Source organism: Eumetopias jubatus, unplaced genomic scaffold (assembly GCF_037043125.1).
Source record: "Eumetopias jubatus isolate StellerSeaLion01/CBP00866 unplaced genomic scaffold, mEumJub1_p1.0 scaffold_4, whole genome shotgun sequence".
NCBI lineage: Eukaryota > Metazoa > Chordata > Mammalia > Carnivora > Otariidae > Eumetopias > Eumetopias jubatus.
In genome coordinates this window covers 137590161-137661778 of record NW_028274810.1, presented here as the reverse complement: position 1 = coordinate 137661778, position 71618 = coordinate 137590161, and the positions used below count along the sequence as shown (strand labels likewise).

The 71618-nt window shown below is 36.1% G+C and overlaps 1 protein-coding gene across 1 annotated transcript; it reads right to left on the bottom strand.

Annotated features, from left to right (window-relative positions):
• Nucleotides 1-12480: 12480 nt before the first annotated feature.
• EIF3E (eukaryotic translation initiation factor 3 subunit E) lies at nt 12481-59616 on the bottom strand. The gene is made up of 13 exons (XM_028111710.2): nt 59493-59616; nt 54250-54364; nt 52310-52427; nt 50226-50268; nt 49023-49127; nt 44104-44229; nt 43233-43357; nt 30141-30267; nt 29009-29110; nt 27627-27736; nt 14010-14112; nt 13590-13724; nt 12481-12669 (listed from the first exon to the last, which is right to left on the bottom strand). The coding sequence occupies exons 1-13, from the start codon at nt 59580-59582 to the stop codon at nt 12631-12633; spliced, it is 1338 nt and encodes a 445-aa protein (XP_027967511.1). The 5' UTR covers nt 59583-59616; the 3' UTR covers nt 12481-12630.
• Nucleotides 59617-71618: the final 12002 nt, after the last annotated feature.

The window sequence follows — 71618 nt, the reverse complement described above, 5'->3', positions numbered from 1 at the left end:
TATGCGAAAAGAATGGTCTATAAAACTTTATAAAGTAGAAGTTTCGTTATAAATTATAAATTAAATTAGATGTAAAAATAAAGGGCCAGAAGAAAAATATATCAAAATGTAAGGGGTGATTATTTAGAAAATTATGGAATTTTTTTAACTTTTGTCTTTTACTTTTCTTATATTTTTCTCTTTATACTTTGCTGTATTTAAATCTTTTATAATCATAAAAAATAGATGTTATTAATACATCAAATTATTGTCCCTGGATGGTGGGATTAGGAGCAGCTGTCTGGTTTTATGAAATACCTCTTTTTTATGTATTAAGTTTATAATCTGACTTTTTATAAAAATCATCCTTTTCATATCAACTCAGAGGTCAAGTGAGCACAAATGAAGGTCTCAGACACCAGTTTTTGCAAAAAAATGAACTACCTTTCCATTCCCCGAAGGTGTGAGATCTCTGAGCTAGAAGATGAGTACAAATAGTTAAACTGTGATTGGTAAAGTTCTCGCCATTATTTTTCAGAACATGATTTTCCATGGCGCAACAGTTCTAATCGTTAGAAGGCGCTCAAGTCATTGAGTCCAACAAATGGTTCTAATTCTATCCTCTTGGGCCACACAGTGTATATCTAATCCTTCCTTCATATGCAAGCCCTTCAAATATTTGAAAAGTTTTCATTCCCCCTGGGTCTTCTCAAGCCTAAATATCTCCAGATTCTTCAACTATTTTTCATAGGTCATGATTTTGTCTCATCAACTCAGATATCATCCTTCAGACACATTTCCTTTTATCAGACAATTAACAAATTGGAAAACCTTATTGACTAGCCATGAAAAAAGACAAAGAGTCAATGGTAAGATTCATTTTCAGATTTTTCAGATTATTTATTACTACTTATTAGAAAGTAATTTATTTTTCCTTTTAAAAGTTGAATTTCCAGAAACTGTTCTTCATTTTAACTCAAGTACTCAGAAAATTCCAAGTTAAGGACACACTTTACTAAATTATTTAATTAGTCCTAGAAGCAGGGCGGGCAGTATAGACTAGTGTTTAGGAGTATAGGCTTTGGAATCAGGCTATCTAGGTTCAGATCCTTCTCTACTATTGATAACTGTATGACCTTGAGCATATTTCTGTTTGAGTCCTTCTCTTTAAAATAGATGGTAATAATAGTAAACATCTCATAGGTTACTGAGAATTAAATAGGATATTGTATGAAAGTACTTAAGTCACAGTGCCTGGCACATAGTAAAGTCTTTTTAAGTAAAACAGTTTATATATGTTCTCAAAGTAATTTTAAAATCTTTAAAACAAGTCTATATGAGGACAGTAACTATAGGAAGCATCAATAACAAAGAAAGAATACAATCAGAAAGCAAAAGCATAATAGTTATTAACAGTGGTTTTTGTAATATTTCACTTTCTAATCCTAAATGCATGATTTCATTTAAAAATTATACTTTCACAAATTCGAATGAAGGACACAGAACTTTACTGTGAAGGGCATAAATCAATAGGACATGAGGGTCAGTTAACTAAATTCAGTTTTCCAGGGGGAGAAATAATGAGGGCTTGATTCCTGGAGACAACAACAACAATGAAGACTACCATTTTGTTGAGTGCTAACCCTGTGCTAAGCCCTCACTCAAAGAGGAGGAGGAAGAAAGGCAGAGGGAGGTAGGGGAGAAGAAGAAAGGAGGATGGGGAGAGCAGGCAAGGGAGCGTAAGGAAAGGGAAGGCCAAGAGAGGAGTGGTAGCTAACATGCACGGAGTGCCTTAACAGTTTCGCAGGAATTGTTTCATTTAATCCCATAAACCTACAAAACAGGCACTAGAAACAATCTTTAGAGAGGTTAAGTAACTTGCCTGAGGCCATGCAAATTTATTAACTGGCAAAGGATTCAAACTTAGTTCTTTTTTTTTTTTTTAAAGATTTTATTTATTTGACAGAGAGAGGCACAGGGAGAGAGGGAACACAAGCAGGGGGAGTGGGAGAGGGAGAAGCAGGCTTCCTGCCGAGCAGAGAGCCCGACGTGGGGCTCGATCCCAGGACCCTGGGACCATAACCCGAGCCAAAGGCAGATGCTTAACGACTGAGCCACCGAGGTGCCCCTCAAACCTAGTTCTTAACCAGAAAGTTATTATTAAGGGAGCAACTGTTCAGATTAGGGCAGCGAAAGGACAGGGAAGAAATATGATGGTCTGGTGTCTAAATGACAGAATCAGTAGTGATAAGAAGTATGGATTTGAGTGGGGACGGGAGGTGAATAAAAAGAGTAGATAGTAATTCTTTGGTTTTTGCATTTCTGAGGTAATATCCAAGACACTCTAAGCAAAGAAAATTGGAATATTTCCATTACACTAAATCAATTTCACATTGTAAAGGAGTTGAACCCTAAAGGTCAATAACAACATTTAAAAAACTAGCTGACATTCCTTTTACTTAAATCTGATTTCTGGGAAAGTAAAATGAAACACGAAAAGATAAAAAACAAAACAAAAACAAAAAACACTTTCCTTTTTTTTTCTCCCATCAAGGTGATTCTTTAAGTTTGGTAACTTTAGAAAGGTCCATGTTTGCCTCAGTTTGATAAAATAAAGTTTAGCAATGGGGAATAGCTTTAACCAGTATCTTCATGAATTCTTAAACCAAAGGAAACCTTTCAGGACCCAGCGGCGTGTTTCACTAACTGGCTTATGGACAGTCATGCCATGTTCACTTTCAGAGAGATGTGGAGAGTCGGTCTGGCTGGTGATATTCCTATGCCAATGCTTTCTTCTTCTAGATACACACCTGATTAAAGGCTACAGGATCAAAGAGCAAACCACTTACAGCAAAGTGCTACAGACCCGAAAGCTCATCTGTGAATGGAATCACTTAAAAGTATTTTAAAGGGTCATCACAAAGAGGGTGCTTATTTTTAGAAATGAGTTTTCTTTTGATACAAAGAAAAATGTTGGCCATTTCCCTTATGTTTATAACAACATTCCAATTTAATCTTCAGTTTAAAAATTAATTATTGCACAACAGTGTTTTGTTGATTGCATAACACTCACATCTCTATTTGATACTAAAATCTAGACTTTTCTCCATGTGTGAGCGCATGCGCATGCACATTCTTTTGCTTTATAGTAATGATATATGTTAAAGCTATGGTTTATAAATTTAATTCTGCTCTCAGGGGAAAGCTATAAACATGAATGATGGAAAAAATATCTGTTATAAAAACATTATATTTCAATTTATTTCATTATGACTTACCCAAATCTTTTTCGGTAACAGCAGTGGGGCTGGAAAAGAGCATGGTATTGTGCAGGTAGGTATCTATTCTAAAAGCTTATTCCTCTGAATTCCATGTCCCTATTCTCTACCATTTAAAGTCATTGACAGTATATAGATGTAAGGTCTTCAAGTAAAAGTAACCAATAGGTGTTGGAATTATTCTTAGGGTGATGATTAGAATCTGGTACAGAAAAAGGACTTCCAATCTAAATTTCCTTTGTTGGTTATCATGACTATCACTGAAAAAGCTGGAAGAACATACGCCAAAACACACAACCACATGTTTTTTTTGTCCAGTCATACATAAGAATCCAGCATAATTATTCTTGAATTAAAATCAAAAGCAAGTTTATAAGAAGAGATCTATATCCTTTTAAATACTGAGATTTCATCTATTATTCAGTTGATAACAATCATTGTATTTACTTCACTTTTGTTTATAGTGAAATTAAAAGTTAAAAGACAAAAACAGTCCTACCCATCTCCATAAATTATGTGAAAGAAAACACTGCAAAACACTGTATACCTTTATGAGCCTTTGGCATTTCTATTTTGAGCAAATATATTGTTCTAATGTAGTATAACTTTTTAATTTTCCTTGTCTTATACTGTTTTATAAAATTGGAGTGACCTTTTAAAAACAAACAAGCAAACAAACAAAAAACAAAAGAAGCTTTTCTGCTCCTAGAAGACAGAACCAAAAAAACATTGGGCAAATTTAAACACACACACACACACATTAGCTTTGCTTCTCTACAATTTAGTCATTATAGTAGAATATAAGTTTCAAACACACAAAACCTCGAGTCTCCTGGTGCATCTTGTGTTACCATCTCTTATTCCACTGGCATTCCTATGTTAGAGCAGAGTGTTCTTAGGATAATTTAGCTTAAAAAAAAAAAAAAGCTACAGTTCTTCCTTGTTGTCTATTCAAATATCCAGAGATGCCAAAGAGAGTTCTTTCCCCCTTTTTTTCCCCTTGAATGCTCTAGAAGAGAGCAAACCATTTCAGTAATTTTTTTTAACTTTGATGAGTGATGTTTCACTTAAATGTTCATTCTATTTTCTGATAAGAGAATGCAGCACCTTATAAAAGTGATAATTTTGTCAGTATGGGATTATACTTTTTTTGTTTTTACTTTATAGTCAATTATTCTTCCCAGAGTTCTGTAAGTCACTCATATCATATAAGAAAAGTTTACCAGATGATCAAATGGTAAACCTGAAGAATAATGTTCAACTTACATGGTTGTCTTGAGACTCACTTGAAAGAATGTGCATGATTGTTAAGTAAAGGTGAAAATATGAAGCAAAAATGAGGCATTTTTATTGATTGTTGGTGAAACCTCATTTGAGACCTACAGATCTCAGGCCCCAAGTCCCATGACAAGGGAGTTCTTACTAAATAACCAAGAATGTTTTCTAATCATGTCATATCTTAAAACATAAGGCATACTGGTTGTGTAGAGCTCTGGACGATTTCTGAATCAATGAGACAATCCACACTCCACCCGATATTTTCTAGGACTAGTTACACTAACTTGTCAGCAGAAATTTAATTTTTTAAATAAAATTGATAAATAAAGTTCTAATACTTGTTTGTCACAGCTTCTTAAGTTTTGTTCCTATCATGTAGTGTTTACACTGATACCTGCACATATGGCAGCAAAGTATTGACCTTTGAATATACCGAGATAAAACTTCTGATCTACCATTATAGGATTCATGCTTTATGCTTTGTTTGTTTTGTTTTTAAAGGCTGTGATGGTTTTAAGCTGATCTATCTGCACTCTTTTCAGGTCTCCTCACATCCAATGGCATGTACTTAGGAAATAGCTGGCAAAGGTTCAAGGTGCAATCTGTGGCTAAGAATGGAGAAACACTAACTGGCTTATGGACAGATGGACCAACAGCTCTGGCCTGATTAGCTAACTGAACAAAGACACAAAGCTAATCACGTGCTTCCTCTCTATGCAGACCATTTGTCTTTAAAATCAAGTGAAAATTTGCATACTCCCTAAGGACAGCAACCAGAGAGACTCACAGCAATGCCCCCTCTACTAGGCTGCTGCTTTCTATTTCCCAAATATTACCTGTGTACCCAGATGAATGGTTAGTGAAGGAGTAAATCTCTACAGTATCTATTATCATGCCTACTGTTTGGGGAGTACAAAGATGAACATATAGCATGGCTACTGTGCTTAAAGGGCAATAGAGAAGGTAAGAAGAAATGGCCACAAATAAATGTAATCCAATAGCATTCTATTCTCCTAGGAGAGCTGCCAGGTTTGAAGGCCTGATTAAATAGGACTTTCTGTGATCCAATTTTTTCTCCATGCCACTCTGAATAAGCTATGCCTCTGGCTTCCAACACCTGGGTTCTAGTGCTGATCAACATGGAATCTCAGATGTATACCTTTAAGCAATCAGACTCACATGTATACACACACTTAGCTTATTCACCTGGAGTTGTGCCTAAGTGCCCATGCTGTTTCCCACTTCAAAAGAGCAACTTCTCCTTACCCCTCAATTGTCCTCACAACACTTAAAAACAAATGAATCAATCTGGCATTGTTCTCCCAATCCCATCAGACTAAATGGAAGTCAGCACAAAAGTCAGTTTCAGAACCAAAATAGGAGATGCCTTAGATTAATGTTATTTCTTGCAGATTTTAAGAGTCAAACAGTTTATTAAATACATGAGATGAAAAATTAACAAAGCATAACATTGTTTGTGCTACCTCTCCAGAAAGTTAACACTTTTCCAGACGATGGCTTGATCTCTAAGGGAATTTAAAAAGCATGGGAGTAAATTATGCATGGAAACATACAAAACAGTTTAAAAGCAGGCTATTTTCTAAGAATCTAATTAAAGCCTCATTGAAAATTTTAAACATTTCACTCTAGCAGATATTTTGGCCCTGGCCTTAATAACTTTTCTTACTGATGGTCTTTACTGCTCAGTATTTCACTTCTGACCTTTTTACTGTGGAGGTGAATCTGATTTGGGTTTTCAATTGCTCCTGTGTTAGCAGTGGCACTAGAACCAGAAAGATTTACTTTCCAAGTGACCTCTTTGGGATACTTGATGGTATTTGAAGATACCTGTATCCTTTGTCCACATATCCACCAGCTGGAAAAGAAAACAGTGGTCATATGTGAGGATCAACAGAAGGCTGGCAAACCTGAGTTCACAATATTGTAAATTTGAAAGTCAACAGTTTTGTATGCTGTCCAGCTATTTTCCTGACCACGGGGAAGTAGAGAGGAAGGAAAACATCTGAGATCATTAGTATATCTGTCTCTCTTTTTACTTCCATCATTACCAAGAAAGGGCCAAGGCCAAGGGAAAGATGAAGTTTTGAAACATTTCATAAATTGTAGCTAATGATGATTTTTGCAAGTCTTCAATTGACCTTAACCATTAAAAAAGTATCTTACAGCAATACTTAAGTCTAAGTGTTTTCACATCCAATAGGACTTACCATATAGTATTATGTTTGTGTGTCTAAGACATCAACTGTATATTCATGAAAAAAGGGGATGTGGCAGTCTTTTTGTTTCTTATCTCCAATAACCAGGCATACAAAGCAGCTAATATTGCCATTAGGTTAGGAAATCAGAGAATAAGAAATACATGATTTTGTTCAAGACCACCTGATAATAACAGCATGAAATCAGGGTTTTGGGATAGGTACATTTATATATTTTTCTTCAACTTTTTTTTCCCCATTATACCATTCCAAACAGGATTCATTCATTCATTCGTTCCATTTATTCAATAATTTATCAAGGGCCTAATATGAGCCAGGCATTAGGGATTCAGTAATAAGTTATCATCCATAAACAAATGAAAATGACAGTCTATTTTTTTAATAAAGGATTTTTTTAAGATTTTATTTATTTATTTGAGAGAGAGAATGAGAGACAGAGAGCACGAGAGGGAAGAGGGTCAGAGGGAGAAGCAGACTCCCCGCTGAGCAGGGAGCCCGATGCGGGACTCGATCCCGGGACTCCAGGATCATGACCCGAGCCGAAGGCAGTCGCCCAACCAACTGAGCCACCCAGATGCCCCGAAAATGACAGTCTATTAATCAACTAATTATAAAATTAATAAGGTAATAAGTGCAACTACACGTGGAGTAAATAAAACAAGACTATATCTAGACTAATCTAGGGGTAAGAAAAATTTTCCTACAGAGAGGAAATGTCAAGTTTTCCTTGATATTTGAGTTATGTTCTGGGGGATAAATAAAATACAAACTAGAAGTACATGTGTGCATGGGAAGTAGGGGTTGGAGAGAGAGAATGTTCATTTCTCGGCAGAGGGAACAACACTGCAAAAATCAAGGTATAGGAAGGACTGCTGCTCTTTAGAGCAGTATTTTTCAAATGTGGATACCAACTGGGGGATTATGAAATCAATTTATGGGACATAATAACTATTACATAGAATAATAAAAAAATTAGATATCACATTTACTAAGGGTAGGTATTGTTTTATAAAACTTCCATCAGTCAAATATATGTATTTATTTTTTTAGCATTGGGTCATGATGTAAAATATTTTTCTTACTCTGTGGCAGTCAAAATAGTTTGAAGCTACTGTTTTAAGGGACTGAGAAAAGGCCAGTGGGGCTTGAGAGTGACATAAAATGAGGCTGACACAGCAAGAAGATAGCAGATAATGAGAGCCATATTAAGGATTCAGTCTTTAGGCTAGAAACAATAGGGAGCCACTGAAGGATTTTTTTAATCAGGGGAGAAAAATGATCAGATTTAAACTTGAAAAGATTATTCTAACTCTATAATATGGAAAACAGGTGGGAATAGGGGGTCAGGGATAGTTATAGGGAGAGTAAGTCAGAAAATATTGTATTCTGGGGCACCTGGGTGGCTCAGTTGTTAAGCGTCTGCCTTAGGCTCAGGTCATGAGCCCGGGGTCCTGGGATCGAGCCCCCCGCATCGGGCTCCCTGCTCTGCAGGAAGCCTGCTTCTCCCTCTCCCGCTCCCCCTGCTTGTGTTCCTCTCTCACTGTGTCTCTCTCTGTCAAATAAATAAATAAAATCTTAAAAAAAAAAAAAAAGAAAATATTGTATTCATTAAGGGATGGATGCTAGCCTGGGTAAGAATGGTGGCACAGTAGTAGATGGATTCAAAACACAGAATATAAGATAAATTCAAAGAATATAATTTGGCACTGAAAAATGGTAAAAGAATAAGAAACTTCCAAAGATGAAATAAATCACTGAAATAAGAAATTCCATGGAAACTTAAGAGCAAATTAGATACAGTTGACGAGATCATTAACAAACTAGAAGAAAGAACTGAGGAAATTATGCAAAATGTAATGCAGCACAGGTGGCAGAGATCCAAAGTATGAAAGAGAGGGAGGTTTTGGGGGGAACTCAAAAACAAACAAAAACCTGATGAACCAGGAAGAATTATCCAAAGAGATAACTTTCCAGAACTAATGCAAGACAAAAGCCATTTTCAGAATCAGAAGACCAATGAATCCCAATCAGTATAAATAAAATTCACTTAGAAACATCATAGTGAAACTTCAGAACACTAATGAAAAGGAGATCCTAAAAACGACCTGAGGAAAGTCTCATTACAAGAGGAATGAATAAGAAAAAAGGCATTATTGTATAAAATAATGCCTAACTTATGAAGTTACAATAAAAAGAACAGAATGGACACAAATAACTGGGGAGGAAGATCACTGCAGTAAAAGTTTTCCTTATATTGTTAGAGAGGGGCAGGGATATTAATTTTAGGACATTAAGTTAAAAAAACACGTTAAGATTTCTAGGATGATCACTAAATAGAAATAGAACATTTAGTTGCTCAACCAGAAGATAGTAAAATCAAAGCATAAGAAGGCAAGAAATAGGGGGTGCGGTAAAAAAAACGCCAAAGTGGGACAGAAAGCTTGTAATGAGATGGTAGAAATAAACCCATATAGGTTAGTAATCATAATAAAAGGAAATGGATTTAACTCACCAGTTAATAGAAACAATTGTGAGACTGGTTCCAAAAACTCTACTAGATAAACGAGGCGTGGAAACACCATATGTTCACCAATATTTGGTTGAATTACATATGGTATATTCAGACAACAAAATACCACAAAGCAGTGAAAAAGAATCAACTACAGCTGAATACACCAACAGGAATATATCAACATCGATGAATCTCAGTGTTGGGAAAAGCAAGCAAGATTACTAAGTGTGATTTCAATTAAATACACGTCAAAAACATGTTAAGTACACGTGTCCATAAAACCAGACAGAAAAGTGAAGGAATTATTAACACAAAAGTCATGGTAGTGGTTGCTTCTCAAGGACAAAGAGGAAAATACAGTATGCCCACAAGCTTGTTAAAGTTACTAGGACCGTTGTATTTCTTAAGGTGAGTAGCAAGTAGGAATACTGGGTAAATGATCATTGGTTTTTCTTTCAACTTTTTTGTATTTTTTTATATTTTATATTTTAAAAAGCATAAAGACGTGCTTGTGAATGCATAGAAACTTTTTAAAAAATACAAGAAACTATTTACTTAATGTAAGCCTCGTGAACTCTTGTACTTCACTGTGTTCCCAGTGCTTGTAAATGTTGCTGACACATGGGGGGTCTATTTATTGAATGGAAACAAATAAAAGAGCACAAAAAAAATTAATCACTACATAATCTGTGCTCAACATCTTACTGGGGCAGTTTACCTGTTATCAAAACTTATGACTAAACCCAGAACCAGGTAATTTGTTTTTATGCAAATTTCAAAAATGCATTTTAATGATGAACAAGTGTAGATAATGTGTAAAAATAGCCATTATGGTTTTTTTTTTCTGATTGATACTAGTAATCTATAGTGGCATCATCTTTCAAGTTCAAAGGGCAGCAATATGTGAAAAGTAAAAAGTGGTAGGAAAAGTGAACATTAATTATTCATATAATGGATAACCTTGAGGGAGCAAACCATAAATAGAAAAAAATCAAAGAGATGTTCATCAAGGTTTTGTCCAAATAGATTTTTTTTTTTTTGGTGGGGTCACTAGTATCCAATGATTATACTGGTAGAAAAAACCAGAGCATTTTTTACTCTAATTTGAAGATAATGGTGCCAAGAGACTTGAATAGTTTTGTGGATCAAGATCCTCCTTTACAACCTACTAACCATATACCACTTAACCCTTTGTAAATTTAAGGCAATAATGTTGGAAGAAGGAGCAGTGTGATATAATTGAAAAAGCCGGTTTTCAATTCATCGCTTTAACGTTTAGTAGGTAGGACCTAGAGTAACCATCTGTTTCTTCATCAATAATATGCAAATATTAACACCCAAATTTCAGTGTTTCCAGGCAAAATGAGGCACTCAAATGTTAGTTTTCCTTCTTAAAATTCTCTAGATACATAAATGTGAAAATGCCTGACACACAGTAAATGCATATTAGCTTCCTATCTTTCCTCCTTGGGTTTTTTTTTTTTTTACTGGTCCATTAAAGCACATTAAATAACTGTTAGATTTGCTTTTAACTGCCATGTAATCACCTAGAAATCCTTGCCATTAATGTGGTTTGGTTGAACAATAGTTTTAAGATAAAAAGTCATTAATGATGCCTCTAAGAACTTTTTGCCTTTGGATCACTGGTGGGTAGGGAAACAGACAGCTTAACATACTTCCCATTTCTGTATAGCTTGAGTAACAGGTAATTTTATCTAGTTTTGTTTAATTATTTCTTATAGATCTGTACTTCTGATTCATGGAATTAGCTCTTGCACTCAAGGTAAGATGGACCTGTTCTGATCTAGTTACTGATATGCCCCTTTTTGGTACTTCCTCTATGAACCTTCACCATTTTGTACTACAGATGACCCTTTAAAGTTGGCATTTTCACAACACTGGCTAGAGAGTGTTGAATAAAAAATTAGCATTTGGCTTACCCTAACCAGCAACCCTCCCTTTACTTCAGCACCTTTGGGCTTGTTTAGAAGAACCAATACCATAATCCAGGGATCTGAAACCACAGTACATGGACCAAATCTGGCCTATATTCTCTAAACTTAACTGCAGGTTGAAGGTGACCTGATCAGATGCCAAATAAAAACCCAATATGCATGTATCTCCTACCCTTGCACCAGTCTTTTGAGTGCAGAAACAGAAATGTCTGTTGTCTGACTAGGTTTTAGTTCAACAACCAAAGTGAAAATCAAACCACTTCTGTGTAAAGGAGACCCAACCAGAGCTTTATATATTTAAAGATCTTGGGTATCCAGTAAACCATGTGCGTGTGTGCATGCGTGTGTGCAATATTCAAGAAGTCATTTATAAAATTCAGCTTATACTCCTTTTTAGTCTCTGTAGCTGCCCAGTGAGTGACAAGGAGCCACTTTAAAAAGTTAAGAAACAGCAGCTTTATTTGTAGTAGCCCCAAACTGGAAATAACCATAATATCCTTAAAGGTACATGGTTAAACAATGTGGTACATCAACACCATGGAATAAGACTTAGCAATAAATGGGAAAAAACTACTGATATATATAAGAACTTGGATAGATCTCAAGGGCTTTATAATGAGTAGAAAAAGTTAAACTCAAAAAGTCATGTTGTATAATTCCATTTCTAGAATATTCTACTGATGACAAATTATAGAGATGGAGGACAGATTAGTGGTTGCCAGGATTTAAAGCTGGTAGAGGTAGGTATGACCACGGAGGGAGGAGCACAAGGGAGAAGTTCATAATGATGATAGTTCTTTATCTTTTTTTTCCCCTGAACAAAAGGTCTCACATATTTACTACTGAACCAACCTACTAGTGCAGAAGTATAGTAACAGGAAAAATAATCTGCCCCATAAAAATGTCTATTGTTCAGGTAGTAGTGATGTTCACAGAGTGACAGTATATGAGCACATGACCTTCATGTAGCATAAAGGAGAAAAAAAGAGTTTCTTATCTTGACTGTACTGAAGGCTACACAAATCTACACAACTGATAAAATGGCACAGAGGTATTTGCATACATTGTCCCCATGTCTATATCCTGGTTGTGATAATGTATTATAGTAACATAGATGGAAAAACTAGGGTAAACTAGTTCATGACACCTCTCTCTACTATTTTTGCAACTTCCTGTGAATCTACTATTCCAAAATGAAAAGTTAAAAAAACACACTTGGATATACGAGGAAATTCACAAGATAAAATGAAACACAGCCAATTTTATTCAAATTCCCCAAAATTTATACTCAATATGTTAATTGTTCCTAAAATGTAGGTCACCCTTTATATAATGGTTTTATTATTTCATCTTTATTTTATAGTTTTTTCATCTTGTCTTTATACAGTTCTTCAGTAGAAGCCAGAGTCCTGAGTTGCCCAGTTAGGAGCCTAAAACATACAAAGAGAGATGGACAAGGTGAGAAGAAAGTACTTTCTGAAAAAGTTAACTTAGAAAAAAGTGATACTAGCATTTCCCTTTAGTACTCCAACCCAAACCACTCTCAAAGATTTTAACAACCTCCGTATTTCTACATGTCAATTGTGCCACTTGGAACAAAAAAACACACATCAGAATACCATCTAAACCAGTTTTTGACCAATTATAAAGTTTAACAATGACAGTATCACCAATACTGCAACAAAAGTCAATACAAATTGATCCTCAAGCATACAGAAAAGAACATTATATAAAAGTTGTTTTAGGTTGAGTTATTCTGACTTGGTTGGAAAAGGCATAAACATAATTTCCCAATTCTTCCTCTCTCTTAAAATTGAAGAACTATTCAAAGGACACAAACCTTTTGCTAAAACTTCAATCACATGAGGTCTCTGAATGCACATCTATTTTAGGAAGCAGCTGTGCTTCCTAAAAATAAAAACTTCCTATCCTCCAGTTACACATAATCATAATGGCTAAAAAGCATTAAAGCTTGTTTGGGATTCCAAAATTACAAGGCCATTCAAGTTCCTTTAATATCTAATATGCACAATCTCTACCAAAAGGGGGGATATATTTTTTTGACACAGTTTTTAAAGATCAACACTAATAGATAATAAGACCAACATTTTTATAAAAGTATTTCTTCAGATTTAAAAAGAACACAATTTTTTCAGTTTCCTTAACACATATATCTAAGAAAAATTCTTCTCAGTTTAGTAATATATTTTTAAAAAAAGTTTGTACCCCCAGTTAGAAATACAAAATCAGATATAACCAATATATTAGTATGTTCTCAAATGAAGTCCAGTAATAATTACGTTACATTATTGCTAAATTCCAGACAAAATAGAAAATGTGTGGTTCTTACCTCTGACCTACTATTCTGATTAAGTTTCTTCTCAATATTCATGGCCAACATCTGGCTTCTAAACGAAAGGCTTTTCGTCTTTTCAATCACTTGCTGATAAGGTGAAACTGCATTGTTACCCATAACCACATGACCCTAAAATGAGACCGAGGGAAATTGATCCTGTAATATTACAACTGGGTTTCCCAGGTAGGTCATGAGCATGACATCACAACACTACATGACTGCTGCACACACTATCATGCACTGTACAGAGATGACAATATTCACCCAGCAACAACAAACAATAGGTGGCTGTAGCTTCAACACAAAGCAAAAATTATTAACAGAATAGAATAAAATGTCCTAGTGAAAAGTTCTCAAAAAAGTATTAAAGTAGTCAGCAATTTACAGATATAGCATAACTAATTTAATACTCACTAATTTGGAATCAATCTTGGCATCCAGCCTTGCATTTCTAATCAAATTTACAATCCACCTTTCAGCTTCTTCTGGAGTCATGTTCAGTTTGTCTGCCAACATGCTAATGAAAAAAGTAAAAACAATGTTAATGAAGTCTAAACACTTAGTTTCATACACACAATCTTTGAACCACACTCTGCACAGAGACTTTCAGATATTTATGGATATGGTATTTATGGATAAAAAATACCTTCTTTAAATACTATGACTCAGTAACTGCACTGTTCATATTTGTGCTATTACCTTGTACCACATGTGCATGACCTATCCCATTTCACCAACCAGTAACAGAGGAGAGGGAACATTTCACATTTACAGAAACCTCTGGCCTCTAGAATAGTACCTTACACTTAGCAGGTGCTCAATTAATAACAATCTAAGGGAGAAAAAGGTTTTATGATGCATAATGATTACACAAATTAAATCTATTACAAGGAACATCAGTGATAAGTATAATATAATGAAATAACCAAACCTTAGCATTAGTGTGCACGTTTGTGTTGTAAACTCTGAGGGCACTCTGGGAATTGCACATTATATAACCTAAGTGGCCACTGAATTTCCGAGGAAAGAGAAAGACACACATATACACAGAATGAGAGAGAGGGAGAGAGGGAAAGGAGCAAGAGAGATGACTGGGTTGAAAAAGAGGTGTTACAGGGCTTGCTTAATTGGAACTAACAAAAGCACCCCTTGGTAGTACGTAAATACATCACCCAGCTGATGGAAGAGTTTGCATGGACAGTATTTAAGAGTATACAGTATACATGTATGCACATAAGGGTGTTTAAACATTAACTGTTCTCTTTTCACCTCTCTTCACTGAAGACATTATACATTTGCCAGGCCCTCTAATGTTATCACTCGTTTGATGAAGAGAACTAGAATACCAATAATAGAATCTTTCCTTAGAATATTATAAACTAAAATTCCTGATCTGATAGCCTTCCCGGTTTTAAAACATAGTCAAGACACTGGCAATCACATAATTATGTAATTCCTTATGAGAATAATATCTGTGCTATTCCTATTTTATATATTTACTGAAAAAGAGTTAATAGAATTTCATTCAAAATGTAAAAATTAAGTTAGGTCATCAATAAAATAACTATAAACTAAATCTACAAAAACATAATCATTTAAAATTTATCCTTAAAATATGCCTGGAGTTAAAAACATCTTGATGATGAATATGAACCAACTCAACCATAAAACGCCCTGGATTTGTGTGTCACAATTTTGTTCTCTGTGTTTTTGCAATCTATTTTGTTCTAAGCACACTTTCTCAGCTAAAATAAAGAACAATTAATCCATGACTATTATTTCAGTTTCATGGATTTCATTTTATTCTCTTTATCACTGTTCTCTTTATTTATTCATGAGAGTCAGAGAGAGAGAGGCAGAGGCAGAGGGAGAAGCAGGCTCCCCGCCTAGCAGGGAGCCCGATGCGGGACTCGATCCCAGGACCCTGGGATCATGACCTGAGCCGAAGGCAGACGCTTAACCATCTGAGCCACCCAGGCGCCCCAAAATATACTCATTATTTTATCACGTCCTATAGCAATTTATCTTTTGTGTGTCTCCTGCATACCCCAAAACACAACTCTTTAAAGTGAGGCCAAAAGCATTTTATTCTGAAAAGCACAAAAGAAACTGTACTAAATATATTAAAACTCCAATGTTTAAGATCACTATATTTTGTTTTAAAGAGCAGAAAAATTATTCCCAGTAAGCTACAAATTATATGGAGTTGGTATTATAAACATGTTTTTTAATTATAATATAAAACCTATTTATGAGGGCTGTTTAAATAAAATTTTAATGAAACATTCAGTCTTGAAGCCCAGGTTATCTGTTGGATTCCTCTTCTTGCTGCCATATACAACTGAGAAGACCTGGAATTCTCTTTAACCACTGCCTCTTATCTAACCATTCTACGCTTACATGGACGACTCCTCTCCACCAGCCCTACTAAACCTCTCTGTTCATTAAACATGCCAGGTTTTTAATCACTTCAGGGCCTTTGCATATACTGTGTCTTCTGCTTAAAAAGCTCATCCACCTTCTTCTTCATTTAGCTAGCTGTTACATGAGTCTCAGCTAAATCAGTACCCTCATAAGCCTTCCAAGACACCTCTGCAAACTGTAACATATCTGTTTGATACTTTCATAGCCCCTCTATTTTCTTTGGAGCAGTCATAATAGCTGTAGTTTTTTCTGTTGAATATTTGCTTTCATAATACACTGTATATATAACCAAAGAGTGTGCACCATAGCTTTTTTGTTCACTGCTATCTATCCAGCAATTAGCACAATGCTCAGTTTAGAGGAGGCAATTAATAAATATTTCCTGTATGATTTCTTAATTGGTCAACTCCCCCAGTCCAGGCTCCATTACTATTTCCCAGTTTTTTAACTAATCTACCTCTCTAGTCTCTCCTTAATCTATTTTACATAATTGCCAACTAACCAGTTTATGCCCAAATTCCTTTCAAAACTTTAACAAAGCCCTTCTACCAAAACAATAAAATCCAAACTTCTAAATTTCTCATTCATGGTTCTCTACAATTTAGCTACAACCTCATTTTCGAACCTCTCATTATTCTCCCCCATGAGTACCACATGCCAGCCAAACCAAACTAATTATCTTCCTTCCTTGCCATTTATTCAACAAAATATGAACTGTTAAGATGCTAATGACAAAATACAGTCTATTCCCCACTTTTATAAAGTTTAAGCTGGGGGGTGGGGAGTAGAGGACAATCACTTCATTCCCAAAATATATAAACTATTCTAAGTGTAAAGATGAAAAAGTAGAAGAAGCTATGTGAGATGCAAAGGAGTTTACTAGTTCTAGTCTGGAGGCTTGGGGACATATTATTTAAGGAAATATTTAAGGTCAGATTTTAGCATAAAAGAGAGAAAAGTCTATTCTGCATAGTAACTCCACGTAGAAGTCTTCATCCTTTCTTTCTTTACAACCATATTCTGTCTCATTTTCCTACATGGCTGGGGCAATACGGCAACATGCATCAAGACCCATAAATATCTGCAAGCTCTGACCCATAATCCTACTTTGGGGATTTACTGCTTCACATTGTACTTGTTGATCCTTTATGTATTAAATCAGGTCAAAGCAAAACCTGAAATAAGGTCCAAGAAGTATTAGTAAATTACTGATGGCATCTCAGGTTATATAGGCTACCAATCATTCTGAGAGTGAATTAAAGAATGTGGCAACAGTCCAGTTTCTTTTAAATAACAGGAAAATATACAGAATAAATGAAATTAAATGACAGAAATCCTCAAAATTGACAATTCTCTTACAGTCTACTGATTTTATGCAAAAATAGTAAAGATTTAAGAATAAAAATATAAATCTTATTAAAGCTTAAAAAACAAAAAGTTGGCTTAAGCTATCCTATACAATGCTTGTCTTATTTAAAATAATTCAGTTAATCAATAAACTAAAAGACAAAATGTGTTAAAATGCAGAATTTCTAAGAAAAATATCTAATTTGATCAAGATCTTAAGCACAAAAATAATTTCCTGATTATTCAGACTGTATAGAAAATCTCAACCTTGTCTACCGGCAGCTTAAAGCAGACATTTAACTATTTTGTGTAGATATCCCTTATACATATCTTTAAGTTGATGAGCACTTCTTTCTCAAGTGATGCAACAACATATTGAGTATGTTAAATAAGAAATATATATGGAACCACAAAAGACCCTAAACAATCAAAGCAATCTTGAGCAAGAAGAACAAAGGTGAAGGTATCACACATCCTGATTTTATTTTTATTTTTATTTTTTTAAAGATTTTATTTATTTATTTGAGAGAGAGCATGAGAGGGGGGAGGGTCCGAGGGAGAAGCAGACTCCCCGCCGAGCAGGGAGCCCGACGCGGGACTCGATCCCGGGACTCCAGGATCATGACCTGAGCCGAAGGCAGTCGCTTAACCAACTGAGCCACCCAGGCGCCCCACATCCTGATTTTAAATTATATTACAAAGCTATACTAATCAAAACAGTATAGTATTTTTTTTTAAGATTTTATTTATTTATTTGAGAGAGAGAATGAGATAGAGAGAGAGAGAGAGAGCACGAGAGAGAAGAGGATCAGAGGCAGAAGCAGACTCCCTGCTGAGCAGGGAGCCCGATGCGGGACTCGATCCCGGGACTCCAGGATCATGACCTGAGCCGAAGGCAGTCGCTTAACCAACTGAGCCACCCAGGCGCCCAAAAACAGTATAGTATTGATAAAAATAGACAAATGGAACACAATAGAAAGCCCAGAAATAAACCCATGCATATATGTTGAATTAATTTACAACAAAGGAGCCAAGAATATACAATGGGGAATTGTATATTCTTTGATTATATATTCTTCAATAAATGGTGCCGGCGAAACTGGACAGCCACATGCAAATGACTGAAATTGGGCCAAAATCTTATACCATAAATTAACTCAAAATGGATTAAAGACTGATTAAAGACTTGAACATAAGACTTGAAACCATAAACACCTATAAGAACACACAGGTGGTAAGCTCCCTGACATCAATTTTGGCAATGATTTTTTGGATCTGACACCAAAAGTAAAGATGACAGAAGCAAAAATAAACAAGTGGGACTATGTCAAACTAAAAAGTCTGCATAGCAAAAGAACCCATCTACAAAATGAAAGGGCAAGCTATCACCAAATGGGAGAAGGTATTGCAAATGATTAGAGCTAAGAGGTTAATATCCAAAATATATAAGGAACTCTTACAACTGAAGAGCAAAATCCCCTAAATAATTCAACTGAAAAATGGGCAAAGGATCGGAACAGGCATTTTTCTAAAGAAGACATATGGACAGCTAACAAGTACATGAAAAGATGCTCAACATCACTAATCATTAGGGAAATGCAAATTCAAAACTACAGTGAGATATCATCTCACACATACTAGAATGGCTATTATCAAAAAGACAAGAAATAGGGATGCCTGGGTGGCTCAGGGGGTTAAGCGTCTGCCTTTGGCTCAGGTCATGATTCCAGCATCCTGGGATCGAGTCCTGCATTGGGCTCCCTGCTCAGCAGAGAGCCCGCTTCTCCTTCTGTCTGCCGCTCCTCCTGCTTGTGCTCTCTCTCTCTCTGTGACAAATAAATAAAATCTTAAAAAGAAATAAAATAAAATGTGATATGGGTAACATTTCAAATTAATGGGGGAAAAGATAATTTTTCAAGTGAATACATGAATGATAAGAAGCCAACACTGCCTTACTGCTGATAGGCAGAAATTTTCAGTGGTCTGGAAAAAAGATCAAAATAGGCACAACAGGGAGCCTGGGTGGCTCAGTTGGTTAAGCGACTGCCTTTGGCTCAGGTCATGATCCTGGAGTCCCGGGATCGAGTCCTGCATCGGGCTCCCTGCTCAGCAAGGAGTCTGCTTCTCCCTCTGACCCTCTTCCCTCTCGTGCTCTCTCTCTCTCATTCTCTCTCTCTCAAATAAATAAATCAAATCTTTAAAAAAAAAAAAACAAAAACAAAATAGGCACAACATTCCCTAAAGCCAAAACCTAATCCAAAGCAAGGTCCTAACTCTTGTCAATTCTTTGAAGGCTCAGAGAGGTAAGAAAGCTACAGAAGAAAAGTCTGAAGCTAGTAGAGGTTAATGAAGTTTAACCCAAGATGAAGCTGCTAATGTAGAAGCTGCAATGAGTTACCCAGAATATCTAGCTAAGATAATTAATGAAGGTGATTACATCAAACAACAGATTTTCAAGGCAGAGCAAATAGCTTATATTGGAAGATGCCATCTAGACTTTCATAGCTAGAAAGAAGTCAATCCCTGGATTCAAAGCCTCAAAGGACAGAATGACTCTCATATTAGGTGCTAATGCAGCTGGTGACTTTAAGTTGAAACCAATGTTCATTTACCATTCCAAAAATCCTCAGCCCCCCCCTTTTTTTAAGATTTTATTTATTTTTTGTCAGAGAGATAGACACAGAGAGAGGGAACACAAGCAGGGGGAGTGGAAGAGGGAGAAGCAGGCTTCCCGCTGAGCAGGGAGCCCAATGAGGGGCTTGATCCCAGGAGGTCCTGGGATCATGACCTGAGCCAAAGGCAGACGCTTAATGACTGAGCCACCCAGGCACCACCCTAGGGCCCTTAACAATTATGCCAAATCTCCTCTGCCTGTGCTCTATAAATGGAACAACAAAGCCTGTATGATAGCACATATGTTTACAAAATAGTTTACTGAATATTTTAAGTTGAGATCTGCTAAGGAAAAAAAAGATTCCTTTCCAAAATATTATTGCTCATTGACAATACACCTGGTCACCCAAGAGCTCTGATGGAGATATACAATGAGATTAACATTGGTTTTGTCCCTGCTAACACATCATCCATTCTGCAGTCCATGGGTCAAGGAGTAATTTCAAGTCTTAATACTTAAGAAATACATTCCCTAGGGCTATAGCTGCCATAGATAGTGATTCTTCTGATGGATCTGGGCAAAGTAAATTGTAAATCTTCAAAGAAGGATTCTCCACTAAGATGCCATTAAGAACATTTGTGATTCTAGGGGCACCTGGATGGCTCAATTGGTTAAGCAACTGCTTTTGGCTTGGGTCATGATCCCGGAGTCCCGGGACTGAGTTCCGCGTCCGGCTCCCAGCTCAGTGGGGAGTCTGCTTCTCCCTCTGACCCTACTCCCTCTTGTGCTCTCTTTCTCAAATAAAATGAAACTTAAAAAAAAGAACATTTGTGATTCATGGAAAGAGGTCAAAATAGCAATATTAACAGGAGTTTGGAAGAAGTTAATTCCAAGCCTTATAGATGACTTTAAAAGGTTCAAGACTTCAGTGGAGGAAGTAACTGCAGATGTGGTGGAAATAGGAAGAGACTAGAATGAGAAGTGGAGCCTAAAGATGGGACTGAATAGCTGCAATCTCGTGATAAAATTTTAACAAATGAGGAGTTACTTCCTATGGATAAGCAAAGAAAGTGGTTTTTTGAGATGGAATCTACTCTTGGTAAAGATTACTGGAAATGACAACAAAGGATTTAGAATATTCCATAAACTTAGTTGATAAAAAGTAGGGGCCAGTGTGAGAGAATGGACTCCCAATTTTTAAAGAAGTTCTACTGTGTAAAATGCTATCAAATAGCATCACATGCTACAGAGAAATCATTTGTGAAAGGAGGAGCCAATAGATGTGGAAAACTTCACTGCTGTCCTAAGAAACCATCACAGCAACCCCAATCTTCGGTGGCCCACCCCATCAGTCAGTAGCCATTAAAATCGAAGCAAGACCCTCCCACCAGCAAAAAGATTATGACTCACTGAAAGCTCAGATAATGGTTAGCATTTTTCAGTAATGAAGTATTTTTTAATTAAGGTATGTACATTGGGTTTTTTTGACAAAATACTATACTGCACACTTAAAAGACTACAGTATAAACACAACTTATATATGCACTAGGAAACCAAAAAATTCGTTTGACTAATTTTATTGTGATATTCACTTTATTGCAGTTGCCTGGAACCAAACCCGCAACATGTCTGAGATGTGCCACATATTACTTTATAGTTAGCACAGAAATACAAAAAGGCTTTTGAAACTATCTTATCTCCATCTGGAAATGCACCTTTCTATATTTCTCTTTAATATCAGGAAGTATAATTATGAATATAAATTGCTTTGTAGTAATAAGAACTTTAAGAAAAATATTAAGATCTAAAATGTTACTTAATAAAATAAGCAAAGTAGAATGACTTCATAACTTAAAGAAATGCAAGAGTAGTTGGCAAATACCTTCTTTTGTGAAAAGCCAAACTAAAGGAAAATTATATAAATGTATGCTCCAACATGTTTATCACACACATTCAAAATATTACTTCCATACTTTGTTTTATCTACAACTGAAAACTGGTCCAAGAATTATTCTAGAACAGCTTTTAAATTTCAGACACACACCATATCTGATTAACTATTCAGCGATACTAAATTAAATCCCACCATAGTAATCTTTTTTGACAGATGTTGCATACTTTATGGTACACAGATTGGTAACTTATCCTACAAATCTATAAAATTGTATATAAACTGATAAAAACATTCTTAATATGCAGTTTTATAAAGATATGACTATCATATGTGCTTATAGCCATTAGTCAAGAAACCTATCAACTGAGAATGTTCCAAATCACAAACAGAAAGAGTTGTTTAATAAACAATTGGTTTTATAATACGTACTAATCTCTTCAGCATTTAAAATGTGTCCACTGTTGGACAGAAAGGACAGAGACAAATCTTTCCCTTTACCCTCAAAAAGATAGAATATCAAATAATTTTAAATTAGAGGCAAAGATAGATCAGCGCAAACTAGTGAACGGAATAATTTGTCATAATTAGTATACCGTGGAAAAGAGTCTACTTTGCAGCTTAAAAATATTCCATTTAGTGAGTTATCAGGGTTCACTGAAGCTTCAATCTAAAGTACTTCTCTGATTTTCCAACACACAAATTATGTCCCTGTCATTCTAATTACTCTATATTTTTCTTCAAAATACCTATCATAATTTGTAATTTTATCTTTATTTAGTATGTTTCTTCCTCTGGACTTAAAGCTCTGAGGGTGTGCTTCCTACCTTCTAACCAGTGCTAGGTCAGAAGAGCCACTATTCACATTCGTAGTATTTCCTTCTCTGAACACCTGTACTAGTTACACTGCTATTACTAATTACATCATAATCATGATACATAGTATATTTATCCTTTCTGGAAAGTTGAACATTACCTTTTAAAAAAGTTTCTGCATATTCTTTTTTTTTTTAAAGACTTTATTTTTCAACAGAGAGAGAGACAGTGAGAGAGGGAACATAAGCAGGGGGAGTGGGAGAAGCAGGCTTCCTGATGAGCAGGGAGCCCGATGTGGGACTCGATCTCAGGACCCTGGGATCATGACCTGAGCTGAAGGCAGACGCTTAACGACTGAGCCGCCAGGTGCCCTCTGCATATTTTTTTTTTTAAAGATTTTATTCATTTGTTTGACACAGAGAGAGAGAGCACAAGCAGAGGGAGTGGCAGGCAGAGGGAGAGGGAGAAGCAGCCTCCCTGGCTGAGCAGGGAGCCCAATGTGGGGCTGGATCCCAGGACCCTGGCATCATGACCTGAGCTGAAGGCAGACGCTAAACGACTGAGCCACCCAGGTACCCCTGCATTTTCTTAAAATGACAAAATTATAGAAATGCTTAACAAATGAGAATGTATCAATATCAACATGTTGGTTGTGCTATTTCACTACACTTTACAAGATGTTATTCCAAGATGTTATATTAGAAATGTGAACTGTGTAAATGCGAAACTGTGTGAAGAACAAAGGGGATCTCTATTATTTCTTACAACTGCATGTCAATCTACAACCACCTCAAAATAAAAGATGTAATTAAGAAGAGGTTTTTATATCAGAATTATTTATTTTTTAAAGATTTTATTTATTTATTTGAGAGAGAGAATGAGAGATAGAAAGCACGAGAGGGAAGAGGGTCAGAGGGAGAAGCAGACTCCCTGCTGAGCAGGAAGCCTGATGTGGGACTCGATCCCGGGACTCCAGGATCATGACCTGAGCCAAAGGCAGTCGCTTAACCAACTGAGCCACTCAGGCGCCCCTATATCAGAATTATTTAGAGGAACTCTAAAAAAATATAGATACCAAGATCTCCTCCCAGGGAATGTTTCAGATTTTTAGGGGTTGGGCTCAGTCATCATGTATGTATGTATGTATGTATGTACGTATTTATCTTTAAGATTTTATTTATCTGAGAAGGGCACACAGCACTCCAGGAGGGAGAGAAAATCTGAAGCAGACTCTGCACTCAGCGCAGAGCCTGACACAGGGCTCAAAACCCACGACCACAAGATCATGACCTGATTCAGAAGGTCTGCAGTGAGGCCAGAAAATCTATTGTTTTTAAGTTGCTGTTTTTTTTTTTTAAAGATTTATTTATTTGAGAGAGAGAGAATGAGAGATAGAGAGCACGAGAGGGAAGAGGGTCAGAGGGAGAAGCAGACTCCCTGCTGAGCAGGGAGCCTGATGTGGGACTCGATCCCGGGACTCCAGGATCACGACCTGAGCCGAAGGCAGTCGCTTAAGCAAATGAGCCACCCAGGCGCCCTAAGTTGCTGTTGTTTTAAGTTCTGTACAGCTAGCTTAAAAACCTGGTTTATAGAACAATGATTTTTTTCTATTATTGTTTAAAGGTAAACATTAAACTTGATTGGTCATTATCACAGATTTCAAATCCTTAGAGTCTGAATGAAGATGTTTTCTGTATTTATAAAAGCCCAACTTAAATACCTAACATTATTTTAAGCCATATTCCTAACCCATTAAAACAGCTTTAAAAAATGAAAAACTGGGGCACCTGATTGGCATAGTTTGGTCGTCCAACTCTTGGTTTCAGCTCAGGTCATGATCTCAGGGTCATGAGATCGAGTCCCGTGTTGGAGGACTCCGTGCTCAGCACAGAGTCTGCTTAAGATTGTTTCTCTCTCCCCACCCACCCCCTCTACTTGCAAGCTCTCTCTCTCTCAAAAACAAAACAAAACAAAACAACAACAAAACAAAGAAAACAACAAAAACAAAATCCTAAACCCTGGACTAAGTCCTACTGGATACAACCTCCCCCCTGCCAATGAACCTTACAGAGATCTCGTTGCTCTAAGATGAGTATTTCTTTTTTCACCTGAAGCTATATATTCTGCTTTGCCCCTATCTTAATTCTTTATATACTAAAAATACTAAATCACTGATTTTTCTTTCCATTACTTTAACAGGCTGTAAATGTGTGCCTAAAAATTGGCAACCTGATGCAGGTTCTTAACCCTGGATGTGCTTTGGAATAACCACTCTGAAGGTATAGTATAGTAGCTGTTACACATCATAGCAGAGCAGACTCAGAAAATCTGACCCAAAAACTCTGAGGTGGCTTCAGGGAATCTGTATTTGTAAAACAAAACAAACTCTACAATGATTCTGAGACACAAAGTTAAACAATGACTTATGATTTCCATCTTTATCTTCTGGCTTTTAGTGAAAAGACTAATGACAAGTTAGTCTAAATCTGATATTTCTAAAAATATCAATTGTGCACAATGAAAATGAGAGAATTCATAGTGAGGTACAATACAATGAATGTCCAAAACCTATTAGTCCAGGCTCTGTCATTAAATAGGACCTAAGCAGCTTAACGTCTCTGAGCCTAAAGTTTCCCAGCTATAAATAAGGAGCTACAAAACCAGTAGAAAACAAAGGAGTTGTACTGGATCTTTTTTTTTTTTTTTTTGAAAACGGTGTTTCCAGAAGTTTTAGGGTTCCACAGAAGTGTTTTAGCTGTCAGGAGGAAAGCCGAATAGAGATAGGCTAAACAGCATGAAGGGGCTCTGATTTGACTTACACAGAAACACAAACATATATATATATAATGCTACATCTGAAAATAAGCTGTAACATACACACATGATTTAAAAACCATGGTTCTAGAATTTGAAACCTGAGCCACATTTAAAGTGCTCAAAAGCCACAAATGACTACTGGCCACTACACTAAACGATGTAGATATAAAAACATCTCCACCACTGCAGAAAAAAGTCCTATTGTTGCTGATTCAGTAACTGTGCACTGTTGGATTAGAAACTCGTGAAGATTTCTTCCAACTCTAAAAATCTTTCTTAATATTTGAAGAAAATGCATTAATATATGTATTCAAAATCTCCTTAGTTAGAACACATTCCACAGGTAGCCAAAAACATTTAAACAATTAAAACAAAAGGGAAACACTATCACTGGAAAAGAGAAAAGATTTCTGGACTTTAGTTAGTCTGAAAATGCTTTAGACTTTGTCCAAAACTTTCAAAAAGCTACAGGTAGCAAAGAACTACAGCAATCAAAGAAAAGCATAAAAACTACACTGATATCAGCTTTAAAAAATTCTTAGATAATGATAGTCACATAAAAGCTTCTGGAAGCATTATCCACTCTATTACCTCCTTTGAACTATACTTCTTTCTTGAGTACACAGGACAAATAGTTTATTTTACTGTTAAACATGGTAAACTGAATCTCATAAACATAAAACAATGAATACAAGGTCCCAGAGTTAATAAAGGGAACAAGTCAGAAGTGGAACAAACTTTCTTACTCATGCTACCTCTGAAGCAAACACCAAAGTGAAAAAGCATTATCACGGATGAAAATACAAATTCACTAATAGAAAGAAAAGAAATTTATTCATTTAGCAAATATTTATTGAACACCTATACTGTACAGAGTCAGTATACTAGGTACTAAAGATATAAAAAGGAGAATTTGCTTTCAAAAGGGTCATAACAGGGATAATTAAGGTCTAGACAAAACACCCAAGTGACCATACTATAATGAGAAATGGGGAAAAGTCCACAAGGAAAAACCAAAATATTAGCATCTGTCTTTCACAAGGCTGAATTATAAATCTTAAAAAAAAAAAAAAAGGCAGTGCAAGAATTCAGTTATCTATTGTCCACTAGCATCCCACATATAATTCTTCTCTTTATTTCACAACCAATGACATATTAGGAATCTGCATGTATTCCTTAAGAGAATCAGATTTTTTAAATTATGTGTTTGCTAGGCTGTAATAAAGTACTAATAAAACTGGTCAAGGCTTTAAATTCCCATAGCAAAAGCCCCATGATTACACTATACTTCTAACTCTGAAAAACCACTTCAATAACAACCCAGTAAAATTAGGCAAACAAGTACGGATGCCTCAGAAAAAACAAATGGCACTAAAGAAAAACTCTGGTTTACACACAATTCCAAAGAGGCAAACATTAAAGTAATTTTTTAAACATTTATGGAGCATATTTACTGTTTGACCTCATCTGTGGCCAAAAGGGCGCTAGTTATTTTTCAAATTCTAATATGAAAATTAGTTTCTAATAAGTTATGTAAGTTTCACAATTTTTCCGCCAATAATTTTCTCACACAACAAAGAGAATTTCAATTGAAATTCCCCATACTTTCCATGTTTCAACATTTTAGGATGTCACAGTTTACTATATGAGAATTCAAATATATAATTAAATAAAACAAACTCAATTAACTGAAATGATTACCAAATGTGGTCTTTCAACAGTATTTCCGATTCACTAAGGGCTAACTTCTTCCTTATTTGAACTCCTGTTGAAACCATTCTAAAACTGGCTATTTCTCTTTTCTCCCTACATAGGGCATAACAGTACTCTTTAAAAGGTTAACTGACAATCATAATACTGCCTTGAAGTTACCATTTTCAAAAATCATGCTATGCCACACACATAGAACTAAAGAAGGTATTTCTGAGTCTGTAGCATCCCCAAACAAAAAAAGTTAGGATTTTAATAAATCACTATCAGATTGTTTTTTTTCTTCTAAAGCAAAGGGAAATAAAATAAAAATCCAATTAACTGGAATCCTATTAAGTATAATTTTACACTCAATGGAAATTTCCAGGAATTTAAAAGTAGAAAAATACAAATCAAATCAGAGTGTTCTTACTTAATGCTGATACACTGGTGGATGCGACAAAAAGTCTCAAATATGAAGAGACGAGCATTTTCAATGAAATCCTCAAGACAAGCCACCAAGAAGAAGTCATTCACAAGTACCTATGTAAAATATAACAAAAAAATTAATAGCACTGACAAGCAATTTTCAAAAATGTGACCCAAAATACTTCCTGTGTGCTTTACTCATTGTTCCAGTTACTACTATTCTCTTACCTAATATCACACAAGTTCTACACACAGCACTTTCTAGAACACTATGTTCAAGCCTCTAACAATTTAAAGAAGTAAATGAATGCTACGAGAAAAAACCTTAAGTACTGCCATGTTTTCTTGTTCTATTGAGGACTTAAGCAACCCTGTGACAAAGTAGCTTTGTCCTATCCATTACGCTACATAAATGCTTTGTAGATAATGTGACTTTTCTAGCTTCTTAAAATAGTTATAACAGACTAAAAATACGCGTATTTCTGTGAAGTGAGTAGACTTGGAAATAAGCAAGGGAAAAAAAAATTCAAGGGGTGGCTCCTACTCCACATTTGGTATCATAATTAAAAGAGAATTATTTTAACTTCATTAGTGTATATTTAACAAATATACACCAAAACATAATAACACTGCATATAACTACACGAACACAAATTATCACATTGGAATCTATTTTATATTTTGTCCAATGTGTGAAAATCACCTCTGAAGTTATACTTACATGATAATATACTTACATGATAATTTTCTCCTTAGAGAAATAAAATCTTAGTCCTTCAACAAACTCTTTATATTTTGTGTTAACATTTGGATTCAAAAATGAACCTGACAACTAGTAACACGGATATGGTAAATGTATTCAAAAGGTAAGTTTTTAGTTTAATTTCTTAGAACTCTGCAAACTAACATAAAAAAAAACCCAGATATCTAACTCTTTCAGTTGCTCCAAGGTACTTTAGTTTCTACCAAAAGACATTACTGTTAAAAAATTCATGCCCTTATAGCCTTACTGGTTTATAGCAAATGTGAAGTACAACGTGTGAAAAATTCTGAAGATAGGCCGATTTATGAAACAAATTGAGAATCAGTATGTGCAATTCTATACAATCTCATACATACATATGAAGTACTTCACATATTTACTCATATAGGATAAGACATGGAATTATGGGCATATGTGTGTATTTATAATGTCGCCAATGTTTTAACAAACTACTAACAAAAGGGATACACATATGGTAATAACATTAAAAATGTCTTTACCCTAGCACATCTTAAAATGATTGTTTCTGATATAATTCCTTTAATAAAACACTACAAGTTAACTCTCACAATATCCAAACATTAAAGAATGTTATTAATTTATAAGTAAAAATTCATACTTACTGATTCACATTCCCTCAGCTTTTTCTGAGCCCCATCAAAGTCAAAGTTAACATATAAGCATTCAACAAATTCTGTAATTGGGTCTTTATATGTGTAAGACTCCTGTAGAATTAAGTCAAAGGTCAAGTTGGATCAGATTAACACTGTTTGGTAGACTACCCCTAGAATATCCCAATCTTCCTGTTTTCTCCTCCCTTACCATTAATTTCTAGCAAATTACCTAGTGTCATTTTCTCAAAGCAACTGCTCATATCCTGATTCCAGGCCACACCTTAAGCTTATAATGCCTTCCAGACTGAGTTCTCTAAATTCTCATCCTAGGACGCCTGGGTGGCTCAGTCGGTTAAGCGTCTGCCTTCGGCTCAGGTCATGATCCCAGGGTCCTGGGATCGAGTCCCACATCGGGCTCCCTGCTCGGCGGGGAGCCTTCTTCTCCCTCTGCCTCTCTCTCTCTCTCATGAATAAATAAATAAAATCTTTAAAAAATAAAAAAATAAAAAAATAAATTCTCATCCTAGAATTATTCCAAAGGCTTTCAAGTTGCTCTATTGACAAAAGTCTCCCTTAGTTAATAAACAGTGATGAACATCCCCAAGTATAAGGGTATTCACACACTGCTGAATTTGTCTTTTTATATTTAATTTATCCTTAGGTCAAATAAGTAAGTTATTTTTCTAACCCATAGTTATTGCTGAGAAGCTCACTAAAAAAAAAAAAATCCATCAGTAGGGCTGCAGCTTTTGTACAACTTGGGGACTATTAATATTGTATCCTACGTAAAGATCACTTCTCTGGAATTATATAGGTACGCCATCTCCCAACAAACAGTGCCAGGCTCCAAATCTCCTTCACTCTTTGCAATAAAGGCAACACTAATACACAATGTATATTAAGTATCCACCCAGCAGAGAGCAGTATTCATTCATACCACATCTAACATAAGTACATCTTGGAATTAGAGTAAATGCCCATCTGAGTATCCTGGGATCCTCTTTCTCTATGTATAGCGCATGTATCCTTTCTCCTATTTTTAAAGCATTTTTACCTTAAGAATTAAGAGTCCTACTCTAGAAACAGATGTTAGATCTAGTTTAGACATATTTTAAAACACAATAAAGATTTTAGTTTTTACCTGTTGAATAACTTTAACAAGATCTTTTAGCACCTGTCGGCGTTTACGAACATCTTTGTTTGTTATGACGGCTGTAGTCAAATAGCGCAGAATATGTGGACACATAGTCTGAATTGCATTAAGATACCTGAGGTAAAAATATAAATAACTTTAATATTTTTTAAATTTAATGTTAATAACTTACCCAGTTTCTATAAATCTGTGATTAACCACAAGTGATTTAAAGAAACACTTGAACAGCCCATTACACTGTGCTGCTTCAGTAACGTAAGACTGCAAACACTGAAGAATGATTATTATAAGGATCATCTCCTCCAAAGAAATGAAAAAACAGAAATCTGCAGAGAATTCCAGCTTATATCGCCCAGTTTGAAGTAAACTGGAAGACTCACTTCAGCGGTAAATAATCCTATTACTATTGTTGAGTAAAAGGATTTTGGAAGGCCCCTATACATGCTGTCAGTCTGTTCCAAAAGACTGCTAAGCTATGGCGTTCAGTCATTCACTTTTTGGAAAAAGTGTGTGAAAACCTTCTATGGGCAAATTAGTCATCATAATCAGAAAATGAGGCACTTAAATGATTCAGAGGATGAAAGACTTAAAACTACAGGGAGAAGGAAACTGTTACAGTATTATAAGGCTTTGGTTAAATTGGTAGCACTGGGAATTAGAAAGGAAGGGTTATATGTCAGACAAATGTCAACAGGGCCATTGCTAATATTTAACAAATCCTGCTATTCTGATGATCAGCAGCTGGCCACCCTGTCGTTTCATGTTTATCCTGTATTCCTCCTGCTCAACTCCTTAAATAGCTCCCTAATTTTTATCCAAGAAGTACCTCTGAGTGTCAGGCACTATGACAATCTTGGAAATATATGTCAATAAAGTCCATTCCTCTTGGCTGAATATATAAACCCCAGAGTACCATCCAGCTTCATCTCCCACCAGACCATCATTGACTGCTTCCTGTTTTTCTCACTTAAAGCTCACTCCACATGGACTGCTCTCCCAAACACATCCTTCTGAAAGCCTAAACTCTAGCCATCCTTCAAGATCCATACCTTATCTTCCAAATTCTTCTAAACTATGATATTAATAAATCTTTATAGTTCATCACATTGTAGATTCCCCATAAAATGTTGTTTGAACTCCTCAGAGGACACTAGAATCTGATAGTAATCTAACAATTAATAATATTTAGTCCCTCCTTAAATTCCCTCTAAACAGGGCAGGGAATAAAAAGAATCAACACTCAAGAATAAACCAATTTCTAGGAAAAAAATAACTAAATAAATCAGCTAAAAGTTTCATTATTTGAAATATTAAACCTGATTTTCAGGCAGAAATTTTTAAACTGCAATCTTCATTCAGGATAATTCTTTTTCTCAATACTCTCTCTTGCCAGAGATCTCATGTACAAGCACAAGAAAGGATGACTGTTTTTCAATACCGATTTTGAAGTAAGTAATTTTAGTAAGCATTTCTAGAACTCATAAACTTATCCATATGGTTTAAAAAACTAAGTTTATTGTATAAGATGTTAAACATATTTTACTTACCCTAGCTTTATATCACTGCATCACATGTATCTTCATTGTTTTTAATGGAGGATACCTTCCTGGGAAATCACATCCCACTCTTTTTGAGAATGTATGATAGGGGTTAGCAAAACTTTTGTAAAAGGCCAGATAATAAATATTTTAGGTTTTGCAGGCCAGGAGGTACAATTGAGAATATTGTACAGGTACTTGTATGAAAAGAAAACAAATTTCCAAAATATTTTATTGATAAAACTCAAAATATTAATAGTGAAGTATGATTTTTTTTATAACTTATCTACTTAATGAGAAGAACAGCATTTATCTATTGGGGATAATTTTGCTTAATTGCATTCTAAGGGATCCTAACATTAAAATTTATTCCAAATGTTTATCTGTTAATGCTGTTCTGTAATGAAAATTTACATACTGTCTTTGTAAATGTTTTTCATGAACCTAGTATTACCAAAACCTGATATCAACTGATAGAAATGTGATTTTAATTTATCATATTTATCACCTGGAAGGCATTACAGAACTCTGTTAAATTCTTCTTTTGATACTGTCCTTTAGGGTATCATTACACTGCATATAAATCACTTCCAATTCAACAGCACAGTTAAGTGAATTTAGAAATATGGAAATTTCCGGGCGCCTGGGTTGCTCAGTCGTTAAGCGTCTGTCTTCGGCTCAGGTCATGATCCCAGGGTCCTGGGATCGAGTCCCACATCGGGCTCTCTGCTCAGTGGGAAGGCTGCTTCTCCCTCTCCCACTCCCCCCTGCGTGTGTTCCCTCTTTCCCTGTCTCTCTGTCAAATAAATAAATAAAATCTTAAAAAAAAAAAAAAAGAAATATGGAAATTTCCTTTGTATTTACAATGAGGTCTAAAACTTTCTGGAATTATAATTTGAGCTTGAAAAAATATATCTGCTACAAATCTGTGTGGGAATGAAGGTCTCCTTTCTTGTTTTACCATGTGAAAGAACAGAAAACATATAAAGCAGCTGGACATTATTTGTTATTCATGCTATGTTAGTTGTCATCAAAGTGACTAATGCAATACAGTTTTTCCATATGAACACTATTTTGTTTTGTTAATTTTAGGGTGAATTAAGAAACATTAACAAGGTACAGCAAAAGTTAATTTCCAGAGCCACCCAAGGCTTGATAATAATGTTTGAGGGCAATTTTTCTCATTCAGAAAAAATTCAATCTTGCCCCGGGCTCAAAAAAAGTCACAGTAAAACTGCCATTGCTAAGCCACCCAACTGTTGTTAAGTAGAGAAAGCCAAGACATTCTATTTCTGACAAAAATTTATGGACTGATAACAGTTAAGTCCACAGGAGCAAAAGAAGTTCACTGCTGACAAAAATGGTTCAAAAATATACCACATGGGGTACCTGGGTGGCTCAGGTAGTTAAGCATCCAACACTTGATTTTGGCTCAGGGCACGATCTCAGGGTGGTGAGATCAAGACACGCGTTGGGCTCTATGCTGGGTGTGCGGCCTGCTTAAGATTCTCTTTCTTCCTCTCCCTCTGCCCCTCCCCACTGCTCACTCACTCTCTCGAAAGAAAGAAAGAAAGAAAGAAAGAAAGAAAGAAAGAAAGAAAGAAAGAAAGAAAGAAAGAAAGAAAGAAAAGAAAAGAAAAGAAAAGAGAAGAGAGTATACACCACAGATTCAAGTGTTTTCCGCCAAGTATCTGGTGATGAATAATGTAACAAATAACCACAGGCTTTGAAAAACCTCTTTTTCCTCCATACATATTTGCCACCAAGTTTTAACACATCTTAGCAGATTCCACTTCAGGTTGTATTAAATTAGTGTTTTATCAACTCTGAAAATATTTTCACCTGTAGCTGTTCCACAGAGACTACTTATTCATAAAGGCATATTCTTTAGTCACTTCAAATCCAACACTGATTCCTCAAGTCAACAACTAAGCCACATTGGTAACATCTGTTGACTCCTCAAGAGCCAAGGAAAATCGCTAAAAATCATGTGCCTTGTTTTTTAACTGATTGATGTTGTTACAGATAACTTCAACTCTAACTGTTCTCACCTAAAAGCTAATATTTTTAAACAAGTTTATCTTTTTCTGGACATTATTTCTTTAGCTGCTGCAACTGAACATGATTTAGAATCAAAATTGGTAAATGGCTTTCCCTACCTCGCTTTAAACAAGAGCCACTCAGGGCACCTGGGTGGCTCAGTTGGTTAAGCGACTGCCTTCGGCTCAGGTCATGATCCTGGAGTCCTGGGATCAAGTCCCACATTGGGCTCCCTGCTCAGCAGGGAGTCTGCTTCTCCCTCTGACCCTCTTCCCTCTTGTGCTATCTCTCATTCTCTCTCTCTCAAATAAATAAACTCTTTAAAAAAATAATAAATAAATAAATAAACAAACAAGAGCCACTCAAACTTACCTGCTAGAGCCTCATTTTCATTAATTTTTGTGAGGAAATTCTGCTATTATGAGATATTCTGTTTTAAATTTCTAATTTTTCTGATTGTTGCTTTGCTGTCAGTTGGAATATTATAATGAGTGATTACAATCTTGCAATGTGAATTAAACTGCATTCTTTTAGCATACCTATAGTATCTAATTCAAACAAAATAATCCCCACTCCACTGTGCCTTAAAAGCACATTTGAAGTCCACTTGTCTTGTTTTGACATGATGAGTACATACTGGTCAGAAAGTGTTGCAGTATGGCAATACACAGGGCCCTTGAAACATTGGCCAGGTGTAACTGCAGCATGGCATCACTGGGATTCATAGCGCACTGAGTAGCAGCGTTGAGTCAACGAGAGTGCAACATTGTATGATCTCTGTCACAACTCAACTCTGCCTTTACAGCTTAAAAGTAGCCAAAGACACTATATAGATCAATGAAGCTGGCTGTGTTCCAATAAAAATTTATGGACACTAAAACTATAGTCTCATATTTCACATGTCACAAAATATTTTTCTTTTAATTTCTTCAACCATTTTTTTAAAGATTTACTTATTTGAGAAAGAGAGAGCGAGTGAAAGCGCACAAGTAGGTCGGGGGGAGAGGGAGGAGAAGCAGGCTCTCCCCACTGAGCAGGGCCTGAGCCCAGGGCAGACACTCAACCAACTGAGCCACCCAGGCACCCCTTTTTCAACCATTTAAAATGTAAAAGTCATTCTTAGATCACAGGCCTTAAGAAAAAAGGCAGTGAGCCAGATTCAGCCCACGGTCCAGATTCCTAATATATATATTACCATGGCTCCTGACTTCCCTACCTTCTAGAACAGAAGTGATCCTTCCTATGTATGTGTATCTACATAGATCAATACATAAGAAAGGGGAGTGGGGATTAAAAGTGACTTGAAGTTATTTTAGTTCACAATCTTGTAGGATCAGTGATGATATATTTTATCTTAGTTCAAATACAAGCAAAACCACACATGTAGTTTAACAGTCTACACATGTCTGTTGTGCTTTTTTGTTCTATTTCTTTCTTACCATCACCTTTCCTGTCAACTGAAATTTAAGGGTCAATTTTCATCTTTACTGGACTCTTCTAACTTTTCCAGATCTTACTGGTTGCTGTTATACCTACTGTGTATTTATAATGCACAATCCATCAGTCCTTAGTTAAGTATGTTCTTAGGCTACTTCTTGTATTACTTGTTTGGATTATAAACTATTTAAGAACAGAGGCTGTAACTCCCCTATTTTGGAATCTAACTTTATTATTTTTCTTTTTTTTTTTAAAGTAGGCTCCACACCCGGTGTGGAGCCCAACAGGGGGCTTGAACTCACAACCCTGAGATCAAGACCTAAGCTCAGATCAACAGTTAGACGCTTAACCAACTGAGCCACCCAGGCATCCCTATTATTTTTTCTTTTAAATAAGAGCACTGATATTTACTGTGTTCTGAGGTATAATTTCATGATAGGTAATTAAAAATGTTTTAGTATTTTTTTCTCTAGTACAATCCCACTCCAATTGTACAGTTTTATGGAACTTTTTTAGTGTTTTCTAATTGCAAGTCAGATCATACAGTAATCAAAAGATAACACAAAATATCCCAAAATAAAAAAATATTTAAGTATCTATCATGTGCCAGATACTACAAGAAGAGAGAGAATAAAAATTCTGCCCTCAAATATGCTTATACTCTAGTAGGAACAATAAAGCAATTACAAATTATTTTAAAGACATTAAATAATTAAATATCAAATATAAAGTAGGCACAATATACAGGACTTCATGAACGGTAAAGTAAACCTGAACTGGATCTTCAAAAACAGGCAGGCTTAGATAGAGGTTCAAAAAAAGAGAAGGGCATTTCTGGAAAGACAGGCTAAAAAACAAAAAACAATGCAGGACACTTAGTAGAACATCAGAGGACAAATTTTTATTTTTATTTTAGATGGAAACCTTAAAGGTCATCGTCCTGAGCTAGAATAGGTAAGATACCTACATGAAGAAGAGTTTCCTTACCAGGAACAATTAGAAAATAGGAAAAATAAAGATGGAAAGGTCAGTCAGGACAACTTCTGAATACCACACCCAGCTGACTATTAATGGTAAAACATGAAATTTCTTAGGGTGTTTATGTTATTTTTATGTAGAAAACACTCAAAGGAGTGTTTAATTCAAACTGAACTTTCAATCTTTTTACAATGGAGAGTAATAACTAGGGCATTGTCTTACAAATGCATTCTTTTCTCTAATACCATCTACATTGGGTGACAAAGCCTCATCTCTTATTAGTCTATGAACACTTCTCTTACACCTGATACTTTATCTTAAGGAATAAGTTGAGTTTTCTCAAGTGGCTCCAGGCTCCCATCACAAGAGACCCATGCAAATCTTACCAACTACCAATGCTGAAATTCAATCAGTAATCAAAAGACTCCCAGCAAACAAAAGTCCAGCACTAGAAAACTGCAGAGGTGAATTCAACCAAAATTTAAATCTATTTTTCTCAAATTATTCATAAAAAATACAAGAGGAACGGAAGTGTCCAAATATGTCCTATGTGGCCAGCATTACCCTGATACCAACATCAGATAAAGGCACTACTAACAAAGAGAACTACAAGTCAACCTCTCTGATGAAAATAGATGCAAAAATCCTCAACAAAATATTAGCAAACCAAATCCAACAATACAAAAAAATCATTCAGCACAATCAAGTGGGATTGATTCCTAGGATGCAAGGATGGTTCAATATTTACAAATCAATCAACATGATACACCACATCAATATGAGAAAGGCTAAAAACCATATGATCCACTTAAATAGATGCCAGAAAAGCATTTGATGTTAAAAGCATTCAAAAAAATAGGTCTAGAGGAAACACACCTCTAATAAAGACAATATATGAAAAACTCACAGGTAACATCCCACTCAATGGTGAAAAACCTAGAGCTTTCCCCCTAAGGAACAAGATAAGGATGTGGACTTTCAACACTTTTATTCAACATTGTCCTGGAAGTCCTAGTTACAGCAATCAGACAAGACAGAGAAATAAAAAGCATCCAAATTCGTAAGGAAGAAGTAAAACTTTCACTATTTGCAGATGACAAGACATTAAATATAGAAAGTCCAAAAGATTCCACTCCAAAACTACTAGAACTGACAAATGAATTCAGTAAGGTCGCAGGATAAAAAAGCAATTTACAGAAATCCACTGCATTTCTGTACACTATTAATAAACTAGTAGATTGCACCAAAAATAGTAAAATACCTAGGAATAAACTTAACCAAAGAGGCAAAAGATCTGTACTCTGCATACTATAAAACACCGATGAAAGAAACTGAAGACAACACAAATGAAAGATATTCTATGCTCACGGACTGGGAGAACAAATACTGTTAAAATGTGCTTACTACCCAAAGCAATCTGCAGATTTAACACAATCCCTATCAAAATACCAATAGCCTTTTTCACAGAATTAGAACAAATAATCCTAAAATTTGTATGAAACCACAAAAGACCCCAAACAGCCAAGGCATTTTTGAAAAAGAAGGCATAACTGGAGGCATCAGAATCCCAGATATCAAGATATGCTACAAAGCTGTAGTAATCAAAACAGTGTGGTACTGGCACAAAAACAGACACAGAGATCAATGGAACAGAACAGAGAGCCCAGAAATAAACACACATTTATAAGGTTAATTAATCTTTGACTAAGCAGGCAAGGATATGCAATGGGAAAAAGATGGTCTCTTCAATAAATGGTATTGGGAAAACTGGAGAGCCACATGTAAAATAAAAACTGAACCACTTTCTTATACCATATACAAAATAAACTCAAAGTGCATTAAAGACCTAAATGAGAGACTTGAAACCATAAAAATCCTAGAAGAGAGCATAGATAGTAATTTCTCTGACATCGTCCATAGCAAAATTTTTCTAGATATGTCTCCTGAGGCAAGGAAAAAAAAACAAAAGCAAGCCACCAGTACTACATCAAAATAAAAAGCTTCTGCACAGCAAAGAAAGCAATCAGCAAAACTAAAAGACAACCTAGTGAATGGGAGAAAACATCTGCAAAGGACGTATCTGATAAAAGGTTGGTATCCAAAATATACAAGGAATTTATACAACTCAACACCAAAAAAACCCAACAACACTGGGCAGAGACATGAAGAGACATTTCTCCAAAGACATATAAATGACCAACAGAACATAAAATGTTCAACATCATTCATCAGAGAAATGCAAATCAAAATCAATATGCGGTTATCACCTCTCACCTGTCAGAATGGCAAAAATCAAAAACACAGGAAACAACAATTGTTGGCAAAGATATGGAGAAAAAAGAGCCCTCATGCACTGTTGGTGGGAATGCAAACTGGTGTAGCCACTCTGGAAAACAGTATAATGATTCCTCAAAAAATTAAAAATAGAATTACCATATGATCCAGTAATTCCACTACTGGGTATTTACCCAAAGAATACGAAAAAACTAATTTGAAAAGATACACACGCTCCTTGTTTATTGTAGCATTATTAACAATACCCAAATTATGGAAGCAGCCCAAGTTGTCCACTGATAGATGAATGGATAAAGAAGATATATATATATAATGGAATATTGCTCAGCCATAAAAAAGAATGACGAATGACATCTTGCCATTTGCAACAACATAGATGGATCTAGAGAATATAACACTAAGTGAAGTCATTCAGAGAAAGAAAATACCATGATTTCACTCATATGTGGAATTTAAGAAACAAAACAAAGGAAAAAAAGAGATAAACCAAAAAACACTCTTAACTATAGAGAACAAACTGATGATCACCAGAGGAGAGGTGGGTGGGGGCATGCGTGAAACAGGTGAAGGGGATTAAGAGTACACTTACTGTGATGGGCACTGAGAAATGTACAGAATTGATGAATCAATATATTGTACACCTGAAACTAATATAACCCTGTATGTTAACTATACTGGAATTAAATTTTTTAAAATAACCTACTTTTTTTGCATTATTTACCTTTTGCAAAGTTTATCTTTTTTTAAAGATTTTATTTATTTGAGAGAGAGAGAGCACGAGTGAGAGTGTGAGTGGGGGAAGGGGCAAAGGGAGAGGGAGAAGCAGACTCCTGCCGAGCAGGGCCCTGGGATCCTGACCTGAGCCAAAGGCAGACGCTTAACCCACTGAGCCACCCAGGCGCCCCAGTTTGATTTTTATCTTAACACTTTCTGCAATCTCAATAGAACTACCTTTGTATTTCTAGTATCCATAACAAATGGTTCTACTAATTAATAAACATATTCTATATGCCTTTAAAATTTCATATAAGCCATAAAGCTGTCAGGAATTGATCCATCTTGTTCCCCTCTTGTATTGTATTAACAGAATTTTCACAGTGGGTTTGAATACTTTTATTTTTCTTGTTTGCATGCTTCTTTTCATTACTTGAAAATATTCAAAGAGCCTGTTAAATTTAATATTCCTTTCTAAATACATATTTAACTGCAAAAAACACAGAAGAGTGGGCCTACTAGTAAGTAGTACCATGGAAAGCCAATTCCTAATGGTTTCTATGGCTTAATTCAGGAAGAGCTGTCCTTACCCTTAACCCATCCCCTAAGTGTCAGGATTACAACCGGGTGTTACAGGCCAATGCCTGGGTCCAATCTGCACATTCAGAATAGGCTCTTCCTCCCACATCTGATTTTGGGGCTATTAATCAACTCTTAAGAAATCTTACAGAATTTATTAATCAGGACACAGACAAAATACTAACGTTAGTGTTATTTTTAATCTCTTTTCATTTGAATGAATGTTTGGTTTATGTCCATAAATACTGAGAAATATATCCTTAATTCTTTTTTAAAATTCTCAGAAAACACCTTTTCTGTAAGAGGCACAGATAGTTTAACATAAAAGACAGGTATGTAGCTATTTTACTAACCAAGATTCCCAAATTTCTCACAGTGATTTATTAGTCATTTTCCTGGATACTCCAGATTCATCCAATATTGATGTGTCTCAACTATATTGCATGAGATTGTAATTGTCAGTATCACAAATAAAAAAGCCTCTTCTAAAATGTAATGGTTGCATAAAAGTACTTCTCAAAAGGGTACCTCTCAAGAATCACTGCCCTGAGAAGATTAAATAAAAAGTGTACCACAGCAGAAAGAGATTAATCAATTTACTCTCTGATCAGAGAAAGCTACCAGATCAGGAAGACTTGAGAACTTGATAAAATACATTAACATATTTAAATCAGAATGGGGAATGGGAGTAGGAACACAGTGAGAAGTACTGATCTGAAATGGAATTATGAAAAGAGAAATAAAAAAGCAAATCTCAGAAATGCCCATCCATATGTTTAGGGTGACAAAAAAATGTTCATTTTCTGGTCCTAGTGCAAGAACAGTCCTACTGTGAAGAGAGAGATGTTAGGCCAGCTTAACCTGATGGTGCCATTAACAGTCCAGTCACAAATTAACTTTCCATTCTGATTCCAAGTACTCTTAAAGCAACCTTCTCTTTATTATATGGCTTCCCATGTGTGAGACTTACAGACCACACCTCCTCAAGAAGCTAACACTGCCCCTGTAATCTGGATCAGAAACTCACTACTACCACTTACACTCCTCATTATGAATTACTGATGGCATTCTGGTTTTATAAATCAGTTTTTCCGAAGCTGGTTCAGCTTTGTTCTTCATAAATCTACCTTTAAGATACTGCCAAATAAAGTTGCTGAGTTTACCATGCTAAAGCCCAGAACGAAGTATGACACCCTTGTAGGATCTCATTTTAGTGTACAATTGTTTTTGGTTTTTTAAATCCTTCCCACTAGCCTTTTCCTTAACTCAACATACAGACGATGATTTACGTAACTTTTCAGATTATGAACAATTTATCATGGCATTCAGCAAACAGTAAAATATATACCAAATACAATTTAAAAACTGTATATATACAATTTTAACAGTGAATTTCCCACAAACAGGATTTGCTTAAGGAATAACAGCTCAGAATGAGGCTATTATGTATACATTAATGAATAATGTGAATCTAGAAGGCATACTTAAGTACTATAAAATATCTCTAATAAGAAAAAGAAATACAATGCTATGTAAATCATAAAATTTCACCTCTTATCATTTATATTTAAAATGGGATGCAAAGATCATATATTGTCTTTTATCTTACCCAATGCCATGTAGTTTTTTTTTTTTCAAGGAAAGAAAAACATATTTTCCTGTTACAAAAACTCCTCTGCCTATGTTTGATTTTAACATACTAGGTCACCATGTCATTAAAATACTGACGAAATACATTAATACTGAACTTACATTGCAATGTTAATATTTCTGTTAAGACTGCTTCTTTTTACCAGATTCAGGGGAATATTTAGCATTTAATGCAGAAAACAGAATATACACCATTTAAAAATGGTTCCCTGATTCGCCATAAAAAAAAGTTACTGGCATTTCTCAGTTGGCTGGATATTTTTCATCTGTATTACCAGTAATAACTTAATTTCTTTTAAATTCCAAGTGCTGTTGATTATGTTAACAACTTCACTGAAGAGGTCAAATATTTTAGAGTCTTAAAAAATCTTACTAAAATAAGCACTTAAAGTACATTTATTAAAGTACACTTATTAAAGTCACATTTATTTATGTGACTCAGTTTAGAATATCCTATCAACTTATCCAAAAATATTGCCATAGATACTATTTTCAAGACTTTGGAAATTACAAATCAACTTAAAAACAGGTTATTCAATCTTCACTGATGTTTTAATTCAGAAAAGTATTACACCATCTATTTGTAAGCTATACCTTTATAAATTAAAATATATATGCATTTGAGAAAAATGTTAAAATCATAATTTGACAGAAAATAATAAGCAGAAATCAAGTGAAATGTAACAACTGTATCTTCATTTAGGTTAACATATAACAAAAGTATGGCCCAAGAATGTTTATATGAAGTTTAGCTGACAATATAGCCAATATAAGCCATACCATGTAGGAAATGCGAATATTACTCCAATCTTGAACTATGTTTATATAAGCACACATACAGGTCAAGAAACTAACATTGGCCCTGTAATCTATAAAACTCAAGTAACAATCCTAGAATTTTAAAGATCCATATTTTAAGAAGACTGTGGATAAACTGGCAGTTACCTAAGGAGGACAACCAAAATACTAAAAAGTCTGAAAAATTACACACTTGATAAAACCATAGATATTTAGCCTGAAGGAAGAGATAAAGAAAAATTATCTTCAAATATCTAAGTGTTTCTACCAAGCAGTTTTGTTTTCTGTTGTTCTAACCAAATAAGAAATAAGATTCAAAGGCACTTAAGCTCAAACAGAAAAATAAATTTTTAAAAATGATTTGTAGCTAACAAGAGAATAGTCTAGTTCATAGTGAATTTCTTAGCACCAAAAGTTGGATAATTGAGTAATGATATAAAGGATTCTGGGATGTATTTATTTCTTCCATGGATTTGGCCTGGAGCCCTAATTCTAAAGCTTTAGTTAATATATTAATTACCTGGGATCTTGTTAGGATGCAGATTCTGATTTAGTTCTTCTAGGGTAAGGTAGAACCAAGAGATTCTACACGATGCCTATTCTGCTGGCACAGGAAACACACTGAACAGCACTTCCACAGGCTTAAAGTATGCTTTTTTCAAATAATTTACTAGAGTAACATGTAAGCTTTTTCTTTTTTTTTTTTTTAAGATTTTGTTTATTCGAGAGAGAGTGAGAGGGAGCACAGGCAGGGGGAGCAGCAGAGGGAGAGGGAGAAGCAGGCTCCTCACTGAGCAGGGAGCCCCATGTGGGGCTGCTCATCCCTGGGCCCTGGTATCATGACCTGAGCCAAAGGCAGACGCTTAACCGACTGAGCCACCCAGGCGCCCCATGTAAGCTTTTTCAATTAATAAGCTAATCTACCACATGTAGGGGGAAAAAAAAGGTTAACAACAAATTCAAATGTGAGAGAGAAGTGCATTTTTAAGTTTAAAAAAATCCATGTAATTTCACATAACGAAAGCCAGAATTATACAGTGAAATAACTTACTGTGGCTGGTAAAGGAAGAGATCAATAATGTTATCACGCCCTTTGGGGTGGTTGAAGAAAACGAACAGAGACCAGTGGATGAGCCATGTTCGCTGCTGAAGAGACTGAAGTGGAGAACTCACAGACTACAGGGTTAAAAAATACATACATAGGAAATCTTAATATATGAGAAAGAGGCAAGAGAATAAACAAAGCTGATCTCCGAATTTTAGTTAAAAATGAGAACCTTCTGAGGCATGATCTATGGCCATTAGGATCTAAGTCCTATCCCCTAGACCCTCTGCACTAACCTCAACATTAGAAATTACCTCCCTGCTCTGAGAAATATATTCAATAATGTCTGCTAAGCCATTTTTATAGAAGGCGTAAATTATACTCATACCAGAAAACATTTTAAAAGCAAGGACCGAACTAAATACTCAATAAGTTGTTTTATTAGACCTAATTGTAGGTGAAAACTGTCATCTTCTACATAGGACTTTATTGAGGGCCTATCAGTGAGGTGGCACTAATAGTATTATGCCATTTTCACTGTACAAATAAAAAAGGTGCAGTAGCTGTAAGAGAAATGAAAACTTGAGTTCTTTTCTCTAAGAGCCAAAAAAAAGTTTGACAGTTTCTTTCAGGGAGATTAAGTGAAACTAGTCACCCCACTAACCCACTGTGATTTTTATGTCAAGTCAACAAAAGCTAATCTGAACATTTTTGTTTCCCTTCTTCCCTCCCACCATCCCTCACTCCTTCCTTCCTTCCATTCCTCTCTCCCCCAGCCCCACTTTTTAAAAAAAGTACACAGTGTTTTCCTTATCAGAAAGTATGAAGGACACACAAAAATTTCAGAAAATCACCCTGGAAAAATACTGTAACTCACATTATTATCTATGGTCTCTTTTAACCGTGTAAGGTCTTCCATAGCTGCATCCCAATTCTGCATTAAGATTTCAGAGGCCAATTTTCCCCAGAGTGAACTCAAAGCATTTCTATCTGTAGCTGGAACCTGTTTAAGCAATCATAATTAATTATATTCTGAATATTCTAGGAAAAAAAGACATTGTATATTTTATGCCTTACATATCCACCTAACCTACTAAAAGACCTGTAGCTTTCTAACCCAAACAGTAATTATCTAAGTCCTTACTGGATCACACTGGCTAAACTGATTCAGTTTCCATTTAACTTAATTTACTAAAAATATTAGCTCAGAGTGCCTGGGTGGCTCAGTCAGTTAAGCATCTGCATTCCGCTCAGATCATGATCCCAGGGTCCTGGGATTGAGCCCCACATTAGGCTCCTTGCTCAGCAGGGAGCCTGCTTCTCCCTTTCCTTCTGCCGACCACTCCCCATGCTTGTGTGCTCTCTCGCTATCTCTCTGTCAAATAAATAAATAAAATCTTTAAAAAAATAAAAACACACAGCTTTGTGATATTCAGTCTAAATCAGAAAGAGTAAGTTAAAACTAGAATACAGCACTAGTGTTAAAAGTATTATTTTCAGAACAAAAAATATCCAGGGTGCCTGGGTGGCTCAGTTGGTTAAGCATCTCCCTTTGGCTCAGGTCATGATCTCAGGGTCCTGGGATCGAGTCCCGCATCTGGTTCTCTGCTCAGCAGGGAGTCTGCTTCTCCCTCTACCCCTCCCCACTGCTCATGATCTCTCTCTCACGCTCTCTTTCTCTAATATATAAATAAAATCTTAAAAAAAAATCCAAATTATGACACAAATGAAAGGAGTCAGAGAGAGAAAAGCAGGTATACTAGTTAATAACAATTAATAATTATCAAAGGAATATGTACTGAGCAATAAATGTTCATTTTTCACATAATCCTAATAGAAACATTATAAAAGGTAAATATTTTTTAACCCCATTTTAATTAAAGAGGGGAAACTCATGCATGGAGAGTGTAATCTGCCCAAAACTACACTTCTGATTATGAAAGCTATAAATTTTTTTAAAGATCTATTTATTTATTTTTAGAGACCAAGGAGTGGAGGAGGGGCAAAAGGAGAGAATCTTTCAAGCAGATTCCCAGCTGAGCACAGAGCCCAATGGGGGATGCAGTGGGTCAATCCCCATGACCCATGAGATCATGACCTGAGCCAAAGCCAAGTGTCCAATGCTTAACGAGTGAGCCACTCAGGTGCCCCAAGATCTATAAATTTTATACCACCATCTAAACCACAAAATAGGAGGACTAAAGGCACCTATCTCTTTTTGCCACTGATGGAAAAGGGTCACAAACCCAAAACACCTATTAAGGACTTTGACGGCAGTAATTAATTCTAATGTACTCAATAACATTAAGCAAACTCTAACAAACACTAAATTGGTAAATTAAATTTTGAAACATATCCATGAAACCACTGGTTCTTATCATTACAATATATGTCCACAAAAAAAGAGTTGTATTTGAATATTCGTGGCAATTTTTTTTGTAGTAGACAAAAACTAGACTTTTTTAAAGATTTTATTTATTTATTTGACAGAGAGCACAAGTATGCAGAGCAGCAGGCAGAGAAAGAGGGAAAAGCAGGCTCCCCGCCAAGCAGAGAACCAGATGCGGGACTTGATCCCAGGACCCTGGGATCATGATCTGAGCCAAAGGCAGACACTTAACCAACTGAGCCACCCAGGCATCCCTAGAAGTTTTTTTATTCATGTTTCTAAAACCACAACCAATTCAAGACACATCCCAGTTTGATATTAAAATGTGATAAATTATGCAACTGAAAATCAATATGAGACATCTTTTACATCAACATTATCAAACAGGGCACATCAGACCCAAAACTTCAGTCAAGATCCCAAAGCTTCCAAAAGTCATCATTACTTAAGCTTTCTTGAGTCAAGGAGAAGTACCTTTAAATTAAATGGCATGTACTTACAGGCGATCAATTTTAAATTCTGAGTGATCACACTACTAAAATATGATCACCAACAGTTCTAGCATCTTAAAATCACTTTTATTTCAAGTAGCTGCTGGATAAGGGGAGGGGTTATTTTTCAAGTCAGACCAAAGGGACAGAGAGTGCAAATTTTAACAAACTAATTAAAATACAGTGTTAATTCCTTTTATTTATTTTTGTAACTTTTAAAACAAAAATTTTCAAAAATTCCTGCCAATTCTGCTCCACCATTTCATACCAAATTAATGCATTTCTTAGAACACAACCAAATAGGATGCATGTAAATATTCCTTGATGTATTCTAAAAACCATCACATTTTTTAAAAATAAAGGTAGATTCTGGGGTCACACAGCTTTAATTTACACAAAACTGACCTACAATAGGTCACCTGGAGAGTCAAATTCTAATCTCAGATCATAGTTACAATGGTTCTTTCATAGCTTATGTTTCCCTAACTATAGATTTAAAAGAATAACCAATCAAGAGACAAGAATTTAGAAATGAAAAAAAGGAAAAGGCTATTACAAAAAAATAAAAGTAAATAACTAATATGTAAAACACTGATATTTTTCACCCCAAATCCAATCCAGGATTTTTAATCTTTGCTATTAACAAGATTTTGAACAAATACATAGATTTTATAGTAGTGCCTATCTAAACAAAAGAAAAAGCAAAGTAAAATTAACCGTTGTTTTAAACTTAGCTTGGTTAGCCCCTATCAATATGCCAACTCCCAGCTACTCAAATGTTTTGTCACACAGGTGGGACATAAATTTAAAATAAATTTCACATAATTTCTAAGCACTATCCAATCACTATATTTTGACTACTCTTAATGTAAAACGTTGATTTTTGTGTTCAAATCATGGTAATCAATCACCTAACCAAATGCCATTTGAATTCCAACACAAGACCTGTTAGGCAATGCAAAAGCTTAAAACTGAGATTTTTTTTTTTTAAGTTAGGGAGCAAACTAGGATCTTCATATTTAAAAAAAAAAAAAAGGAAACAAAAACTTCACAAACCTTTTACATATATATACCTACCATTTGTAGAAATTTTCAGACTAATTATAAAACCACACTACATAAATGTAAAATGCTGTTAAAACTAAGATATGTTTTATTTGTTAGGATAAAAGCTTTTTGTAGCAGCAGAGCAAGTTTTTTAATCCCCCAAAGGTTCATGCGTACTACTCTGGCTCAAGTCCATGTCATTACAGTTGGCTCTTCATACCAACCTGCTTTCAAGGGTGGATATGCTAGAAGAGTTTCAATATCTGGATTTCCAGCAGTTACCTTAAGTTTCCATGTCTTAGCAAAATGGCACATTCACTCACTGACCAGCAACAATAAATTTACTGTGCTAGAACTCTAACATGACACTAAATCTTCATTCTCAAAATTCACTCCCAGCATTAACAAATGATATGAATAACCAACTCTTTTCATGTACCTGTAATCATATCAGGCTTCTGATTTTACAATCCTGGTTTAAGCTGTTTACATTTCCAAAGTAATCAACTTTTGCTCTCCTAAATCCTTCGTAATATTCAAAGTAAAACTGATGGAATTTTCTGATAAGCACTACAAGTTTAGAATCACTGATTACCTTCAATGCACTTGTAAGCTAACCAAGCTAATCTATAATTAAGAATATTCACAAATGGGAATAAGAGAAAAATAAATTTTTTTCAAATCAAACTTCGAAATAAACTGAAAATCTTTATTTCCTTTTGAAGGATGGATGGTAGCTTTAAAAAACGAAGCTCTCTAAGTACTTTTTAAATGTAGAAATTAGCTGTATTACTAAAACACCAATCTCTTCCCCTTCCTTGCTCCCCCAAAAAGAAAAATTTAAGTTCCTAGAAAACAACCAAAGGTAGCAGCTATAAGTCTTTTCTTTGTGGCAAGCATATGGAGCTAAAAGAATAAAGGCACCAGAAAGTAGAGACAGAAGAAATACTCTTCCAAGGTTAGAAAACAAGAAGTCCCTGTCTTAAGAGGTCATTTCCCAACATCTAGGACTAACTAGAGAAATCAGACACTTAGGTACTTGCTTACTAACCCAAAGTGAGTAACAAATTATAATTTCTCAAATGAGAAGTTAGTTAAAACAAGGGTGTTTTGACAACTCTAGAAGGCATTAATACAATTACCTACACAGAAGACAGAATGAGAAAAAAATTTTTTCATTTGAAAGCCTTATTTTTTTCTTTGGCTTCATGCAATTTTCTTTTTTCCCAGAAAAAGCACTGAATCTAGGAACTTGTCAATAGGCAAATGAAAATAACAACAGGGCTCTTCATGGTTAGATATTTGCTCTTAATAGCACAATTTAAATTTACCTTCCCCCTACATTATTAAAAAAAAATCATTGAGTTTTATTTCCTAACAGCTAAGGGTAGAAGTAAATGGAAAAAAGTTACTATTAAGGCATAATTTTTTTTCAAATATCATTAGAACTCCATAGTTGTTTGAAACAAACTCAAGGGATGTATACAGCATAACATATTTAATTAAAATTAGGAATAATGGATTTATTCAATAAATATTTAAGCATCCACAATGTCCTGTTCACTGTGCTACACAGTAATATTACAAATTGATTACATGATAGAATTTTGCTAATGCCAATCACTCAATTATACATAAAATAACAAATTAGCGGGTCTTACTTTTGGATTTCAAGGAAAGTTAAATCTCTCTCCAAATTTTGAGGTCCTGATATAAGCTTTCCTATTTCTATTTGTTCTTTGTTGAGAAAGTTTTTCTCCTTTCACCAAGGATTCTTGAAACTTTATGTACAGAATCAAATCTATAGATATGTTTTGACAAACCAAGGGAATCCTACAAAGTCTGAGAGAAGAAAAAAAATTTACTCACCAATACTCTAAAGAAGTAAAGATATTCTGCGGCTCCAGAGTAATTCCCACATTCATACTGAAATTTCGCATACCTGTAGAGTGTATCTAAATATTCCTGCCTAAACTAAAAAGAAAAAAGAAAAAAGCATCAGTTCTGTTTTTAACTTTGAGTTTTAAAATTGAAACCATTTACTCCTTTAAATGTCCCCAGATACGTCAATTCTCTCAGTGTACCCCAAGTGTCACAAAAAAACCAAAATAAAACAAAAACCATGATCAAAAACATGACTCTGAAAACATACATTAGCAATTGGTAGATTTTTCATTCATAATTCTGGTCTCAAAGAGTTATGAATTGTAACAATACCTAATTCGTTGCAGTGAGAATTTGAATTGCAGGGAAAGGTCTGAGGTGTGAGTCTCTCAGTTAGCGACTGAGCTTAGACAACTACTAAGAGCATGAATTCCTACAACGTTTGTGATTCTGTACAAATAACATGTACAGTAAATTTCAGTTCTCTGTGAAAACTGGCCCCAAAATTACAGCAACTTTTAAAGTTAGCAATGCAAGGAAAGCGAAAGTAAAGAAATGTAAGAGAAGGGCTACAAACTAGAACATTATTAAATATACCAAACATTCTATTTGGAAACTAGAAAGAATAATTTGTACAGTGGTCAGCATACCTCTTGTTACAGTTTATTGTTAAATGAGAGAAGAAACTTGAATGCAAGTAAAGAACTAATTGTATATGCAAATCCTCACACTTTAAGTTAACACAAGGGAAAATGAGACTGGGAGACGACTAGGGAAGTCTACGATAAAATTCCTTTATGGGGGATTTATGAAGACCTTGATAATGTCAAGAACTACTATATTCCACAAGGCAGCCAAAGTATTACTTAATTCTACTGCTCAAAACATTTTTAATTCCAATTTAGTTCTATCTTTGTTAATCCATCAGAAATATAAAATGGTACCCATTACTTGATTATCCTAAAAAAATAAAGTTTTGAAAATTTCTATGATCTAAAGTATAAGCACCTCATTTTCCCATCAGCATCAATTTTTAAAAACTGAAGTTTCAAAACTACCAGGTCTTATATTTAATAAATTAATCTAGAAATTATAATCTTGCCAAGCCTTGAACCTATCTATGCAGCACTGTTCTTTAATTAGCCCTATTAAAACAGAACTAAAGAAAATTTTTAAAATACCACTTACACCATGCTTGTCCGCCAGGTAGTCAAACAGCATCCGACCATCTCTTAATTAGAAAGAAAAATTATTGTACTTTATAGGTCACAGAAACAAAATAAGCATAACCAATGTTCATCCTATTACCCACATAAAGCCATTTAAATATCTTAATACTTAAACACTAGAAATAGGACTTCCAGAATAAACAGAACAATACAAAATTAATATAATAATTGATTATGCTTAACTTACATTTCTATGCCACACACCCTATATAATTATTACCCGTATCAGTGTCAACCCAATTGAACTTTTCTTAAATTGGCTTTGTGTAACTAAGACGCTGCCAGGCTGGTAAAAGACAAAACGATAACAAAGACACCAAGGAACAAGTGATAGATGGGCACAGTGGCCCACTTACTGGGCATTTTCAAAAAAGAAAACATTTTCTTATGCGTATCACAGAGGGAATGCTGTGGCATGTTTTTCCAGAGTTTAATTTTACCTCCTTAATGGGGAGGGAATATATCATCACCAACATTAACATGGGTATATTATAATAGTGAATATGAAATATGCATGAATTTTAACAAGATTTAAAAAAAAAACTTAAGTGTGGATCACAGTGAATAACTGTGTTACACTCCTTGTATCTTTCAGGTACATAATCACTGTCCTTTGGTTGACTAGGTATTTCTGGGAAAGTATGAGAAGTAAAACGTTATATATTCAATGAAATTTAAAAACAGGAATTGGCAGGAAGAGGTTATTCCTTTGCAAAGTTTTAAAACACAATTCCATCCTTTCATTTATCTCAATGCTATGCCTATTAAACCGCAAGGAGTCTTCTCTAATAATTGGTGAATAAATCTATATTCATCTTGATTCATACCCTAATCCCATTAATTTCTAGTATTTAAGTCACTAAATTTAGAATTTAAATTCTAAATTTTCTGTTGTACCCTAACAGCCGGATTATTTCACCTGTTCCTCTGGGTGCACTTACATGTGACCTGCAGGTCTCAGTCATTATATTCTATTCTGTGTAGTAAGTAGTATAGTGCACTTGCACGTACACACACAGCCATATATAACTGCTTTGTAAGATAGAGCTGTGTATATATGTATATATCTACCTGTATATACACAGATAGATATAACATGGTGTAGTTAGTAATGTAGCAGGTTACATTATAATGGTATAGTAATCGTGTAGTATTTGCTCTTTTGCTTAAAATTATCTGGTAACACTTCCCCAAATCACAAATGAAAATTTGAAACTAATCTCTCCAAAAATTTGTTCTGGTCACATACTGTATGAACTGAAGACACAACACAGGAAAATCTTCAGCAATTTCTCTAGTAAATACATTAGCAGCTAAGATCTACCACAATGGCAATGTACAATTTTAGCAGATTTTGTCTTAAAGAAGTTCTAATAACCCAAAGGGCTTCAATTAATGATATACATTAAGTCAGAATGAGGCAACATGCATTCTTTGGAAACCAAACAATAAGTTTATTTCTAGTTAAGAGGAAATTAAGAATAAAATAACCTTATCAGCTCTACACTACCCTCCCTTCTTGGGCTGGGCAATGAGGTTGGAAGGATATTAGAGAATGCAACCAAGTGATAAAGTGAGCTCAGGTTTCCCTCTTGGTACTGCCCAGGCACAGGTACGTCAACCTCAGTACTACTGACACTTTTGGGTTGGATATTCTTTGTTGGGGGTGTAGGGTACTGTCGGATGCATTGCAGGATGGTTAGCAGCATCCCTGGCCTCTCCTTGCTAGGTGCTAGTCGCACCCCTTCAATAGTGATAACTAAAAATGTCATCAGACATTGCCAATGTCCACTGGGAAGAGAGGAAGAAGGCAAAACTGCTCCAGCATAATCAGATTTGGATAACTGGTAAAGAAGTTAAAAATAAAATTAGGATTAATGTTTATTAAGGAATTCCTGGTCCCTACACAAGGATAAATAAAAATAAACAGGTAATCAATTAAGCCATGAACTTTTATGATGGGATATTAGATAAAATTTGAATTAACATTAGTCTTAATCCAGAAAAGAGAATTTTCAGATTATTCAAATTAAGGGAGGTTACCTGGTTGACTGCATCTGCCTTGTAGTTTCTGGATCTTCAAACATCTTCACAATTGGTTCTGTTTCTGCCTGAAGCTGTTTCAGTTGTGCAACAACTGTGGTTCTTTTTTCTCTCAAAGCTAATTAAAAATGCAAAGGAGTACTCTATGTTAAACTATACTGCTCACCATGAGGATGTCTCTGGAAATTTTTCAGTTTATTTAAATTATTCATAAATTTATTTACCCCCAATATATTCATATGCCAGGAACCACCAATTCAATAAGTCTCCCAGATCCATTTTTTACTTTCTAGCGGTGCAAAGGCACATAAAGAGGGAATCTTCTTACTCTTAAAGAAAACTGAGGAAGATACAGATACAGCCGGGGGGAGGGATGGCTGCCGAGAAACGATTACCTTATTCCACATTTCAGAGACTTCACTCTTATTGTTTTTATATTTGTTCTCATTGAATTTTCTCAGGTGAATATTATCCCAGAGTTTCTGAACAGAGACTCAGAGGGTTTATATATTACTATAGATTTCCAATTAGGTAAAATGGAATTTAAATCCAGTCAGTAATCTCTTTTCACTATAAATCTAATTCTGTAATCTCGCAAACCCAGTTCTCATTTCCTTTTACTGCATTATGAAGAATCAGAGAAAACTTGCAGATAACCTACACTGCAGGCATGTTTTAAACTTTCACTAAGAAATAGTTAACTTTTTCATCACAAACTAAAATTTAAAGAGCTGCTGTCATTCACTATAATTTAAAAAGGTGATTATGTTTAGTGTAATAACGTGTTATACATTAAAAAGTGTTACTACAACGTTTCTCAAACATAAAAGGGTATCTGTGATCAAATTTTGGAAAATGTCAATTTAAACAAATTATACTTCTCTACTGAAAGTATTCTTAGAATTTTTTTAAAATACCAGGTGCCTGGGTGGCTCAGTTGGTTAAGCGACTGCCTTTGGCTCAGGTCATGATCCCGGAGTCCCGGGATCGAGTCCCGCATCAGGCTCCCGGCTCAGCGGGGAGCCTGCTTCTCCCTCTGACCTTCTCCCCTCTCATGCTGTTTCTCTCTCTCTCTCTAATAAATAAAATCTTAAAAAAAAAATACCAGGTTCATAAGAGAAATAATATTTTTCAAACTTATGGGAAAACCTTTTTTTTTTTTTTTTTTAAAGGAACATCAATTACCACAGAAAACAAGAATGTGGAAAACACCATACCCCAATAGTTCTCCAATTTAAGCACTGGGCCTCAGCCAACAGTTTCTGATTAAGTAGATCTGGGGTATGACCCCAAAATTTGCATTTCTAACAAGTCCTCCCAGGTGAACTGATGATGCTGGTACTGGGGACAATACTTTTGAGAACCCTCGCTATTCCCAGATGCTTCAAGATGAAAAGTCTCTAAGGCACACAGATGCTAACTCAAAAAGTTAGCAGACCAAAAACAGCAACATTCTCAGATCATTCTAAGGAGACAATCTGATTCATAAGCACAATTTTGATCATACATACTATGAACGGAACATATCTGAAAATCATGTTTTAAAGTAGTATCACACCTTTTGTAGTGAGAAAATATACTTTAGATGACATGTAACCTTCACATTACCTTTCATCCAGAGAATTTTTAAACCATTCAAATAGTTATTAAAAGACTTTTGACTAAAGCTCTTTTATAAATCACAAAACTTTTTTTTAAAGACTTTATTTATTTATTTGAGAGAGAGAGAGAGAGAGCACATGAGGGGGGGAGGGTCAGAGGGAGAAGCAGGCTCCATGCCGAGCAGGGAGCCCAATGCGGGACTTGATCCGGGGACCCCAGGATCATGACCTGAGCCGAAGGCAGTTGCTTAACCAACTGAGCCACCCAGGCGCCCTATAAATCACAAAACTTTAACACACACACATACTCAGTTCATGAGAGAAGCTGACAAAACTTACCATGTGGAATATCATCAGAATAAAGGTTTTTGTATACATCCATAGCAAAGTCCACCATGTTGGTATCACTAAGGAGATCCAATTTCCCTTGTAATAATTCTTTTTCATTATATATCTGCAAGAAAAAATTACTTTCTAATGAATATGTTGAAGTTCCCCCAAATAAAATGATAAACAGCCACACCAACTCTACTGACAAGCACATAGAGTTGTTTCCTTACCACATCAGGTAATTAGAAATCAACTCAAAATTTTTATCTTCTCACTATCTCACATCCACATGATACCTACTCATCTCTCCTTGAGATAGCCTTTTGTCTACCCCCACATATTTTTTCACTAAATCATTTGAATCCTTTCTTTATAATCCTTCCCCATCCACACCACTAAAACAGAACTAGTACCTATTCTCTAAGTCAACCATGTCATAGGTTTTTGCAAGGACTTAAGAAACAATTTAACCCACAGGACAAGGACCAAATAGATACACCAGCAAACTCACAAAAATGTGAAGTTTAGGGCAATGAGCAGTATGTAGGGATCCCACACAACAGTATTCAAGGAGACAGAAACCAAAATTAAAAAAAATTTTTTTAAATAAGCAGTCATCGAGATAAAAGCTTCAGCAAAAGATTTGCGTACTAAATTTTATTTTGTCAAGGAAAGAAAAATGCAGGAAGATTCCACATTTAAAAGCCTGTGAAAAGATGAAGGTGATGAAATGGTACAGCCATGAGATCAAAACTGAATCTTCCAAACTCCTACAAAAGAGTAAGAAAATAAAGGGCTGAAAATGGCTAAAAAATTTTAATAGCCACTTTACAAGAGTATAACCAAATGGCCAAAAACACCAAATATCTCAACTTCATTAATCATACAGAAAATGAAAATTAAAGCCACATTAAAAAACAAAAACAAAAAAAATGGCAATACCAGTACTGGTGTAGATTTAGAGCAACTGTACACTTACTCTTCTGGCAGAAGTACAACAGCTTTGGAAAACTGTTTTTATCTCCTAAAATCAAAAATACTTTTAGACCTAGTCATTCTGCTCCGTGATACCCAAGAGAACCTGGTGCATATATTCAAAGGACATTTCTAAGAATGTTCATAGTAGTACTACTTTAATAGTCAAGTTTATCAACATTAGAATGGATAAACTGTAATATGTAACAGATTAACATTCAGCATTCGAATCAAAGAACTACAGTTATCCTACCAACTTGGATGACTATCACAATGTTGAATAAAATAAGTCATAAAAACAGTAAAATGCTTAATTTCATATATGCAAAATCAAAACCAGGCAAAACTATTCTAGATCAGACTAGTGCTTACCTTTGGGAGGTGTGAGTAGTGACTCAAGGGTCAGAGGAAGGTTTTTAGGATATTTGTAATGTTTTATGGTGGTCACACAAGTGGTTTCACTTCGAAAAATGGTGCTTATATTGGGCACTTTTCTGTATGAATGGTATATCTGATAAAAAGTTTACTTAAAAAAAATCAAAGCTTCCTTTCAGTGTACCCTATAGAAACCTAATCTTGTGAAAACATCTTTCCCAAACATGCCAACTTCTTCTTGCCACCCCATTAATAAGCTTTTAATTTGTATTTTCTCTATCTATTGTAGATTCAAAGCACTGCTCCTCAGCCATCAGATCTTACTGGCCTCTTAAATCTGTATCTGCTTATATCACCTTCCCTAAATTCTGCCTTATAACCACACTTACTCTATAAAGGGCAGGCAGTAAATAGTCTAGACTTTTGCACCAAGAAGCAAAAATCTAGGAAACTAGGGGCGCCCGGGCGGTCCGTTGAGCATTTGACTCATGGTTTCAGCTCAGGTCATTATCTCAGGGTCCTGGGATAGAGCCCCAAATGGGGTTCTGCACTCAGCAGGGAGTCCGTTTGAGATTCTCTCTCTCCCTCTTGTCTCTGCCCTCCCCCCCGCCAAGTGTGCTCTCTTGCAAGCTCTCTCTCTCTAAAATAAATCTTAAAAAAAAAATCTAGGATAATACTTATAAGTACTATAAGAGTTTCCACAATTTCTTTCTTTTTTGAAGCAAAAAATAATGGAGTAAACTTTTTTGTAAAAGAGATCTACTAATGAGATGAATGAAATTTTGGGGGGTAGGAACTATTAAGGTACCAAAGTTAGTGTTCTATAACTGAAAATGTTTGCAAATGTTCATCTGTTAAAAATTATTTTTAGGGGCCCCCAGGTGGCTCGGTCGGTTAAGTGTCTGCCTTCAGCTCAGGTCATGATCCCAGGGCTCTAGGACAGAACCCCGCATAGATTCCCTGCTCAGCGGGGAACCTGCTTCTCCCTCTCCCTCTGATGCTCCCCCTACTTGTGCTCTCTTGCTCTGTCGAATAAATAACATCTTTAAAAATTAAAAAAAGAAAATATTCCTTTGACATCTCTTCCTGCTGTCATCCTCCACAAATTCAACATCCATACTGATGATTCTTAAGAAACTCGAATCTTAAAATTTCCAACTTTCCACAACTTTCATTTAGTACCTTATCTCTAAGATTTAACTTAAATTCATCTCTTTCACCATTACCATTAAAATGCTTCATTATACCCTCTGTTCTTTTTAATTTTTATAACATCCTTTTTGGTTATCACTTTCCACATTAGTTTAGATGTCATTTTTAGCTATTTCAAAGATTTTCTCATTAGTAATATCATTGATTCCAACCATTTTCTCCAATCAAACATACTTCAATGTCAGTATTTCTGGAAAAAGTCATCTGTCTTGTATGTTCTGGCTAAGGACGACTGTAAAATGTTTCAAAAGCAGGCAATAATGCTATTCAGTCACATCTGTGCTTTTCTCTGCTGATCAGCAATCCATCTCTAAATGACGTATATCTACAAGCATACCTCCAAACATTTCTACACTACTTAAGTAACCTTCCACTGCTGCTCTCGGTTCAAAAATTACATCATCAGCTCTTATAAATGTATGATTTTCAATCTCAGTTGGGCCATCCACACTTACCAATCCTTATACTTTGGTCAGTTTTCTCAGTCCCCATTTCCATTCCTTACCTCACTCCTCAAGACCCCAATTGGCTGCCTCACTCCTCTCTCACACAGGATGGCCTAGCCTCCTAATGGAAAATATTCAGGAATACTCACTTTGTCCCAGAAGGTTACGTGCCTTCCAAGATTGGTGGCAGTATCAACACTCCTACGCATGAGACAGGCTTACTTAAGATGAGAAAGTAACACCTCTGAAGTGCAGAGATATCAAATAATCACTAAAAGCCTTTATGCCAGACTCTCTTTTACATGCTAAGGGCACAGCAGAGAACAAAACAAAGTTCCTGCTCTCATAGAGCTTACAGTATCCAACATGTTACAAATATATCAAATTGTTACTCTTATCAATCATGATCACTGCCTCTATCCTAACCATCTAAAACTCAACCTAAAACCTATCCTCAAAAGTCCTTTTTGCCCACTGAATAGAATCTCTTCAATTTTGACAGCACTCTGCCAGTACTTCTCTGACATGTGTTCCTTTTTGTCTCATATGTAATTATAGATCTTTATCTCCTCTAAAGGATAGGTAAGTTTTTCACCGGTGAAATGTCTGGGTTTTATCCTAGATTTAACACAATTCCATGATAGCCCTATACTTAGTAACTGCTAAGTAAATACTCTAGCATCTGTCTTCCTCTTGGTATACTCCAGCCATCTTACCAACATTCTCTACAAAGAGGCAAGTACTGAGCAGTTATTTTCCACGGATTCTCAGCTGCCCTTCATGGTTTTGGTCTTACCCCATGAAAAACTAATTTACACTCACATATTCCTTCCTTTTATCTATCTGCCTTGTAAAACAAAAGTGTAAAGAACACATTACAAGAATATGAACTTTGGCTGATTTAGAAGCATTTCTACAAGTAGCTGATAAAGGATTTCAAATATGGCATTTTTCTATTCTTTGATCTTTGGTGAATTATCCTCACACATCCAGGAAGGGAAAAAAAAGAATGTACTGTTTTAGGCAAGCTCTAAAATATAGGTTTAAGTACATCCTACGTGAGGAAAAATAAAGAAAAAACATATCCTCTCATGATAAAGCTTTATATTGCTTTATTTTTACATTCCTGAAATTTACTGAAAATAAACTTTGCTGTTCCCTAACATCACAACTTTAGAGTCCTTAGAAAAGGATCAGATAAATTTGAGGATTATACCTAATGAACAGTCACTACCAGGAAGATCTGAAAAGTTAGCAGAACAATTTAATGTTTATTTGCAGAGCTTTTCTGTTTTATTGTTGTTGAGCCACACAAATCAACTCCCCAAATCTAGAGTTCCCTAAAGTAGACTTACGTTGTAATCGGCTTTCAGATATAGAATTCATTTACTTTTCTGGCCAATAATCAAATCCCTTCATCATAGTAACGTTACTTTATTATAATTACTACAATGTATCGATTTTCCAACAAGCTCAAGATATAACTAAGCCCAATAGTTCAAAAACTTTCAGGATTGAGACGTTTTGAAATGAGGTACCAGAACCACAGGCTAATTCAAAGTATCGTGAGTAGCTAAATGAACGTTAACGTTCAAATTTACTCGAAGTCTGTATACACCGGAAAACCACTTTTAAGTAAAAAAAAATTGTCCAGGTTTTTTTTTTTTGGGGGGGGGGGAAGCCGTCCCCATCCGACAAAATATGCCACGCTTCTAGGAAGTGGCTACTTACCGAAAAACCAGGAAAACTCTTGGCGAAGAATTCACAACTTCATGTAAATTAAAGTACTAGGTATTTAAGTGTAAATTATTCCAAAGATCCGGCAAACAAAAACACAAAGCCAAGCACACCCCTCCCACAGTTCCCTAAAGAAAACCCAAAATCTGTAACACTCCCATTTGCTTTTAAGAAGCAGGCGTTACTACAGGGAAGCTGGCGAATGGTCCGTCAACTTCCGAGAGGAACTGACGCGGAAGTCCCTCCAGCACTGTCACCTCCAGTAGTGAAGCAGAGACCTTTCTCCCCTAAGTTGCCTGCTGTCACCTCACTTCTCGTCACAACCAAATTCTGCGGTGCTAACTGGGACGACGCTCAATTACCAGCAGATCCTTACTGCCCAACTCGGGACCAAACTCGCGGCCGCCTCACACGTGTGTCAGGCCTAGGGCTATCGCCACCGCCTCTCAGCCTTGCCCCGAGCCTCACGCGCTCCCACACCTTCCTCGCGGTCAAAGCCCCCCTCACCTCTTTTACGGAGAGAAACTCAAGCAACGGAAAGACCAGATGCCGATCCAAAAAGTGAGCGATGCGAGTAGTCAAATCGTACTCCGCCATCTTGCCAAGTAAAAAAGGAGTCTGTACTCGCTAAAACTTTATTGATAACGCCGACAAACGAACAAACAGGTCCGCGTTGCGCATGCGCAGTGGCTAAGCACGCCAAGGAAAAGGGGTGGGGTTCAGCCCGAAGCGCTCAGAGAACAATGGCGCATGCGTGCGAGTCCTCCCTCCTTTTAGGCAGTTCTGGGACGGGGCGGAGCCGCGGGCGTAATTTCTTCTGTTTTCAAGTTTGCAGTATCCTACTCTCCGTTCCGCTAATAAATTTTGGAAAACTGAGATTTGACTGCTGAGGGATTGTCGATTACATTGGGATGCGGCAGAGGACAAGATAATGGGGCTCTTGCTCCCCGAGAAATTGCGTAGGAGAAGGAATACCTGAGGTTTTATTTGGCATATAGTGATCGTTTTGTAATCGTTTGTTAAATTAAGGTGGGACGGGTTTCTAGACGGGAAACAAGTGAAATAATTTTAGATTATAGTAAGAGCCATAATTTGGTGAGGGTAGTCGGGCTGGGTTTATTTAATTCGGGGGGTTAGAGAAAAAACTCAGAGTACCAATTTAACTGAGAGTTGTAGTGACAGAAGGAAGCGACTAAAATTGGAGCCAGGGTAAAACCACGCCTGGTGGATGGCTTAGCAAACGAAAAGCCCACGAGACAGGAAAGGACTTGGTATATTCCAAAAGCTAAATATCCTGTGTGACTAGACAGCGAGGTGAAAGACGTTGAGAAGGGCCAGGTCATGATTAAGGTAAGGAATGTGGATTTTATTCTAAGTGCTCTGAAGTCTCCTTTGCTAGACCGTTTTCATCTTTCAGGCCTCTTCATTTTGGAGTGCCTCAGGGTCTTGGATTTTTTTCCTATGTAAGTGAGTACCCTAGTTGATATCATTCAACCTAAGGGCTTTAAATGCAGTATATACACTGACAACTCCCAAATTATAGCACCAACACAGACCATAGTTAACCACAGACTCACAAAAACTCTATCTAGCCACTCAATATCTCAATATTAACATGTCCAAAACCAAACTCCCCCATGTAGCTCGTCAAAACCTGCTCTTTTTGCGCTCTTCTCCATCTCTATGAATGCTAGTTCCATCTGTCCGGTTGCTCAGACCCAAAACCTTGGAGTCATCTTTGACTTTTCTCTTGCTGTTACACTGTGCACTGAATTCACCAACAAACCCTTTGTTTTTAACATTTGAAGCATATCCGGATCCAGTCAGTTCACACACCACCTCCAAAGTCACATCCTTAGTCCAAACCACCATCATGTCTTGCTTTGATATTTTGGAGTAGCTTCTTCACTAACGACCTTGCTTCCCCTCTTTTCCACCTGTGATTTATTCTCACACAGCAGCCAGAGTGACTTTTCAATATGGTTAAAACTATCCAAGCCTTATTATCTCACACTGACTTCATCTTCATCTCCTCTTCTTTTTCACTCTACTCCAGCCCTAAGCAACACTATTTTCTGTCTGTATAGATTTCCCTATTCAAGACTTTCATATGAATGGAATCATATAATATGTGGCATTTTGTGTCTGACTTTCACTTTGTATAATATCTTCAAAATTCATCCAAGTTGTAGCATGACCAGTACTTCATTTCTTTTCATGGCCAAATAATATTCTATTATATGGCTATACCACATACAGTTTACCCATTCATCCACCGATGGACGTTTGGGTTGTTTTCTACCTTTTGGCTACTATGTATAATGCTGCTGTAAACATCTGTTACAAATTTTTGTGTAGACATATGTTTTTAGTTTTCTTGGTTATATACCAGAGATGGAATTGGTGGGGTATACAGTAACTATGTTTAATCACTTGAGGAACTGCCAGACTGTACTATAATTTTGCAAGATGTTAACACTGGGGGAAATTGAGTACAGGATACATGGGATCTTACAAGTGCCTGTGAATCTACTATCCCAGATAAAGTTTCAGTTAAAAAAAAATGATTCCTAGACTTGGGGCATAAGAAACTGGGTTCTCACTGGTGACTAGTAGATGGGGGGGAGAATGGTAAAGGAATAGGTATGGGTGCTAAAATCAGGAATTCTGTTTCAGACAGAATAAGACCCTATCAGATATCCAAGTGGTGATGTGTAGTATGCAAACTGAGATACTATTCTGGATCAGTTGATATAGTTGTTACCACTTACCATGCATGTAACCTTGTACAGTAGACGCCCCCCCCCCTTATCCATAGCAGGCACTTTCCAAGACCCCTAGTGGATGCCTGAAACCATGGACAGTACTGAACCCTATATATACTATGCTTTTGCCCATACATATGTATACCTATGATAAAATTTATATTATAAATTAGGTACAAAGTTTCCTGGAAGCCCAAAGACTAAAGTTGTAATAGAATATAGACAGAAAAAGAGGAAGTTAAAGAAATAGCAGCCAAGGCTTCCAGCAGAAGTGAGCTGGGGCAGAGGAAGAAAGCAAGCAGGTAGCAGTATGGAAACTTGCCAAAAAAGGAACAGAGGGCATTTTTGAGAAGCAGAGAGAAATAAGATGCAATTCGGTTTGATTAACATTTTGAACTTTTACCATATGGAAGGTACTAAGCTAGGTGTTAATGGGAATATATAATCAGTAAAGGCTATATAGGAAGACTATATAGGAACTTTCAATCTAATAGGTGGCAATTATTTGTTAATTCTGTATAAATCAAATACTTACAATGTTCTAGGTCCTGGGAATATAAAACAGATGGCCTTCTCTAGAGAAGTTTATATTTGAGGGGAAGGAGATGGATAAAAACATAAATATATACTTCGTCCAGTGGTGGTGAATGCTATGAAGAACAATATGCAAGGTAGAAGTTAGAGAATGGTGGGGAAAGGCTTCTGATTTATATAATGTGATTAGGGAAGGCCTCTCTGGTAAAGTAGAATGTAAAAAGAGACCTGAAGAAAGTAGGGAACCTGTGGCTCTCTAGAGGAGGAAAATTCCAGGTAAAGGAACGTTAAGTATAAAGGTACTGAAGCAAAATGGCACTTGGTATCAATGAGAAATAGCAAAGAGACTAGAAATTCAAGATCTGACTGAACAAAAGGAAGTATGATAGAAGATGAGTTCAGAGAGGGAGTTGTGGGACAGATGACATAATGTTTTGGAAGCCACAGTCAAGACTTTGGGTTGTATTCTGAATGAGGTGGGACGCTATTGGAGAGTTTTGAACAGAGAAATCACATAATCATAGTTTTGCTTTAAAAAGACCACTTCAGGGGCCCCTGGGTGACTCAGACGGTTAAGCGTCTGCCTCCGGCTCAAGTCATGATCTTGGGGTCCCAAAATCAAGCTCCACATCAGGCTCGCTGCTCAGTAGGGAGTCTTCTCCCTCTCCTTCTCCCCCCACCCCTGCTCATGTGCTCTCTCTCTCTTGCTCAAATAAATAAATAAAATCTTAAAAAAAAAATTTAAAAAGACCACTTCAAAGGTTGAGGGGTAGGGATGTCAAGCATGTACATAGAGAAACCAGTTAAGAGACCATTGAAATAATTCAAGCAAGAGATGATGGTGGCTTAGACAAGAGTAATAGCATTGATAAAGTTGTGCACAGTAACAAAATTCTGAATATATTTTAAATGCAGAGCTGTCAAAATTTGCTAATGGATTAGATGAGAAAAAGAATGGGTCAAAGATGACTCCAAGGTCTAGAACTGAGAGGCCATTTACTAAAATGAGAAAGGGTGTGATAGATGCATGCTTTAGAGGAGAGAAGTCAAGAGTTTAGTTGTGGACATACTATGTTTTGGATGCCTATTAGACATCTAATTACAACTGATTAGTGGTGTATATGAATTTGGAATGAAAAGCTGGAGACAGAAAACTAGATCTTGTCAACCTATTGATGAAATTTACAACATATGACTGAGTGAGATCAGAGTACGAGTGTGTTTGAAAAAGATACAAGGAAGGCTAAATCTTAGGCACTTCAACTTGTAGAGGTTGGGACAACTTAGATCAAGTAAAAAAGCTAGGGATGGGCCAGTAGGTGGTGGAGAGAAGAGAAGAAAGAGTAAGTGTCCCAGGCACCAAAGGAAGAGAGTGGTCCAAGCAGCAAAAGAGCAATGAACTATGTCTATTGGTGCTGTTAGTTCAAGAAGACAACTGACTATTGCCCTTTGGCTTGGTTATTGATGACCTTGATAAAAGCAGTTTCAGTGAGTAGTGGATGAAAGTCTATTTTGTGCGAGCTTAAAAGATGGGAGAAGTGAAACAACATATATAAACATATCTTTTGAGGAATTTTGGTAGAAAGGGAAGGAGTAAAATAGGGCTATGGATGTACAGTCTAGGGAGGGTGTTTTAAAAGATGTGTATATACTGATTGACATTCAATACTTATATATATAACTGTAATGGAAGGATAGAGTATTAGCAGAAACTGTAGGGAATATGAGAAGAGCATGCGTCCCAGTCAGGCTGATCCCAGAGACTGATTCTCAGTGGGAGTAGAGAAAATGGAGAAATATGGGTGGTTGGATGTCTTTTGTATTGGGACTACTGACTTTTTACAACAGCTGTGGAAGAGAGCATTCTAGGGGTTCAGGAACAATTTGAACATTGTAGAGATACAAAAACAGGAAAATAGAAGAAATTCTTGAGAAAGACAGCTTGGGAAGTTAGCTGAAGATCGAAGACTCGGGAGGATATGCCAGAAAAGATGGGGGCCAAATAGTAGAAAGCTTATGTGAAGAATTTAAAATTTATCTGAGGTCATGAGGAACCTTAAAGTATTTTTAAATATGAGAGTGAATAATTCTCTGTGTTTCAGGAAGATAATTCTGACAGTTGTGTGGACAGTGGATTAGATAGGTGAAATGCAGCCAGACTGTGGAACGTCTTCAAAACCAGACTGGGAAACTTGGATTTGATCAGATAGGCAATGGGAGCCACTCATTAAGTTCTTAAATAAAAAAATACATGAAAACAGTGGTGTTTTGTCCTTTAAAATTAAACTAGAAGTGATTTACAAGTTGGATTAAAGTGGTGACAGATTGGAAACTCTGCTGATTTGCCTGGCTTTTCCCCTGGAATTTTCCTTGCTGGTTTATGAAAATATCTTGTTTCTTTTTATAAGAGATTCAGCCCCAAATATGGAAAATCTGACTTTCTTGCTTTAGTCTCTTCCTAGTGTTTTAGTTAAAAAGAGATATTACAGAAGGACAGGCAAGGCCTCACCTGGTGCTCAGTGGTATTTGATTCTCATTCATTTGTTAGATATTGATTAAATACTTTCCATTGGCTATCACCAAGTCAGACTCTAGGGAAACAAAGAAAGGAAACCAACCTCAGCCGACAGGGAGCTTATAGTTTATCAGTAGTAGCAGGTGTGTAAAATGTAAAATAATCATAGCACAGTGTGAGAAAGTCCATGCACAGAGTGCTCCTGAGAGTCCAAGGGAAGGAATGATTTGCTGCCAGAGGAAGTTGGAGCTTCATGGGGAAGGTAACATTTGACTACCTGTATCTGAATTGATGTTCAGCTAGCTAAGCAAAGGGGAAGAATGTTTCAGACAGAGGGATGAGCAGGCACACAGGCTTGGCCTTGGGAAAAAGCCTAGGGTGATCAAAGACATTGAGAAGGTCTTTATGCCTAGAGGGTGCCATGTGTGATGTTGAGTGGCAGAATAATAACTCTGATAACTCTTTTAACATCTCCCTTTGACAGATCCTCTGTCTTTCTAGTTCAGGCTCTGATCATCTCTCATATAGACTACTGGAATAGTCTTTCAAAGGTTCTCACTGTCCCCAGTCCTGTGTTCATCTAACCTAACCTCCCCTCTTCTGTCTGGATGACTTAAATATACATCTAACTTTGCTATGAATTGAATTGTGCCCCCAACTCCCAAAATTCATATGTTGAAGTCCTAACCCATCGTAGCTTAAAATGTAATTGTATTTGGGGCGCCTGGATGGCTCAGTTGGTTAAGTGACTGCCTTCGGCTCAGGTCATGATCCTGGAGTCCCAGGATCGAGTCCCACATCGGGCTCCCTGCTCAGCAGGGAGTCTGCTTCTCCCTCTGACCTTCTTCCCTCTCGTGCTCTCTATCTCTCATTCTCTCTCTCTCAAATAAATAAATAAAATCTTTAAAAAAAATGTAATTGTATTTGGAGATAGGGTCTTTAAAGGGGATAATTAGGGTGCCTGTGTGACTCAGCCAGTTAAGCGTCTGCCTTCGGCTCAGGTCATGATCCCAGGGTCCTGGAATCGAGTCCCACATCGGGCTCCCTGCTCAGCGGGGTGTCTGCTTCTCCCTCTGACCCTCCCCCCTGCTCATGCTCTCTCTCTCTTTCAAATAAATAAATAATTTAAAAAATAAAGGGGATAATTAAGTTAAAATGAGGTCATTAGCTGAGCCCTAATCAAATATGACCGGTATCCACATAAGACAAGGAGATTAAGACGCACACACGTACAGAGGAAAGACCATGTGAAGACATGGGGAGAAGAGGTCCATCTACAAGCCAAGGAGGGAGGCCTTTAGAGGAAAGAACACTGCCAACACCTTGATCTTGGACTTCTAGCCTGTTATTAAGCCATCCAATGTGTGGTACTTTATTATGGCAGCCCTAGCACACTAATACACTTTGCACTTCCTATTTCATATAGTAAAAGTCAAAACTTCTTATCACACTATATCAAGTTCTTTAGAAATTTATCTCTCCAGAACCTTATGCCTTTCCATGCTAAGCTCTGCTTAAACAAACCACCAGGTTTATTGTTTTTCTACATTAAGAAGCAAGGAAGATCCCAAATAAACAACCTAACTCTACACCTTAAAGAACTAGAAAAAGAAGAACAAGCCCAGAGTTAGTAGAGGAAAGAAAATAACAAAGAGTAGAGCAGAAATAAATGAAATCGACAACAGACAAACAGTAAAGAAGATTAACCAAACTAAGAGTTGTTTCTTTGAGAAGATAAAATTGATAAATCTTTAGCTAGCCTAACCAAGGAACAAAAACAGAGGATGCAGATCAACAAGATTATAAATGAAAAGACATTACAACTGATACATCAGAAATACTAAGGATTATAAGAAGCTCCTAGAACAACTATACACCAACAAACTGGACAACGTACAAGAAATGGAAAACAAATTCTTAGAAACATATAAGTTATCAAGACTGAATCAGGAAGAAACAAAATCTGAATAGACCAATTACTAGTAAGGAGATTGAATCAGTAATAAAAACTCTCCCAGTGAAGAGAAGCCAAGGACCAAATGGATTCACTGGTAGATTTTACTATTTAAATAAGATTTAACACCAACTCCCCCAAAATATCAAAGAGGAAGGAACACTCCCAAACTCATTTTATGAGGCCAGCATTATCTTGATAATAAAACTAGAAAAGGATACTACTAGACAAGAAAACTATAGGCCAATATCCCGGTAAATACAGGTGCAAAAACTCTCAATAAAATACCAGCAAACAAAATTCAGCAGCACATTAAAAGGATCATTCACTATGATCAGTGGGATTAATCGTGGGATTCAAGGATGGTCCAACATATGCAAATCAATCAATGTGGGGCGCCTGGGTGGCTCAGTTGGTTAAGCGACTGCCTTCGGCTCAGGTCATGATCCCAGGGTCCCAGGATCGAGTCCCACATCGGGCTCCCCCCTCAGGAGGGAGTCTGCTTCTCCCTCTGACTCTCTTCCCTCTCGTGCTCTCTATCTCTCATTCTCTCTCTCTCAAATAAATAAATCTTTAAAAAAAAAAATCAATCAATGTGATACATCACACTAATAGAATGAAAGAAGAATCATATGATCATCTCAATAGACAAAATGTGTCTATTACACATCTACATCCAGGTGTTGTTTAAGTCTTTTTTTTTCTGAAATAATTATTTGACAAAATTCAACAATCATTTGTGATAAAAGTTCTTAATAAATTAGGTATAGAAGGAGCACATCTCAACATAATAAAGGTCATGTATGACAAGCTGAGAACATCATACTCAGCGGTGAAAGGCTGAAAGCTTTTCCTCAAAAGATCAGGAGCAAGACACGTGTGTCCACTCTCACTACTCCTATTCATTATAGTCCTGCAAGTCCTACCTAGAGCAGTCAAGCAAGAAAAAGAAATAAAAGGTATCAGAATTGGAAAGGAAGAAGTAAAATTGTCTCTATTTGCAGATGACATGATTTTATATAGAGAAAATCCCAAAGACTCAACCCAAAACTGTTAGGTCTAGTCAATGAATTCAGTAAATTTGCAGGATACAAAATTAACATATAAAAATCAGTGGTGTTTCTATACACTAACAACAAATTTTCCGGAAAAGAAAGAAAGAAATCCCATTTACAATAACATCAAAAATAAAATACTCAGGAATAAATTTAACCAAGAAGATAAAAAATCACTACTCTGAAAACTACAAGACATTGATGAAAGAAATCAACAAAGACACAAATAAATGGAAATGTGCCTCATGTTGATAGAGTAAAAGAATTAGTATTGGGGTGTCTGGGTGGCTCAGTCAATTAAACTTCTGACTCTTGATTTCGACTCAGGTCATGATCTCAGGGGCGTGAGATCAAGCCCCATGTTGGGCTCGCACAGAGTGTGGAGCCTGCATAAGATTCTCTCTCCTTTGGCCTTCTCCCCCACCCAAAAAGAATTAATATTGTTAAAATATCAATACTGCCAAAGCCATCTATAGATTCAATGCAATCCCAATCAAGAATCCAATGGAATCTTCTACTTTCTACAGAAGCGGAAAAAAACCTTCTAAAATGTATGTGGAACCAAGCATTTTACTGTTTCATCACTTGCTCTCCAGCAGGTCATTCAAATTAAAATGCCCTTCTGCCCCATCCCACCCCACAACCTTTTCACTTTATAAGACTCAAATGAAGCATCCTCTTTCCCATTCTGTATCTGAAGTAATCAGTCTCTCTTTCTATGCCCTCTCTACTGGCAACAAACTTTTATTTCAGCCTGTAACAATCTAGCTCACTTTTTCTTTTTTTACATGTTTTTTTCCTCCTACTATACTAAAGGCTATGTGTGTATAAGGACTTGAGTATAAGGACTATGAATATCTGTCTTTAAGTCCCCATTCCTGCCTTAGTACGTGGCACATAACAAGTACTCAATAGATGCTATGGAAACGAATAAATGTGTATAGAGATGGGATATCCAGACCTACATGTTCTTGAAAGAAATTCAACCATATTTTGAAATAGTTTAATGAATACCTATCACTACTATGGGGGCACATTTTTTAAAATGCTCGTGTCTCCTGATTTAATAGCTCTGTTAGATATTTATAAGTAACATTAAATAATATTATTTGTAATCCAATTACCCCCTTTATATACTGCATGCAGATGCGTATTGCATTTTTTTAAAAGATTTTATTTATTTGAGAGAGTGAGCAAGAGATTGAGAGAGAGAGAGAGAACAAGCAGTGGGGAGGGGAAGAGGGAGAGAGAGAGAGAAGTAGACTCCCTGCTAAGCAGGAAGCCTGATGCGGGGCTCCATCCCAGGACCCGGAGATCATGACCTGAGCCCAGAGCAGATGTTTAACCGACTGAGCCACCCAGGCGCCCTGCCTATTGCATTTTACTGTCTGCCTTCTTTATTTATATTTCCAGTTCATGTATTCAAAACACATTTGTTCCTATTTTGTGCCAGACACAGTGCTAGATTCTGCGGGTAAAAAAAAATGACTAAAACACTGTTTCTCTCTAAAGGAACTCATAGGTAGAAGGGACAGATACATAAACCAGTAGTTATACTTTAGTATGGTAAGTGCAATGATAGAAATGTACAGGAGGTATTAATGGAGTAGTTTAATTAGATTGAAAGCATAGACATATCTTACATCTAGGTGTTGTCTTTTTTTTCCCCCCAAATAATTATTGCTTCTTGGAGTGTGTATCTTCAGAAGATGACTTTTTCCTGACCTTATTCTCTTGCACTGGAGGAACTTTCTTGTAACTCCTTATGTACTGATTCCACCCAATGCCTGTGTGAGAATTTCCAGAAGCCTCTGTCCTGCTGTCATCCTCATTAAAGTATCACAGAGAGAGAAGGCGCCTTTGGAGGACTTGAATCCCCTTCTTTCTTCACTTACCACCTCATATAAAGCTAGGATTGACAGCTAATTCTATTCGACTCTGAGACCTTGTAATAAGCACAGTAAAAGGATATTGGGCAAAGGGAACCATCACTGCTCTTATCTGTCTCCAATACCGGGACCTGGAATGTGGCTACCCCATTCTTGAGGGAAAGTAGCAATTATCAGTAGTTGGGAGTATCTCAGAGGAATCTGAAAGAATTGTGATGAATCGAAAAGAGTTGACAAGCTAATATAAACCACTAGCCACTTCAAAACATAATTAAAATACCTGTGTATCTGTTCAAATACTTCCAATTCTGTGTGTCTTTTATAGAATATTCTGTGTTGGTATTATCTGTCTTTAAAAATTCCTGCAGTACAAATAAACTCTTCCTGATTACCAGACCGATGTGGTTGGTTAACATACTAAACGATAGAAATATGTACTGAAATGCAGTACAAGCTTCTGATAATGACATTTGTCATTTGAATACATTCTCTTATGTGATAACGAGCTCCAATTATCTGGCTAAAAATCCTATTTAGCATTTATTTGGAAATTTTGATGTAAAAAATGTGGCCTCTTTAAGAATGTAATTGTTTGATAAAGTTTCCATGTTACTTTAAGTTATATATCTCAAGCCAATGCTAGGATCTATTGGCTACGAAGGCATTAAGCTAGTATTGCATGCAAGTCCAATTACTGCTGATCTAGCCAAAAAATAAAAAGTAAATATTGAGATGATATAGGGAGCCAGGCAGAATTTTCAGCCTGGAACCCAAACAAGAAAACACAGTTTTCTAGGGACTCCAGCGTCCCAAGCAGAATAGTTAAGTAGGAGAACAGTAACACTGTTCATACTTGTGGTATACCCTTTGTCATATTGTATTTACTTGATCTGTTTTACATGTCAGTCCCTTCCACTGAACTATGAGTTCTACAAGATCAGGAATGAGGCATATTTATGTCTATACCCATGTACCTTTTGGAGGAAATAAAGAAAAAGGGGGGGAGCCCTGTAGGTAGCCCCAAAGGAGAATAACAAGTGGGATTTATTGGAAGGCATTTAAATATTTTAATATTATCAAACTAATGGTAAGAGACTGCGGATATGGTTAGTGAAGTCTTCCCTGACTTTCTCATTTAGAATAGCTTCCTCCAACATTTCAATACCTTGTTTATTTCCCTACCAGTGCTTATCACCATCTGTAATGACCTTGTTTATTTGTTTACTGGTTTAAATCTTCCTCACCTCAAGGTAATTTCATGAAGGCAGGAACCCAATCTGTGGTCTTGATGGTTACTGCCTGATAACGACTTGTTGCTTAGTAACTATTTGCTGAATGAATCTTTGAATGAATTAATATGTTATTTAGGCGGAATACGTTTGTGTCCTGAAAATTTCTTCCGTGATACAAAAGGCTTATACACCAGGGTGCACGAGGAGAGATAGAACTATTGAAAAAGGAAAGAATGTAAAAATGCCTTGATTCCTGGTGTTTGATCTCTGAGAGAGAGATCAACCCTTTTTATTCTCCTACGTGACAATGGAAAATGAACTCAACGCCATGGAGGAAAGGGGCTGGGTTAGTGTTACTCTTACCTTTGAAGACTTCTCTGAGTCCTAGAGATCAAGAATGAGGGAGTTGTTACAGGCATTAATCTCCATTTATTTAACAAAAGTATTCTGTACCTGTTTTGTGACAAGAACTGAGTGGGGCCACAAGATACAAAGATGGGTAAGAGAAAGGCTGTAAAGCAGCAACAGGTAAAAACCAGAGCTCCCAGTCTGTAGCTGCTGGAAAAGATCTGTGTACTAGCTTGACAGTTTTTTTTTTTTAATCTTTCTTCATTTCTTTTTCATTTTTAAGATAATTTGTTTTTTAAAATTAGAAATTTTCCTTTTTCACTTTCTTTTTTAAGGCATTA

Excerpts from the sequence above, each read along its gene's own strand:
- EIF3E (XM_028111710.2), bottom strand. The coding sequence starts at position 59,582 with ATGGCGGAGTACGATTTGACTACTCGCATCGCTCACTTTTTGGATCGG. Across the intron at positions 14,113-27,626 it reads CACCAGTGTATCAGCATTAA|CATGTTGGCAGACAAACTGA; the intron begins GTAAGAACACTC and ends TTTTTTCATTAG. Across the intron at positions 13,725-14,009 it reads CCAAGATTGATTCCAAATTA|GGTCATGTGGTTATGGGTAA; the intron begins GTGAGTATTAAA and ends GTCTCATTTTAG.